Here is a 71531-nt window from a genome sequence, read left to right as displayed (position 1 = left end):
CTGAGCATTGAGATGCAGGACCCTCAGAAGGAGGGTGTTTGCATTCTGCGTTACAGAAATCTTGAAACAGAAACTGGTTCCAGACAAGGAACATCCGACCGCTTTTCTGTTCAGAACATCCTGAGAAAGTAAATGTATCCCTTTGACATTTAGTAAACAATGAAAAGATTGTGCCAGGCTTAATCATCAACTAGAAACCAGGAATTAAAAGCACATTCGGAGCTCTTTCTTTATGATGGAGGAAATCCAAGGGGGAGTCTTACAGATGTGGGGAATCCTTTCTCATGTATGGCCTTATTTGCCTTAACACCTCATATTAAGTCACATTAATGTTGTCCTTCAAAGGCATGACTTTTTCTAGAGGAAGAGGTAGTGTATTCCTGGGTTGTAGAGAGAGGGGGAAAAAATGAAGGGAAGAAAACGCTGTGCAGGCAGGGTGTTTGTGTTAGGCCCCAACTTCTGCCAGTAAAAACTGGTGGTAATGATCTAACCCCAATTCCTGTTACTGTGCTGGGCCAGTAGGGCTGGAAGCACTGCTGAGGTCTGTGCCTCTGTGGTTTTGATTAAGTTTATCAAGCCCACTGATACCTACAAAGCCAGACAAGCATCAGTGCTAACCCATTTTCACAGAAATGTAGTTTGCTGATCATCTGAGAAAGTGGGTGCTGGCCACTAGAGCTGCAGCTGAACACTTTGACATTATAACTACTCCTGTATTACTATAACTACTACTGAATACTGTGATGGATCTACATACTGGTAGGAGTCTCTCTTTCCAGTATCTAAAGGTGATTGCTACAAGTTTTCTGCTGTGTGGTTCAGCTGGAGGTGGGAAGCATTATGTGGGCTGAGGTAAAAAACAGCCTTTGCTCCGGTACAAAACCTACAGGCATGCTCTCTAGATCCAGCATAGCCACAGTCAGGCTGTGGGTGCTAAATGCAGGCCATCATTCCAGAGGAAAGTGGGCACCATTCGTCCTGCTGTGCCCACAGTGGCTTGGAGAAGGGCAGGCATGCCTCTAGCTAGGGCTGTGCTCTTCACTAACAAAACTTCCAGTCAGCAGCTCAATAGTGGAGTGCTTTGTGTTGTTCCAAAGGAACATTTTCATCTCCACAGGGGTGGAGTTACTGAGGGCCCGCTGTGGATGGAAAGCCCGTCATTTATCGGGGAGCTGCACCAGTAGGCACATCGAGTCTGCCTGATCCACTGACATTGCCATGGAATAGGCAAAATGCTGAAAGCATACCTAAGCCCACTGGTGGTGTAAAAGTGCCTGCAGCTCAACAGATCTTTTGTTTCTTGAAATTTATAGCTCATGTATATTTGTTATACAACAAGCTAAATTCAACTGAATAATGTTACTGTAACTTAGTTAAAGGCTTCTATTGGCAGTATAAATCATGCAGGCAGAGCTCAAAGCTAGATCCCCTTTTATGTGCATATGTAGTATTGGAAAAAAAGGATGGCTTTACATGTTCATATTTCTTCACAGTGGTTAAAGGGGAAACTTAGGCAGTAGTTTTACTGAAAGGGAGCTTCAAAGTTGAGGCTGGTGTGGAGCTGCATCAAAAGGGAGTTTCAAAATCAAGCCTGTCATGTGCTTGTGAAGAGCCACAGCTTCAGAGTGGATGGAGAGAATCGTCTTTGGTCCGTGTATGCAACTCCTCTGCTGTTCTTCTAGAACGAATTAGAAAAGGTATTTTTTCTTCCATTCAGAAAGGTTTAATAACATCGTAATGCACCTTGTACTACAGAGGAAGAGAAGTAAATAAAAGGAAGGCAGCAGGATGGATGAATGAGACTCTGTGAGCAAGCTACAACGAAAAGGCAAACCGTGTTTTGGTGCATTGTTGGTGCTCAGCCTCTCAGAGGCATTTACTCCACAAGAGAGTAGTCGGGAACACCAGCAACTTCCTCTTCCAGCTGTGTCTCTGCTTCCAGTTAAGGGTCCTCATGAATAAGTTTGGTGGAGACTGAAGATCTAATGTGTGAATCCCCCTGATGGTTGGTCCTAGTTACACATCGTTTTCAGGTGTTAGGCCCCCTTTACACGGCTGTGTGTTTTTCTTCAATCTTACGATGCCAGACACTATCCAGGTATCACGATGGCTTTTAATTTTCCTTTTTTCTTTAATATTTTCTGGTTCTTTTCTGTGGGAGTGCAGACTAGGTATTCTCATATCTTATTGACTATTCCTCTTTTATGTTAGAGTAAATATGAAATATAAACAGTGCTTGAAAGCGTTCAGTATTTATTTTGTTCTTTAAGAGCCATTTGATATCTGCTAAGAGGTGGTTTTCAGGTGACCTTACCATGTTAGTTTAGCACTTTGCTCAGCAGCCTTCTAAAAGAGATGGGGTACAGCTTTTTTTTTTTTTTTTTTTTTTTTTTTTTTCCCTTGGAAAGCCTACTTCCAAATTTCCTTGTAACTACCCAGACAGCATTAGGAACATGAGTGCTTTTTGTGTTAACGGAGGTTGAAAAGTTCATTACCAGCAGTCAGAGTTGTTTGGAGGCATGGTATTAAAACAAATAATGCAACTGTACAATCATGGAACATGGCAGATACGCTTGACTAAAGGCTGGTTAGCACCCCAAATGTTGGCAACATCCTTTAAACTTTCAGGCTGGACCCTGCTGTCAACTGTTGCTGCCTTACTGTAGTTTTACCCTAGATGGGGCAGTTTTCCTGTGGGGAAGCCTACAAATGTACCACAGTCCAGTAGAGGCTGAAGAGCCATGGGGAGCACGAATGGGCTTGTCCTGTGTCCTTGAGGCAGGTGTCAGCATGGTGGGGAGGGGATGAAAAATAAAATAAAATAAAATAAAATAAAATAAAATAAAATAAAATAAAATAAAGCTGATTCAAATGGGGATGGCTGGGAAAAAGCTAAATCGTTCTTGCTTGGAAAGAAGAGTCAGGAATGGAGGAGGAGCTCTGGAGGCTGTGACACTTCTCAAAGGTAAAAGATTTTCCCAGAGCCAAAAAACATGGAAGGCAATGCTCAGGGTGTGAGGACACAGGGAGCAGAGTATCCCCTGTGCACCTTGGGCAGCAGTTGTTCTGCCTGGTGGTGTTGAGAATCTGCTACTTGAACGGCTGATGTGTGCTTTGAGAAGTAGAAACGTGTACCCAAAGCCAAGGGCAGTTGTCCCCTCGCTGATTGTGTTAGTGGGATTTGGGACTGAGGAAAGGGGGAGCTTTGTGTGCCTGCCCCAGGCCTGAGTCCTGCTGTTGGTAGCTGCTGCCAAGCCCCCCAGCAGACAGACAGACAGCTTCCCAGAGCCTGCTCTCAGCATCCTCCTCGTCTCTGTTTCAGGAAACTGATCTGCACAGAGCTGGTTTTCAGAATGATTTGTGGGGCACAGCTTGATCTGGTGGTGTTGCAACACCTGGCTTTGTTTCTAGCTTCTTACCAGCACTAAAGGAGAGCTAATCCTTTCTAGAATAGTTTATTCCTATCATTTTTCAGGAGAATCATTTACCAAAGCTCTAATTACAGATACCAGGGAAAGTCCCTCTCAGTTGTTAGTGTCAATAAACCAGCTTCTTTATTAAGAGATGGCTCGCATTGTGGAGGAAGGCTACAAAGCCAAACATGAAGCCTGCCAGAAACACCTCCGCAGTGAGGTGCTGACAGTATCTGTGCCATGATTAAGCAAGCAGAGCGCCCACTGATTACCAAAACAGGTTCTTCATTAACCCATTGGAAACAGCGAGGAGTTTCCAGGGGGAGAGGACCAGCAAGGAAGTGGCTGGTGACTGAACTGAAAAAAGGTGAAAAGGGAAAAAAATAATAATCATCCAGTAATTATGCTCTAGTTACCCCCATGCAGGAGCTTTCAGATTTGTAATGAAAGTAATGAATAATTTTGGAATGAAATCAGGTGAGTGAGAGGTCTTTGAGAGCATCTGATGCTGCAGTGTTTGTTGTGGTGCTCAGGTCCGGAGGAGCGTGCTGCCTCAGTCCATAAAATCTGCTTGTAAGGGCAATTGTGATTTCTTTTTTCTTTTGTTAAGGGACAAGATGAGTGATTCTGGAAATAGCGAAAGGAAACGTGTGCTCTGAGTTAGCATTTCTCAGGTGCTGGGTGTCACCACCCAGCAGCACCCGGTGGCCGCAGCTGCTCAGCTGTGTGCGTGTGGCCCTTTGGCTGCCCGGTGGCCCCATGCCCTCTCTCCTAGAGCCCTCTGGCTGCCCTCTGCTTTCCAGCTCCTCCACAGCTCACGGCTTCCCCCTTGTCTTCTGTGCTCAGCGAACAGTGGGGACTCGTATTGGGCAAGAATTTGTGTGTTTGGTTATTTATTTCCTTGAGGAGGAGGAAAGGAGGCTGACGAAGAAATGTCAAACATCCCAAATAACTTCTTTAGATGCAAAGGTAGCTTGTATCTTTGTTTCAGTCACACTTCTCCCCCTTGCTTTTCTTTTCGTATTGTTTTACAGCTCTTCCTTGTTGCCTCTGATTGCAGCTCAGGCTATGAGCTCTTCGTGATGCTGCAGCTTCCTGCCCGTTGCCTTGCAAGGGGACCCGTTTGGGGTGGGATACAGCAAATCTATACCATGAAATGTAATTATACCAGGCTACCTAGTTACCAAACTCACAAAATACAGCTTTTTAGCATTCCTTGCATTTTAATAGCAGGTTAGAAACTGTCAAACTGGTGTTGCCTGAAGAAGTTACCTTCTGATAAACCTCTGCACATGTTAATGACAAACAAAACCATGAGGTCACACATACTACATTTCCAGTAAAACAGGAACCAAGATGTATATACTAACAGAAAAACTGTTGGTTCAACACATTTCACAGAGAAAGCCTTTAAGGCAGAAACAACATCAAACATACTTGTATAGATACAAAAAAAATCATGAATTACTGCCGTATTCACAGTCAGATAGCTGAGCTTTTGCTGACTGGGTAAAATACGTATTCTAATGAAAAGGTGAGAAGATTTGGACTTCGAGTAGATTTACGCAGGTTTAACACGGGTAGTGCAGGGTCAGCCAGCCAGGAGGTTTTAGGAATTGCCTGCCCACCCAAGTCTTTGTGTGGCTGAGATAACAAGACATGCACCCCATACCCTGAAGAGTCAAATGGCAGAAGGTGTGAAGTCAGGAGGAAGAAATCAGGGCATGATTCAGCAATGAGATGTAGAGTGGCCCCCTGTGGCCCCATGGCTTCTCTGCAGGCATTTAGCGTTCGCCTCATATTAGCATTTAGCGTTCAAGCAGTTACGGTGTGTGAGGCATTTATGTCTTCTACCCATCTTCCTTAGCTAGGCAAGATTGATTGAAATAGGCTACACACGCTTTGTATTGTGTGAACGATCATTTGCATTACCTTCCAAGCAAATACCATCCGTTTCATCAGATCACTGATGCTCACAAAAAAAAAAAAAAAAAAAAAAAAAGCTTTTTCTGTCACGACTGACTTTTCATTCTTTTCACTCATGTCTGACTTCCCTGTTGAATATTTATGTTCCTCTGCTTTGTGCTTGAACCCAACTAGCCTGGAAACGCAGTATACTGTGCAGTCAGTAACAGGATATGCAAGACACCTGGGGCACAAGCAAGTAAGTTTTCTGGGGAGTTACAAATATTAAAATTAGCACATGTTGAGGTTCAGTTACTCTTCCAAGGTCAGAGGATGTTTCTGGCAAGGCCCAGAATAAAATATAAATCGTGTATCTCTGCTGCAGGTTTGTTTGTTTTGTTAAGGAGGTGGAAAACCTGTTGCAGAGGTCCTGAAATTGGCTTCCCTCAGCCAAAACCAGATTGTCAAATGAAGGCTTTCCCTCTTCGCTTCTCACTGTGTGCAATGAAACCCAAAGGTAACCTCAAAACATAAGCTTTGTGCTTAGGGTACTCCTCAGATTTGTTGAATTCAATGACTTCTGCCACATTTCTGTAAAATCATCAGTCCAGTCCTTTGAGCTTTGAATCTGAGTTGAGTGTTGTGCTAGGAAATAGAGCCTGCGAGGATCCCACTAGTTCTCTGCCAGTACCTCTGACAACTTTTCAAGGCAGCGCTCCATTTTCTGGTAGCATCCAGTCAGAAAAACAGTTATCACGTACAGGCCTCACAAATCATCACGCATGTGGCTTGATGTAAATCATAATTTGCATCCCCTTGGTCCAGGGGCACGTTGTAAGTGATGTCAGGAAGACGAGGGTTACTGTTTTAGTGGTAAAGTTCAGTCGTGTTTAAGGCATGCAAATCTTTAGAAACCGTGCTTCATTAGCTTTGCTGCTCACCAAATGATTTTTTCACATACAAGTTGGGAGCATAAAATCTGACTATTTAATACATCTTTATTCCTGAGGAAATCCATGGTTTATAATACCTTCTGAATAAATGAAGTCCTTTTCTCATTGTTTTTTTCTCAGCAGCATGGTTGGAAAACAGTTGTTCAACAATCAAATCCGTCTTTATTTTAACTTCAACAGCATTTCATAATCCTTTTGTAATAGAACTTCCAGTTGAAAAGATATTTTTGGGGGCAACTGATGGTACAGAAACAGCAGAGATCTCTTTGGTCATTAGTATGGGGACCCTTTGACGTGAAGGAATCTTAAACCTTGATGCAATGACAGTGACAAGCTTCAGGTGGTCTGGATCACAACAGAGTGATGTAGGCTCAGGTGGTATCCAAACATAAAACTTGGTGGGGTGTTTGCATTCTGATTTTTACTAAATGACAACAGATTTCTTGGGGACCTGTTGCTGGCTGAAGCAGGCTGAAAGGATGTTGGTGTTTCCTGGAAAGAGAGTCAAAGGACTAAAGCCGATCCTTGGAATTTTTCCTTGGCCATCTCTATCTACATTCACTCCATACTCTGCTGTGTTTTGTGGAAATTGCCTGCATCAGAACATCCATTTAATTTCCTGTAAAACATTAATTTTATTTATTCTTCCTACGTGTGTTTCAGTTTCCTTCTCTCATAAGCCTATTGACACCAGAAGGAACGACACAGAAGATCAACTGTTGGCTTTATGTAAGATACTGCATCAAAATGATTAGTCACTGGAAAAAGATTTCCCCCAGTGAACACACACACAGAAATATCCACTCAGGTCACAAAAACAAAAACGTTATCAATAAGGACAAAGGAAGTTGTTATGTGACTTTTTAAACAGTCTTGATTCATGCTTCCTGTCATTTTGCTAGGGAAAGAGAAATGACTATTCCTCAAAAAAAAGAAAAAGGAAAAACAAAACCGAAACCCAGTAAAACTGCTGGAAACTCTTCAAAACAGTCAAACTGGTGAGAACTCTTCAGTTCTTTAAACAAATATGATCAAGGTTAAAACCACAGTGAAAATCAATTTCCTATCCTCTGCTCTCCAAATTCTCTTTTCACGTACAAAGTTTGTGCTACATGACATCATGATTTCATACTTTTTTATCCCAAAGACAATCCATTACTATAAACACTGTTTCTGTGGCATATTCTGATAATGACCAGATTTCAGAAGCATCTCAGATGGAGCCTCCCAGTTCTTCCTAAGCTGTGCTGGATAATTTCTTTGAGGTTTGCTCGGTAGGAAGGAGCATATTTGTTCTAGTTCTTGGCAGCCCAGTGAGGTGCTCCTGCCGCATTCACAGCTGAAACCTGTGGCAGCTTGTGCCCTGGGATACCCAGAAACTGGTGAGATTTTTGTGATCGCCAGGGAGGATGCTGGAGATGCTACAGGGCTGGAGTCTGCCACTGCAAGGCTGCTGGGAAATGCTGTTAATCAGCTTTTAAGTTACATTGCTCAAAAAACTATGACTTTAGACAATAACGTGAAAGATTATTTAAGAGCTGGAAGAGCTGGTCTTAGAAAGAGTAAAAAAAAGAGCAAAATATATTACATCAAAATAACATTTTCCGTTTCTGTATATTTTTAATGCATTGTTAGAATTATCCTGAGAGTGTAAAATTTTTCCTCCCTTTCACATGCTTTTTTTCCATATAGCAAATGTACTCTATGTGTGAGCCAAAAGCAGGGAGGGACAGGAGAAAGTTCTCCTCAGCCTTTTCATGATGTTAGTCTCATATTCAGGGAGTCAAATGGTTTCCCTTTGGCCCCCGTTTCTCCCTAAATTTCATGTTCTCTCAGATCTCCTTGGCAGACTTCAAGATCCTGGAGGTTTCTTACTGTCAGCCTCCCACAGAGGGAGCTGACCTAACTAATGGGAAGCCAGAGAATTGTCAGGACTTCGTCCCTGTAAGTAGGCCACTTGTCTCTACTCTTGTCCTCCTTTTCTTACTCCAGAAGGCAGTGTCTCTGCTCCCGTGACTGCCCTATAACTCGGCAAATTGCCTTTTCTCCGGATCTGCAAATACAGGCGTGGAGACAGTTGTCCTAAGGATAATGTAAGGAGAACAAGTTAGTTATTGACTAGCAGACAGAGTTCACCGAGCACGTTTTCCCCACCTTACATTCGTATGCCCTGGCTGCAGAAAGACAGAACTGGGAGCAGACTCAGAGCTCACACTTCAAAGCTTTGCTTACAGCATACAGTGCAAAGGGATTCTCTGTGGGAACATATTTTGCCCCTGACCAGTTTGTCTTCTTATGTCACAGGAAACGTCTACTACGTATGTGTAACATAAAAATTAGAGAATATACCTAAATTCTGTTTAAATTCCTGCCTGAGAAGTGCAGGGGAGGTGAGCAGAGCCAGTCTATTTTCACAGCGGTCATGCTTAATGAAAAGATGAGTTCCTTGTCGGCTCTTCAGTGCCTGCAGATAGTAGTGAAGCAGAAAGCACTATTTGCTTGGGTTTCAGCAGTGTTTAGAAAAGCAAAGGTTTTGGTATGCCTCCTGCCCTTCAGCCCCGGCTGTCTCTTAAAGCTTGCCTTTCTGATCCTAGAGAATCTCTGCCCAAAAGGATGTGCCTAGTTTTATAAGAGATTTTTAAATATTACGTGGTAAAAAACACATATTTTTAATAAATTTATCTGGCACTTGAAGGGAACAGACGCAAAAATAAACAACATAGAGCTAAAAGCTACAAAATTATTTCAGGGCACCTGAAAAAAATCCTCATGTCATTTGCTGCAAGTAAGCAGTTTGCTTGTTTTTGAGTTCCCACTATACTTGCTGAATTTAACCACTTGCTCGGAGGGGTGGTGAGGGAGGGAAATGGGGTGGGCAGCCCTCCCTGGAAGCTGGGTAAGAGGAGGGAGACTGGGCAAGAGGGACAAGTTCTTGATTTTCCTGTATGGGAGTGTTTCAGCTGAGCATTTCCCTGCATATTCAGTCCACTGGAGTAACCCCTCTCAAGTTGGTAACAGGGCTGTGACGGCCATAAAATGAGGTGCCTCAATCATATCTCACCTCAGACCTGCCTGCCCCTGGCTCCAAAGGTATGGGTAAAACAGGAAGGTCTGGGCTGAGATGTATTATTAAGCTTCCCCCCACTCCCTCCAATCCCAGTTGTCTTTTAAGCCTGGAGACAGAGCCACACCAGGCGCTCCACTGGTTTTGGGTTGAAAGGAATAAATCTGCCTTTTAGCATTTCCAAAAAAGGGCAGCTAACAACTTGAGGCAGGACAGGAGAAGCAGTAGAAACCGAGAAAACAGTGTGCACATTTTTTTCTCATGACAAGGACAGTTTGGTGACCCCCTCTGATGCAGAGGAAGCTTCCTGTGCTGGCTGCCGGTATGGTTTTGCCCTCTCAGTTTTTAAAGCGATTCTGATTCCAGTGTCTGGAATGGCTGCAATTCCAGGTACATTACCAAAACACTTGGTCAGAAGTCAACAAATTGTGTCACTTTGGGCACGCAGTCAAAAGGAAAAAAAAAATAAAACAAAACCAACTGCATAATTTATTCTGTGCCATGCTCTGAAGCTATCTGTGAGCACAGCTGGTAGAAAATAAATTCGTTTAACCAAGCCTTGACTTTTTCCCCTACAATCTCTTGTCGAAAATGCCTGCTTACTTTAAGGAAGAGCAGGAGGACAACTTCACTGTCTCCTCTTTGTGTGCATGCAATGTGGTCCTCTCGGTACGGCCTTATAAATTACTCTTTTTGCAGCTATAAATTCTCACCTGTTTCCTGGCCCTCAGAGGAACAGAGCAACTCCATATCTGCTTGTGTTATCCCTGAGCTCGAGAGCAAGGCAAGCTGTTTAGTTTGATATCTTTTTTTCCCAGCAACTCATGAGGTGGTGCTGGTGTGTGGGAAGCTATGTGTGCCACCCTGTTTGCTCAGGGTCACCTCCGAGCCCACGAGGTGTCCTGTGTCCTCTGCTGCCATGTGAAGCAGTGTCATCACGTCACCGAGGTGCCAGCTCTGCTTCCCATCTGGAGGGTTTGGGGCTGTGCTTATTGCATGTCTCTTGTCCCAGGGGGAAGGGTGACAGTAGCCTGTCTCTTCCTCGTGTCTGAGTATGGAGAGGGGGCTGAGGATGAGCCCTAGGCTGAGGGTGTTGCGCTGGCTGTTCCTGGGCTGGATATTTGCCATTCAGTAAAAATTCATCAGCGTTTTAGTTGTGGCAGACTCGTCCGGTTTTCTTTTTACAGGCTGGCTCTTCACGCACCTAGTGAACAGGCAGGAGTTGGTAGAAGTTAAAAATGCACGTAGAGCTGCTGCTGGGGAAAAAAGCCAACATCACCAACTGACCTACGCTATCAGCAGGATCTTTTGTGAGGGAAAATACACATACCCTTAATACTCGCAGGTCCCAAGAAGACAAGTTGGGACCTGGCACTCCAGTAACGTACTGTCAAAGCCATCAGCCCTGCCCCATAAACCAGGATTTTTGAGCACCCCAAGCACAGCTGTTTGGCTGGGGTAGCAGGCTGTCTTCTCACTGTCCTCTGGTGAGGCTGGGCTTCTTTCATACAGCACTGTTCTGTGTGGGACAAATGCTTGCAGCTCATTTCCAGCATCCCAGGAAGTATTTCAAATTACAGACACAGGAGAAAGTATCAGTGGAGAAGAAATAGGGATATTTGTGGAAGACATGTGGTTGTGTTTTCTTTGGAGAGGGTCGGCTGTGCCAGCATGTTGTAACGACTTGCATTTTGTTTTATTCATAGAGCAGGATGACTGTCAGTCAGCTTACCGCTTTTCTCTGTGTCTGTCTGAGACAAATCCACGTGCTTTGAGGTCATCATCGCGAACGTTCAGCAGAGAGCGCACCGTCCCACTCACTTTTTTTGCTATAAAATAAAAAGCTCTTTAGGTTTATACCCACTATTCTTTCAAAATGATTGAACTCGATTTATTTCACTCCACCGCAAAACACCTTATAATAAAGTTTTAGTATCTTTTAGCCGAAGGGAATAATGAAGATTTCAAGCCTGGCTTGTCAGAGAGTGACTTGCATACCGAGCCTGAGTTGTAGAACAAAAGGGTTATTTAAACAGAAAAAGATGGGATCCTGACTTTCTTGCAGCTGTTCTGAGAAAAGCTGGTCTGCACGCAAAATATTACACAGCTCTGTGTTTTTGCACTGACATCTAATTTCTGTCATTGCTTATGTGATAGATCTATATACGTTGACTAGAGATGCTTTTTTTCAAGTAGTAACTTCATGAAGCTAGCACAAATGACTTTTGAGGGTGGAATCTTCCTTTGAAGTAGGTCCTCTTGAAGAAAACTATCCATAGCCCATGAGCTGAGGGGTGTCATGCTTGTCAACTTCAGATAATATATTTATACCCATTGTGTAAAAAAACTTTCTTCTTCTTTTTTTTTTTTTTTCAGCATTGTTTATGTTACACATCAGTATCTATTCTTCTTGTGAAACTGTTTCTCTTGCATATAAAAATACATTTTTGTGCATAGGAGAATGGATAATCTGCATGCACAATAAGTGAAATGAATAAGGACATTTTACTGAGAGTTACGCTCTGGTTTTAGGAAGTTTGTTACAAAACCTGTTTTTATTTTACACCTATGGCTAGCAGTTATTTTTCAGGATATTTCTTTTTAATTAGTTGAAAAACTGAATCAGGGTAGTGATGTTTTTTTTTTTTTTTTTTTTCAGAAAGGCTAATTCTGGTTCCTTACCTAGAAATATAATGAAATTGAGTTTTACGCTAACTTGGTGTTTACATTTGCTGTTAATGGCATTCTGTTTGTGGGGTATGAGAGAGCATTTCAGGGGTCATGCTATCACTTTTTTACCCAACTACCTCATAAATTAATTAGTAATTTTAGTTAATGCCAGGGCGGCTTAGTCATTTTGTAAGTATTTCAAGTAGCTGCTGGGATGACACAGCAATGTTACCAATTAACTATGCCAACCTTTACTCTTACTCTGGCTGTTAACTCAGCTGAAAATGCCCTGTGATGCTGTGCTTTGGCATGTACCACCTCAGGGGCTCACAGATTGCCCCAGCCCTGAGCTGGAAAAGTGTCAGTTGTAACAGCCAAAAATTTAGGCAGACCCTCTCTGGTTTGTGCTTTGTGTTACTGCCATTGAAGAAGACAGCGAATGGGGAGGGCTCGGTTTCTGCTGTGACTGGCACTGTGTGACATTCCCTACTTGTGTTTTTTATTTATTTGTTGGCTCGGGAAGGAAATCAATCAATCTGGGTTAAGAGATTCAGGGATTTCAGCTGGGTAGCAATTTCAGCATGACTCATAACACTTCACAAAATTAGCTTGCCAAGAAAATGTGCTTCTATAAAACTCTCAGGTACCTGGGCTCGAGGTGCAGCTGGAGGAGAAATCATTTTGATGGCAGAGCTCATAACAGTCCAGCTCAGGACCTTTGGCGAGGGAAAGAATCATCGGTATTGATCATCCCAAGTCCTGATAGCCCTGGCACGGTGCCACGTCGCCTTCAGCTCCGCGTTGCTGCAGCAGTCCTGGGTAGGCACAGGATTGAAGGTGGGAGCAGGGGAACAGCCAGCTGCCCACCCAGCATCAGGAAGTGATTGTCCTGTATCCATGCAGAGAGAGATGCAGGAGGAAACTGGATCTTTCCAGAATTTATCCGCATTTTAATAGGCTAATCAAGTTTTCTTAATTCAGAAGAACAGCTCCCCTAGATATGAGCAGGACTAATCATAAATCTGAAAAGATGATTAGCCTTTATTTGCAGTTTCTCTTGACTGGTGGATGCTATTGCAGTGAAGCCTGGTTCAGTTTTATTGTGCCAGCAAGGAGTAAGTACCAACCAGATGATGCTAGTGGCTGCTTCCCTGCTCTACCTCTGCACCTCCCACCCTACCATTTTCCCCACAGCAGCTTGAGTAACTTCCTTCATCCTCCCTGCAGCACCGCTCTCCTCCTGGAGCTGATTGTCCTTCTGCTGTGGAAGTGCTGCGGTGCTGGGCGCAGGGGCTGAGCAGGGAGGTTTTCCTTGCTGCACTTCATCTGTTGCTGAACAGGTACCTGGGTGATGGAATGTCAAATAGACTGATAAAATTTCTGCTTATTTCAAGGGGAAAATAGTCTGTGCTGTTAAATAAAGCTGTATCACAGAGGTGCCAGTAAGCTGAATTAAGGTGCCATGAGCTTCCTGCCTTTTCCTTAAATTCGCCTGATGCAGTAAAATTGTCTGAAAATAGGCAAAAGCTCAGTTCTGAGCTTCTGTAAACTCCTGAGGAAATGCCTGTGCCTCAGTCTTCCCAGTAAAGTACAGAAGGCAAACTGCCAGCAATAATTGCACGAAGCATAAAGTAAATTTATTTCGCCATAAAAATAAAATTAGAGATTAGCATCTGGGCTTGTTTCTCCCCCTGTTTTTCTGCACCCGCTGCACTCGGATGTATCTGTCCTTCGTATCTGCAGGTGTGGTACCTTTCCTACAGCAGGAAAAGTTCCCGAGCACTTGGTGTCATGTGGCACCACCGTACCTTCTCCTGCTTCTTTGCAGGTGTAAATCACACCTGCAGGATTAGGGAAGGGAATTGCAGAATTTCCCTCCCCTCTTGCACACAAGCTCAGCTCAGAGCCGAAATGTAGCATTGCCACGGCGAGCTGAGCGCAGGCACTCGGGACTTGAAATTACCCCGCTGCTGGGGAGTTTGGATTTTTTTGCTTGTGAAGCAATCACTTTGCTTTTAGACCCACGTTCTTCACATCTGGAGATAAGCAGGAGGAGCAGCGCCTCAGACATCGCCTGCCGGTAGGTGGGCTGCTGCACGAACTGCTATCCTGAAGCAGGTTAAATGGCAAGCGGGGTCTCACCTCTGATGCTTTATCTCCTTCGGTTTGATCTTGTCAGGGCGCAGATGGGAGTTAAAAGCAGCACGGGTATCCAGATGAGAACACGGGGTATGCACTGGCAGGGTGTAAGCAGTCACCTGCAGTTGCATTGAGGCTGGGATGGGAAGTAGGAAGTGCTGTGCTCAAGCTTCCTGTATAAATAAATGCAGCTTTCCCACAGCTACTGCATGCAAGCTGTGGCGTGCTTTTAAGATATAATGGCAGCGTGCTCCTAATAGCAGGGAGGGGATTAGCTATCAGAGTGGCAAAGGGAGCGGGAGGCAAGTCCTGCTGCGGTCCTAAAAAGTGCACAGCTGTCAGAGAGACGGAGGGGAGGAAGGGTGTGCGAGAGAGAGAGATCTGCCTCTGCCTCTGATTGCGAGCTACAGTGGTTGTGACATTATGATTCTTGGGAGCGCTGAAGTGTGAGTGAAGCTATTGAAAAGTCAAACAGCTGGGAGTGAAGACTGCTCTGCTTTCAAGGTATGTTGGAATATAGCTTTCTGCCTCTTTTTTTTTTCCTTAGCAAAAATAATGAAGGAACAGAAAACCGACATTTGCTTGTAGAAGACAGAAAAGGTCTAGCTAGCAGAAAAGGTGAGGAATAGAATGACTGAAGAGCTAGAATAAATATTATTCCTGGTTTGGCTAAAACTGAGCTGTGTGGTGCATAGGACTGAGGCAAAAAGGCAGTCTCGGAGTCTGGACGATTAAAGGCACAGAAAACGAAATAGATGTGAGGTACTGCCCAGGAGGGTGAAATTACTTCTGACCGTGGAACTTTTAAAGGAATATCTCTACGAGGAGGTTGAAAATGCAGCAGTATTAGGACATGTAGCTGTGTGGGAAGCAGTTGCTAAGATGGCACACCGTGTCATATCGGCTGTACCTTACATACAAGAACTCACTTCATGCTGAAGACACATCAGATTAGGTCGGAGGGAGCCCGAGTTTAAAATTCAGGTTTCCTCCTGGTTTAAAGCTGTTCCTTATGTCACAGTATGGTACAGCTGCTGTCAGGAAGGAAAAAATATACTTATCTGTATTTTAATGTACAGGTCTAAACTGTTCAGGGTCTAGGGTTATGTAGTTTAGGTAAACATATACTAAATGTGCAATAGATCTGTTTGCTAGTATGCATTAAGTTTTTCTGTTTCTTTTTCTTTTGCACTAAACAGCAAATAGCATTTCTTAGTATGTTTGTACTGCTTTCTCTTTTCCAGTGGCAGGCTTTCTCAGCACAAAGCTGCTTTGGTAATGAAGATGTTTCACTCAGGCTTATTATAAGGCTCTGTATTTTCTGTAATAAAAAGGCACTCTGCTTCCCAACTCTGTATGGCAATATCAAATATGCTCCTTGTAGAGAGTACTGCAAGTAGTAAAATATTTAGGATAGTTAAGGAAACATTACAGGGTGACTTCCTATCCTCTGTAAAAACAGCGAATGCTTTTAAGAAGTACATTTGAGCAGAGAGAGAGGCTGTGACTGAAATACCCCGGTGCCGCTTTGGAGCTGGCCATGAGCAGGCACAGTAACGTGATCTGTTTTGCTGCCCTCAGCCTGAAGGGCAAGTGGTCTTTGTTAAGGGCAAGCACAGGGGCTGGAATAGCATTAAGTCTGGAAACAGAAGTTTCAAAACCTTGTCCTTAAATATTTTCCAGAACAAATATATTGGCCTGATCCTCCTCCTGTTTAGGGCTTGTCCATGCCTGAAAATGTGAGTGGGTGTATGGGTTGTTGTCACAGCATGAAAGTGGCTGAAGCCCTTCTCACAGGGAGCCTTGGAAAAAATACAGCGCGCTGGAAAGGGGATGGCTGTAGTGATGATCCTGAAAGCACTACTTTATGTTATGGATTAGGGAGGATGTGTTTGCAGAGCATCTAGAGCCGTGGTGAAGTGGGAAGTATTCCTTCAGAAGAAGCTGGAGCTATTCCAGAGCCAAGCCAGGATGATGAGACTCAGACTCCTTTTCTGCCAGGCTTCTTACTGTCTGGTGGGGGTATTTAACACACGGCACTGTTGACTTACATAAGGACATGGAAACCTCCCTACGCTTCATGTAGGAACAGCATTTGGCAACTTGATTGTTTCTGTTCCCCATGTCTCACTGTATCCTGTGCACTCCTCGCCGACAGGCACTCTTCTTCCCTGCATATGGTGACATTTTGGTGATTTTGTCTGTGCAGTGGTGTACTTTGGAGCAGAAGTGAATAATATAAATAGCCAGCGATACGGAGTTGTTCCTCTTTAGCTCAGTTCTTGGATTACACTGTTCTCTAAATGCTGCATAAGCTTTGTAAAAACAAATGAACAATGTGGAAGTGGCTATCTGACCTTTCTCTTCTGTTGGAGGGGGAAAGTATGTACTTGACCTTATTAACATCTTCAGTTTAAAATGCAACTATGGAAAGCAGCAAGTCGCTTTACAGCAGAACAAGCAGCACTAATACTTAACCTGGTTCCCCGTTCATTAGTACACTGGTGATAATATCTGTCATAGGAGCCCTGTGCCTGTAATCTGCTTGGTCCAGATGTTGCAGTGCCTTTTAGTGGTGTGAGCCAGTGAAGGGTATTGCTTGAATGTGTGGTTTAAAGAAACTGCGGCAGACTTGCTGACCCTCTTTGTGAGCGGGGAGTTTTCCTGAATATTTGTGAGACTCCACGATGCTGATAGATCCTACATATCAGATCCATAAATATCTCCTGGGCTGGTAGTATTGTGAAATCTGAGACTGTAATTACAGCTCCAGGCCCATGATCACAAGCACATGTGAACAAAATACCGTGGCGGGCTGCCAGTGTCGCCGTGAACCGAGTCCATCGGACCTCCTGGCACACAGCAGAGGAGACACTGCCTCCAGCTTGGTGAGGCTGGGTCTGCCCTTCTCTTCCACATGCTCACGGAGGATGGGTACAGTTCCCTCCTCTGGCTTCCCCATGCCAAAGGCTGGCCCGGTGTAATGCACTGAACAAATTCCCTTCGTTATACAACACCCAGGAATAACCTTATAATCACTCCACCTCAAAATTAATCTTTTTGCTTGTGAAGGGGAACGCTGAACGAACCCAAAAGGAACAGATCGTAAGGGAAGGACAGCAGTGACACTAAGGTCTGCCTCCATCGTGTTGTATTTCTGCCCAAGCTGAGCTCCGGTGCTCGACTGTGAGCCTTCTAACCTGACAGAGAGAAGTACGGGTCGGAGGGCCATCATACACTGCAAATTTACCCAGTGCTGGACAAATATTTACAGAGGTGCCTGTGCCAAATAGCATTGTGCTGATCAGTAAGAAAATAGTGTTCAGTAATCTTTTTTCTGTCTCGTAAACGTTTTCAACTTGGTGGGAACTGAGTGGGCATTACATTCATGAAGTAGATCATTACTGGCAGATATTAAAATGCTCTTTTAAAAAAATAAAAAAGATAGCATCTCAAATTGTACTTCCTACTGAAGTGGGACTTTTCCAACTCCTCATCTTCCAGGGAGGAGCAGAGGTGCTGAGTGAAGGCTTGATAGCATGACTAGGTTAACTGCATTGCAAACACACTTTCAAATATAAAATGTAGCTGTATAAAATAATATTTTGTTGATGCTGTTTCCTAGATCTCTTTGTATGTGTAGCTGCTTGCACACAATGACATGTGTTCCCCATTTCTGGTTCCTCTTATTCTATTTTAATACAGAAAAGAGGTGGGTTGCCCAAGGTCTGGGTGTTTTTTGCTGTATTTCTAGGGGAATCTGCTCAGGCTCCACAGTAAAATGCATTGTTTAAGCACCCCTATGCTTAAACACAGATTGGAGTCAGATGGTGCTTCGGTTATAAATGCCATCTGATTCTCTGAATGTCCCTAGTGCCCACAAGTGTAGTTTTGGCTTCGGTGGAGTTTGGGCCACACAGCCCTGGGACCTGTGAGCATCCTTGTGCCTCAGGTTTCCCCTGGTTGAGATCTCTGCAGTCCCTGCCAGCACCAGACACAGCAATTTGGGCTGCTGGAGGCTGGCTTTTGCTGCAGAATAGCAAACCTCCCTCAACTGAGGCAGTCTCAGACACACCGTAGCCAAGGGACTGCCTATTAAATTATGTTTGTGTAAAACCTAATGAGAAATTCTGTACCCTTCTGACAGACTTCAAAACCCATAAACAAGGGCAGTTAAGTGAGTCAGGGTGGGACCGAAGCGTGGCTCCAGAACTGGGACTTGATAAGAGTGTGCTTTGATTTTGGTCTGGAGCTGTAACCAGTGAGGAAGATGAAGTCAAGATGTGCTGGTCATGAAAACCTTGGCCAGTGTATTACTGTGCAAAACTCCAGCTTGTGTGTGGGGTTTTGTGCGTGCTAGAGCACATCTCTTGTATGGGGTTTCTTGTTGTAGACACAGCAGTCATGGAGAGTTGTCCTACATGCTTTTTGCCCGATGGAGAGACAAGAGATGCTGATTAAGAGACAGAGTACAGAATTACTTTTTACTGGAAGGGAAAAAAAAACAACGCATTTTACCATCATGCACATCTTCCTCCCCTTTAATTGAGAACATTGCTATTTATTTGTGTCTGTTGCAAGCTTTTCTGGCTTTTGCTTTGCTGCAATAATGAGGAGAGAAGGGCAAATATAAGACACGAGTCATTCAAAGCATGGACGCTGTCTGGGTGTCTAATAGCAGCTTTGATATTCGTGCTAGATTATACCAAATGTTGTATCCCCAGACTTCCAGCAAGTAAATGTGCAGATCTGAGAACCTTTATGTGCTCTGTGTGTCTGCAAAAAGGAAAAAACATTGCAACAGAAGAGCTATCTCCCTGCGTTCAGGGGCTGAAACAGGTCCTTCATGGCCATGTTTACTTGCACTTTTATGTATTATATATTACTGTGGCTTAGAGCAGAATTCCTTGCTCATGAATATATAGCCAGAAATCAGTCAAAATTAAATGCTCTAAAGCCCTGTGTACATAGAAGGAAAAACACATTTCATGACAGCTAGCAAATAGGCTAATCATTTGCATGCAAAGAAAATTCCAGCGTTAACTAGAGGCTGTGACGTGCAGGCTGACACTGGTTACGTCTGAGCTGTAGATGGGAATGATCATGGCTCTGCTTAATTTTGGAAGCATTTGATGGGTGGAGGTGGGGAGAAGACGATGGAAAAATAGCTGGTGTGTTCCCCTGTCCTGTCTTGTCCCCAAAAGGAAAAGTTACAAAGATGTCAGTGGGGAAAACTAGCTGAGCTTGTGGGCTATCTGACGGTGCACTCACTTGAAGCCTCCTCAAGCAGTGGGCTGTTGGCTGATCACTGATCCTGGAGCCTTTCCTGGTGGAGTTTCCCCAGTATAGGGCTAAGATAACATGCACAGGGCCAGCAAGGACTTGCTTGGTGAAGGTTTGCACAACTGAGAGGATGCAATCTTGCACCCTCCTGACCTCTTTGCAGTTGTATCGATGAGTTCGGTGCTGGGGAGTCTCCATCACGCTCTCCAGGGAGGATTTGTGGGAAAGAAAATCATAGCCTTTGCCTGAAGTGGAGTAAAAGTCATATGTATACATATAATTTAGCTGATGCTACTTTAAGGACATGTGTTTTTTGGACTGGTCAGTGTTTTTATTGCAAATACCCAAGTAGCATACATGGCTTGGCCATTTTCAGCCCCCTTGTTGACCTGGCTTCCCACATTTTGACATGATGGGTCAACAAATGAAGGACACAAGCACTTGTGGGGAGAGGAGTAGACAAGGACTTGAGAATACTTACTGTAGTTCTTTTTCCTCATTACTCTTTGAGAGGTGTTGGTTCTTGTGGTCATAATTAAGAGACCAGCCTCCAGAAAGACATCCTTAGAAAGACTTCTGTGAGATCATCATTATAGCAAGGCTATGAGGTCCGTCAGTCCTGTGCTCCAGATGTTCATTTTTCTGAGTGTTCGGGAGGCTTTGGAAGGGCAGCTTCCTTTAATTATTTCTGGTGTCTATGCACACATAAGCAGGCCCACTTGGAGCCCTTGGAAGCACTCCTTTTGGCAGGGCTTTGATTTTATGGCTCGGATCAAGTACAGCGCTCTGCCCTTTCCTCATCTGCGGACCTGGCAGAGGAGTTTAGGGATACAGTTTAGGGATACTAGTTTCATAGCCAGCTGTGAGAAGCGGTGGCAGTTGCTTCAATAAATGCAAGTGTTCGTTTCAAAACAAGCTGCTCATGTCAGGGTCCAAACCTCTGCTCTTGCTTCTTAATGACTCTGTATTATTTCTTACTGAGCTCTAGCACCGTCAGTAGTTATCCACGTCGTTTGTGTAATGCAAAGTGTTACATTAGCTACAGTGACTTCCCCAAGGTCTCATCTTCAGACTTGACTCTCAGCCTTACCCCAGGGTCACCCCTCCCAGCATTCGAAGTCATTGAGACTTGTTTGGATCAAAGGCATTTTTCAATATTTTGCCTTTTTTATCTTGATTACCTTGAACAGCATGTTTTAATAATAATAATGGGCAGCATATTTGACTGAAAGATGAGATAAGGGCAACCTAAACCATTGTACTTGTTAGTTTTATTCACTGAGCAGCCACGCAAAAACTGTTGTAAAAGGAAAATGAACTTGTTCTTTGATTCCTGTTGATGTCAGTCCAAAATTGTGTGAAAGTGCTTCTTGATGCTTGCAGGAAACAGGACCGTAGGACCACAATCTTGCAAGTTTGCAGACTCCTTGGCCTGGCAGAATGAAAGGACAGAGATGTTAAAGGAGATGTTATTGTAAACTCTGAAAAAAATGTTACTCAGATAATCTCTTCTAAAAATAAACAACTAAATGGGTGTTGTTTTCTTCAATATATGGAGTTCAGTTAATTTCTGTAGTATACGGTGTTTTTACAGAAGTCAGTGGAGGATCTCTTTCATTGTTTTGGTCAGCTCGGTTGGTTTTTGGCTTCTGGAAAGTTCTGCATGCTTATCTTGGCAGTAAGAAGTGTTTTGCTGTCACGTTCGAGGCCTGGCTCTGGGTCATGTCTCTGCTTGCCTTCGACTGCTTGCCTTGCAGTTGGGACGCTGCTCTGAAGAAGGAAGCATGAGCAGCCAGAGGAGCCCACTGGCCCAGTTAGTGTCTCCTGAGCAAACAGATCAAGTTGGCCCCTCTGTCAAGTACAGTGCCACCGCTTTCACTTTAACGACGTGAGTTTACAAATACGTTCCAGAAATCCTTGACGCTGGAACAGGCCAATGTCACAAATATGTTCTGAAAATATCCTATCTAAACTACAAACAATCTAGTTCAAGGAGTTAACAGATCCCAAGGTTTTGTTATCTGATTAGCAAAAACAAACATTTTTTTTCTATGTCAAAGGCAAATTGTTACATTTCACTTCCTATTCCTGTTTTGGCTGAGACAGCTAGCTGAGTTATCAACCCACTTGACATCCCAAGGGCTTAATTCCTTTTTACTTACTATGCTGCAGTTACCAAAACCCTTCATGTGATCAAAGAGGAAGACCTATCATTTGCTTTTGCCATTAATGTCACAAAGAGTGGAGTTTTTTTTAGTAGTGGTATATTACCTCTTGTCAACAGGAAGTTAAAAATAAAGTACACCAAACTAGTTAGGATGGAAATTCCTCGTAGCTTAGCATTGGCAGGCATTGCACGGTATCATTAAGAAAAGGGAGTGTTATTTAGATAAGCTTTAGAGTCTAATCTCACCTTGGTAACTAATACTTGAAATTCCAGTTGGTACAATTTTGTTGTTTGGATGTGTTGTGGAAATATTTGGAAATGTTTGATGTCAAAATACACCGGTGCTATCATCTAGCTGCAGTTTGCCAGTTCCACTGCATTTTGTGCTGATAACTTCCTACAGCTCCGTGACTGCCAGGGTGAACATAAAACTTTAGGAGAATCCAGATACTGACCATCTGCAGGACCACACTGCTCGGGCAGAGCAAGCTTGGTTCATCTGGCTCATCCCCAACGTGATGCCCACAGGACCTAATGGGTAGTAGATCTGCTGACATTGACGGAGCTGCATCCTGAGTGTCGGGATGTCCCAGTTCAAGTCCAGTTCCAGCAGAACTGTCTGAAGGTGGTGGCTTCTGTGATACAATGATCTGACGGCTTCCCAGAAAGGCTCCCGTCTGTCCTCATGGAGTCAGTCAGTACTGCTGTGCTGTGGCTGCTGTCAGTGCTGAGGAGAGATGAAGACCCTGCTTGGATTGTGCACTGCAGTTTAGCATCAGGGTGCATTGTTTCTGTTTCAGTCTTTATAAGTGTTTGGAAAATGCTTTTCCTAGCTGCCTATCAGCTAGGAGTAGCAGTGATTATTTCACTGTTAGCTGTTGGATTCCCTTTTCTTGGACTCCTCAGCTTTTTAGGAATGGAAGGGGGAAAAGCCCACGTTTTTCCCCCTACCTTATTCTAAAGCAGCATTACAAGAAAACACAAAGAATTCCCAGAAGTGCAATGAATCACATATATTTTGGAAAAAAATAGAGGTTTGTTATATTCAGTTAATATCCACAATCATCTTACAAAAGAATTCCCTGAGGACATACCAATATAGGGTTGCTAAAAGTTACAGTGAAAAACTGTTCTAAAATCTCCAAGTTATTCTTACCTTACAGTTTTACAGTAGAGTATTACAGTAGAGATGCAGTGTTACCCCAAAAAATATGCCCACGAAGAGTTGTGGAGTGTCATGATTTACAAGTGCCCTAATGACGGTTTGATTTATTAAAATGATTTGATATTACTGGGTTCATGTGGGATTTGGGAAGCTGTTTGACGTGTGCTTTAGTCGTCCTAAAATGCTGGTATAAAAATACCTGGCAGGAAGCTGGATGATATTCTTAATTAATGCACTCTGTCCCTTACTTTTTTTGTTGTGTGTCTGTGCAAGAGGCTTCCTGATTACTACATTCCTTTCCAAAATATTTTATATATTTATTTCTTGGTTGCTAGCATGATATGCAAATACTCCAAAAACAAGTGAGAGAAATTGCCTTCAATGTGTTCTCATGTACCAGACAGCACGTTTACTTCAACTGCTGGTTCTTTAAAGATGTTTTCTTAAAATACAATTTTTACAGTGCATGAAGTATTACACATCTATTTTTCTTAAGCTCTGCTCAAACAGAACAGATATAATTTCTGATACTTCAGCTTGGTGGCATATTATGGTAGTCCAAAAATGGCTTTTCCTTAGACATGTAATCAAGTCATCGGCTTGCTTGCATAAGGCACAGGTGTAATACAGTAATCCTGAATATATTAACATTGATTTTAAATTAGACATTTCATTCATGGTTGCTTTTTTGGACAGCAGAATTTCGAACAATCTAAGTACTTGTTTAACTTGTTAATAATCCCATCTTAATAAAGCAAAATACCTAGGCTTTGATACACGGGAACACTTAAGCATATGATTAAGTGTCCTCCTTGAAGATGAAGGCTTTCCTGAACGGGAGTTTTAATCACATGTTTTACAGCCTTACCAAACCAGTACTTCGTAAGTAATGCCGTATGGACGAGATTGGCAGCTCTGTGTAGGCAGTGCATATCAAAAGAAGAAATTAATGCATTGTGGGTTAGTGGCGAGTCTAATAGACCACAGGAATAATAGCTGGCTTGAGTCACACCAATACCTTGTGCAGAACCGTTGAGTTTATAAAACCTGCCTTAAACATGGATTTTGAAGAACAGCACAAGAGGGATGTGGGGCTGTTAGAGCAGGTCCAGAGGAGGTCCAGAAGATGCTCAGAGGGCTGGAGCACCTGTCCTGTGAAGAAAGGCTGAGGGAGCTGGGGCTGTTCAGCCTGCAGAATTGAAGGCTCTGGGGAGACCTCACTGCAGCTTCTCAGTACTTCAAGGGGGCTTATAAAAAAGATGGAGAGCAACTTTTTGCTTTGGCAGATAATGATAGGATGAGGGGAAATGGCTTTAAACTAAAAAAATAAAACCCCATCCCTGAAGGTGCCCAAGGCCAGGTTGGATGGGGCTTTGGGCAGCCTGGTCTGGTGGGAGGTGTCCCTGCCCGTGGCAGGGGGTTGGCACTGGGTAGTCTTTAAGGTCTTTAAAGTCCCTTCCAACCCAAGCCTTTCTTTGATTTGAATAACATTGTCTTGAGAGAACTGGGACAGCTAAGGAGTTGTAACCAAAGCTGGTAAAGAGGATAGAGTTTTGTTGAAGCTGATCTTACAAACACATAGGTTTCTGACGTCTGCCTTCACGTGTCCTAATTTCACAGCTGGGTTTTTATCTGCTGTGATCTTACCCCATTACCTTAATACCACTCTGTTATATTTTTGACATATTTCTATAATTACTCTTTTTCCCCAAGGGCCTGATTTTTAGGATTGCTTTTGCACACTTGTATTTTTCAGGAATTACTATTATTATTTAGGAGGAGAACCTTAGTTACAGGAAACAACCAAATGCTGAGTTAACAACGTCAAAACAGGTTTTTATGTGGCATTGAGGTAATTTTGTAATGGGTGGAGTAGTTCAAAAATCTCTAGGGCATGAGAAACAATTACAGCACTTGCAGGTTCTTCTTTGCAAGTTCTTCTTTAGCAAAGCTTGGTGATTACCTGGTACGCTAAATGGGAACTTCGGGCAGGTGCTGTCAGTACGTTCATTCTGATACTGAAAGTTTTTTTTTTTTTTTTGTAAAATGGGAAGGTGCTATGTTATGTGTTAGGGCAGTACATGACCATAAGCCTAATCCCAGACCTCTTCATGATCCCATGTTCATGCAGGTCCATGCCTGGGTGCTGGTCGATCGTAAGCCATGGGAGGATGCTGGGGTAGAGGGGACATGAGGGCTTACCCTGTCCCACAGGACGGGCCACCTGCCCAAAAAACACATGAAGGGCCCTTTTTATCCTGTGAGTGTTTCTTGGAGTAGTTTGTACATTTTTGTACATTTCTTGACTCCCTTTAAACTCAGCGTTGAGCTAAAAGCGTAGAACTACTAACTCCAGCAGAATTGTTTGTAAACAGGAGGCTCGACGTGGCTTCTCTAAGAACCCTGTTGTTATTGGATGCAGCGTGGGAGAAATGAAAGGATGACTTATGGTGCTGAATGTAATCCATTCATTCTCCTCCAGCATCAGCGCAGAAGGCTTTCATGATTTTATGTGATGTTTCTAAGAGGTGAAAGTCACACCCAGACACATTTTTTTTTTAAGCTAAATACAGTGAGTTGATTGCAGGCACACAGACAATGTCCTTCTGATGTTGCAGCTTAGCAGACTGCCTGGCTTGTTTGCTCTGTCACATACACAGAGCAACTTTTGTTCCTTGAGCCCAGTAATCTGGGTTTGAGGCACCTGGGCAGGCTTAAGCGAGCCTTTGTATGACCGTGACAAGGATGTTACCTTACAGTGCGTGCTCACAGGGGAAAGTTTCAGCCCTCGCTTGCATCGATTTTTAACACCTCTGTGGAGCTGTGCTGGCTTGACCTTGGCTGGCTGCCCGACGCCCACCCAGCTGTGCTCTCACTCCCCCTCCTCAACAGGACACGGGGGGACGTCAGAGGGAAAACTCAACGGGTTAAGGTAAAGGCAAGGAGATCGCTTGCCAGGTACCAGCACAGGCAAAACAGACTCTACTCGGGGAAGATTAGTTTCTTGGCAATTAGAATAGATTTGGATGGTGAAAAACTGACCCCCAAATTAACACAACACCTCCCCAGCCTCCCATTTTTCCTAGGCTCAACTTCAGGCCTTCATTCCCAGATCCCCTGCCTCTTCCCACAAATGGTACAAGGGTTGGGGAATGGAGGTGTTATGGCCAGCCCGTACCAGCTCCTCCCTCCCCATGGTTTCCCCTGCTCCTGCGTGGACTCTCTGCAAGCTGCAGCCCTTCAGGACAAACCTGGTGTGGTCCTCGTCACAAGCTGCAGGGAAATTCCTGCTCCACGGTGGTCTTTCCAGGGGCTGTAGGGGAATCTCTGCTCCAGTGCCTGGAGTGCCTCTTCTCTTTCCTTCTCCTCTGACCTCGGTGCTTACTGGGTTGCTTCTCATGCTTTTTTTAACCTTCTGCAATACACACTTGAGGGCGCAATTTGAAATGTCTATCCTGAAGATGTGTGAGGAGAACACCTTGATGGGATCTAATGGTATAGACCCTGGACAACCTTCCCAGGGGAGATGTGTCTGCAGAGTCTGCCCTGGCTCTTGATCTGGAGGCCACAAAACGTGATAAATGCTATAATCTGTTCTGCTCCATACCCACAGGAGTAAACATAGCCAATTCAGCATACTGTGGTGGTTAATAGTTTCCACTTCAGGAAATACCGATCTAAATCTTGTTAATATCAAGATTTGCAATGGTACCTGTCCAGGAGTAGGTAAAGTGGATATTTGCTGTAGTGAAGTAGTTTTCAAAGCCAGATGCTGGTGGTCTGTGGTGTCAGGAGGCCCTGAAGGCAGACGAGTTCTGTACACTTTCCTCCTGTGCTTTTGCTGTGGTGTTTTTCTTACTTTGCTCAAACCCTCCACCGGTTTTGTGTTAGTGTTTCTGTTTTTACTTATCCTCCTGCCCCTCTTGAGTCCCTTCTCACTCACTTTGAGCGTGCCTGTATGTTTTCTTGCTTATGGAAGGCGTTGAGACATTTCAGTTCTATGTGGAAGCTTTGTCACCTCCGTAAGGCGTAGCAAAAGTGCCTGCAGGCTGCTGAAGGAAGCAGCAGGGTGGACGGGTCAGCAAACTGTGCTCCTGGTGACTGTGCAGTTTACCCCCTCCTAGCACTGACCCCATCCAGCTCACTCGCATTCGTTCAGGCTTTCTCATCATGCCTTATCCTAGAGCACTGACACCACTAGCGTCAGAGCCGGGGAAGGATGAATGTCCCCAACAGGTCCTCTTCCTTATAAGCCTTGCAGCACACAATTTGCGGAAATACATCCCATTTCCTGGAAATTCCATATCATGTAAAAGGAACACGGTCTGCGTGTGTGTGCATGTGAGTACGTTGGCTGACAGATGCAAGTAAAAAGACTTGCATCTTGGGCCCTTAGACAGGAGTGTTTGTGCTGACTGGGGCCAGTTTGGCCAGTTTGACCCAGTTTGACTGATTTATGCTGGTACAGAATTTAGTCTAATGTGTTCCTCCGGGTTTGAGCATCCCTGAGATGTGTGTATCCTTGTGCTACAACATCTCATGCAACCTTTGTTGTTGTTCAGTGGAGGATTTTGTGAGAAATTATGTGCTGTATTTGGGTTTCCATGAGGCATATATTGCTTTATATGGGATTCTGTCATAATTGGGGTATCTGTGTGTGTGAGTATGAAAAAGAAGAAAAGGAAGATCTCAGTGCTTACAGATGTATCCTGCCTATATGAGGTTCCTTTTTTTTAGGTCATTTTTACTAGCACCATCAGATATGGAATACTGTCCTCTTTGTCCCCAACTCGTTCTTCAGTGATTCCCTCTTCCCCTGCAGGACGCATACATCCAAGATGTTTTGTTTTCAGCCTAAACTCTTGGCAACTTGTAATTAAAGTAGGAATTTTAATCCACTATAAAGAGAGCTAATGGATGTATAATTAACTAATGACAGTCGGTGGGACTAGGCCAGGCAAAGTGAAAGCCATAAAAATTTGGAGCGGATGAGTTGGAAGTTCACAGCTGCTCCGCAGTAGATAAAAAAGGCAGTTCTGCCAGGGGGAGTAAAGTTGAGGAGATGGCTTGAGAGCTCGGGAGAGGACAATGGACCTTGACGTGTTGGGAAAGGAGTAGAAGGACGTCTGGACGCCTACCTGAGCAGCCTGCTCTAGGGAACCTGCTTTGGCAGGGGGTTGGACCCGATGAGCTCTTGAGGTCCCTTCCAACCCCTGCTGTGTTTCCCCGGCCCAGTTTCTCTCCCCACTGGCTGGGGCTATCCCTCTCCACGACCATTAACTCTTCTCCCTGAGTGCTTTCCTTGGCGCTGGCAGCACTAGTAGCTATTCCGGTGGGCAGAAGCAGAGACCAGTGGGTTGGGTTGCTCCAGGAAAAGGAGCAGGCCATGCACCCTCTCCCTCTTTGATGGACAGGTTGTCAGGTACTAACAGGGTGGCTTTACCTGTGCCAGCCTGACCTGGAGAAGTGCTTATGGACAAGCCAGCTCCTCAGGGGGCATGGCGAGAGCGCTGCCTGTGGTAGCCATGGTGCCTCCTCTGTGTGCTGTGCCCACAGCTGTGGTCACGGCTGCTTTTTTTTTTTTTTTTTGCTGAACCCCACTGGGGTGAATGAGGTTGTGGTGAGGTGAGGTGGCCCAGCCTGCACTGGGGGCAGGATTCTCTGGTCGGCCAGGTTCGTGTGGTGCTGTCTGCTGGGGGTGCACTGCTCATGGAGCTGAGTAGCTTACCCCTACGGATGCAGCTGATGTTGAAAAGCATACCTGAGTAAACGCGTTATAATCCTGCTAAATATTGAGATCATGTCTAGCATGTTCTAAATAACAGGTAGTTCTTGATCTGCCGCAGCGTTTCCAGTGACTCACTCCCTTTTTCCCCCTGTTGCAGTAATTACAGAAGAGTGTTGCAGTTTCTGACTCAGAGGGAGGCTTCGCTCCAAGGCTCCTGGCCATGCGGGCGGCCCAGCTCAGCAGCCGTATGGGGGGAGTCGTGGGGGTCTGCATGGCAGCCGGCGGGGACTGAGCCAAGAATAATGCAGGCGTGGCATATGTTTTGAACAAGAGATAGCAAGCCATTAATGGGAGAATTTGCTTTGGGTTAGCCGCAAGGAAGTTGGTTGCTGGAATCTTGGCTGTGACTTTTGTGTCTCTCAGACTGGGTGCTTAAAGGAAAGACATGCAAAGGGACAGGTGACAGGTCTTGATCCCCTGCCGTTTTCACAGTCCTGTAGCCTCTGTTTGTAATGAGGCCTTTTAGATTTAGACGTGCTGTGCTCTCGCTTTGTGCTGGTGCAAGTGGCTGTGTGCAGCTGGCCACCGTGTCTCTCCTTAAAAGAAATGTGTGGGAAGGTCCTCTTGGCATCAGCAAAGTATATTCAGAAGCAAGTCTGGAATTCAGGCCATGTTTCTTGGAGATGGCGATAGATTTTCCTGTGCCCTAAATACTGCACCAAAACCCACTGTCTATTTTGAGGTGAACAAAATCTGCAAACTTGCTCACTGTTATTTCAGTTTAAGCATGAGATCATTTTCTTTAATTTCTCTTTCAGTGTAAGTGGGTAAGAATGGGGATCTTGATTTTTTTTTAATGGTTATGGTGCAGTGTTTTCAAATGCTTAGGTCAGAGAACATTATATATATGAGCTTGTTATCTCGACGTATAATGGAATCAGATTCCAATCCATTGCTCCTTCTCAAGGGATAAACATTTCTTCACCAAGCACTGGTGTGACACAATGTGTGGTAGAAACATGACTATTTTGAGTATCCCTATGTCAAAGTGCTAGTGCACTTAGTTTACGGTTCACAAACCTCGTTTATATGCCTAAGAACCCTGTGATGTAGATTGAAGAGTTGGATGCCAGGGAGCGGGATACCAAAAAGCCACAGACCTGAGCAGGCAGCTGTCCACCATAGTCAAGGGAATTCAGAAAGAACTATCCATGAAGCACTCTTACTTCTTTGGGTTTAAGTTTCAGCCCTGTATCACGTAGGACATGCAATGTGAAAGGCTTTCCTGGGCTTAGATGCCTTTGCTACCCGTCTTGGTAGGGACTGCTAGCTCACTGTCTCAGTGACAACTCAAAGAGAAGGTGCAGTTCATGGTACCTGCCGCTTATATTAGAGGCTAAATGTTTGAAGTGCTCGCCTATGGAGTGGGAGTCTGTACTTGCAGTCGTCTTGCACTGCCCAGGAGAGCCCCCAGGTCAAATGGAAGGTGGGAGTGGAGCTGAAACTGTGTGGGTGCATCAGTGACTGCAGGATTCACAGGGACGGGAGGTGTATGGCTCTGAAACTCCTTTGAGGGAGCAAAGTGACGTGTACATATGTGTACATATACAAGCATTTTTTCAAACATAGAATTCATTGTCCCAAGTCAGATCCCTGATCCTAGGACTTTGGTGAGGGCTTTGAATGGTGTTCTGTTGCATACAACATAGATAATATCTCATCTATGTGATTTTTATTTTATTTTTTTAAATTTGATGATAAGTGGCCTGACTGATGTGTTTCATGCCAATGAGGTAAATATTCACTGAGAATGCAATCCAGTTCATGCCTTTTGGGAAGCTGAGCTCTCAAGCATCTTCTTGGTAAATTTTGATCATCCTGAAGCACGAGACTGGCACTGAGATGCTGAAGTGGTACATTTGGGTGTGCGGGGGCTTTTATGGATCCGAGCTGTAAATTCTTAGATCAGTGAGAAGTGAATATGTGGCCTGTGGGATGTTTCAGCTGTTGATTTCTCTTTTCAGGCAGAGTGGACAATTGGTGAGAGGATGGGCTCTGCTGGGAAGGCCTGCCCCCTCACCATGGCAGCTGACAAGTCAGAAGCTGGAGACTTGGCTCTGGAGCCGCTGCTCACTTGCAAGCTATGTCTCTGTGAATATTCCCTGGATAAGATGACCACTCTTCAGGAATGCAGCTGCATCTTTTGTACATCGGTAAGATCTAGCAGCACGTTTAGGTTACAGTAATGGGGGATAGACAGAGCTGTGAGATAGGGTTGCTTGGGATTGCTTGAAGGATGTTATCAACATTGATATAGGATGCTTTCCTAAAGAACATTTGATATTAGTCTATCTTGCCTTATCTAGAGACTTATCTGCCATTCGGTTTTTGATAATGTGTAACTCTAAGAGATATTTACATAGCAAATAATAATAAATTATAGCATTAAATAGGGAAAATATGCATTTTAAGACTGTTAGAGAACATACGCCATCTATATACAGTCTCAGCGTTTATTTTTTCTTAAGCGAAATCTTGAAATGTCATAGAATGACTGTGAGATTTTGTTAGGTTTTGTTTCCCTGTTATTTTCTGAGTAGTTAGAGGCCTTTTTTTTTTTTTTTTTTTTAAGTCTTGTATGTATTTTTCAAGGGCAATCAGAAAATCTAAACAAAAATTAACCTTGGCCTATTGAACCTTTGTCTCTGCAGTCTACGCTGCAGAGAAATTGCCCAGGTCATGCATTGCCTATAGTTGTCAGTGAGGACTTTCTATCTTGCAAATTCAGATCAAATAAAGCTGCTGGAAGTGATAAAGGCTGAGGTTGAGTGAGCTCATGAAAGCCCTACAGATATTAGTGCTCTTCTGGTTTCTTTGTCAGCATGGGAAAATGAACCCAGACTCTCTGGCAATAGTGACTGATGTACTTGACTAACAGATATTGGAAGTAGGTCAGAAGCCAGTGTACAGAGCGTTTTTTTGTTTTGTTTTGCTTTTTTAAAAATTCCAGAATAAACATTACATATATGTGTTTTTTTTTTTTTTTTTTTTAACAACTTGTGGATGAGCATCAAACAAGTACTTTTAAGTTTTGTACTTTTAAGTTTTGTGCTTGATTGTTTGAACTCATGGAAAAAATGAGATATTTGTCAAGCCTGCTTGAGTCAGAGTATCCTCATTTACACTGAGTTAAGGGCAGCTTAAGAGGGACAAGAATGTAGTTATGTGTTTCAAGAAAGTAGCGTAAGATTGGTTAATGGCATTTTCAACCTGAACTTCATGTAGTGTCTTTTCCTTGCTGACTTCCACAAAACATTTCCACTCTTTAGTTTGTAACGTAGGTTTTAAGAGAACATGCCTAACAGGTAGATACGAAGGATACAACTTCAGATTTAAAAATTTGGAAACGTGGATTCATTTAAAGTGGTCCCACTCTTCTCCAAGAATTCAATGACTGATTTAGTATCATTCATAGCACATGACTCTGACTTCAGTGTTAGCTGGGCAGAGCAATTCCTTTCCCCCTGGGGAAGGGAGGACTGCTGAGGACTGTGCCGGGCAGAGCTGTGCTCTCCAATCTGCCAGGGCCCTGGCTAAAGGGAGATGTCAGCGATGTCTGTGTGTGGTTGTGGTCCTGTGTACGGCCCTTACCTGACCAGCAGCATCATGAGCATCTGCTCTGAGCTTGGCTCTCTAGTGCCACTGCAAAAAATTGGGAAGTGCAGTCATGGGTGCTTTGCATCTGTGCATCTTTGCTGCCTTTGTCTAAGGCTAGAGCCAGCCTTGGGTGAGTACTGAACGCAGCTGGGAGAAGTCTTTCAACAAGCTCTATTTATCTCAGTGTGCCTAATATGCCTCGGTTGTGCTTATGCTCTGTGTCTACCCTTTGGCTGTTGTTGCCTGCTTACCTCTGTCTTTCACGGTCACTTCTCACTTGTCCTGCAAGCGCCTTGCCTGGCTGTGATATCAGGGGCAGGTAAGGAACAGCTCCTTTCTCACCAGGCTGTCTGTGAGGAGAGGCTGCCATCTCCTTATTTCTGCGGCTGCCAGTGTGAAAGGTTGGACAGGGGCTGAGTCACTGCTTGCAGAGTGCTCTGCACTTTCCTGCTCCCTTTCCTGTTGCTCACCACGTGTGCTGAGATGGAAACAAATACGAGCAGGGCTGGCAGCAGCACAGCTTTCTACACGTCTTTGCTCCCTGTGGTCCCTCTGTGCCCACGACGAAGCTCAGTTCTACCTACTGCTGCTGTGGCGTGGGCTCAGGAAGGCTCCTCTGGAGATCAAGGGTCTCAAAAAGCACTGAGACGTTTTGTGGTGGTTATAAAGAGAAAGGGAGTTATAAGGCACTTCTTTTAAAGGTGAGATATGTAACAGAGGAAGGTTGATTGGTACCTGTAGCACAGGTCTGAATGGTAATCTGTCTCAGCACCCTCCCAATATGCTTCTGTGCTGATGCATCACAAACACATGGATCTTCCATCCTGTAACAAAGAGGGCTCTGCAAACTTTTAACCTGCCTAAATGCTTTTCCATCTCAAACCCAGAGCAGTTTCTGGGAAGCTAAGTTGCACCGATACCTTTAGGCAGCCTCCAAAGAGCAGTGGCAGAAGCACCTCACCACAGAGTGCCTCGGTGCCAGGGCTTGCACTGGGCATTGCTCAGGGCAGAACCTGCAGTTAACTGCTCTGGTATGCAACACCATAACTTTCTTCCCACCCATGATAAGGCTCTTAGATACCTTCATGCTGCCTTTAAGACAGAGATTGCAGTGAGAATGTCAACCTTGAGCTATGGGATCAAGCCCATATTAGTTTTTGAGCTAGCAATGCTTTCAGCTTGCATAGCTTATTCTTATCTTTTATCACTAAGGTTAATTCTATAGATTCAAGAGCAGTATTACATTTGAAATTTAATAGAAAAGGACTTGGCATGGGCATAGTGTATTCTAAGTTAAAGCCACTGGTTTGGCTAACTTTTTGTTCTATTACATGTGTGAGGCCTTTTTACATGACAGCTGTAATGATGCTTCTCTGTGACTCTTTTTTACTACAGCATTTTTAGCTGTGGAAATAACTGGAAATTGTTACTGTTTAGGCATGTGCAGGGGGAGATCATATCTCCTTTTCATTCAGATTGTATACAGCTGTGTTTTCAGCTTAAGATACTCACCTTATATATCTCCTAAAAGCTGCATTCTAGCCAAAGTAAGTAAACTCTGTTTAAGAAGGTGTATGCTTGAATTTTGGTGGAAAGTTGCTGTTAAGACAGGAGCTTTTCAACTACTACAGAGTTTTACTCTGTCTGTTCAGAGAAGGAATAGCAGATGGCTTTGTGGAACACGCTTGATGTCTTATTTGGTAGCCCAGTCAGGTCTGAAGAGTCATCAACCTTGTATTTCTCCACATTTGCTGTGGTTGGCATAAGACTCCACTGAGATGTGAGATGAAGCACACATTTACACATCCCAAGAATTTGGAAATGGCTGCAATGCACATCATGGCTTGGGTTCGATGTGTTTGGTTTATATTAGTTTCAAATGAAAGACTGATCTCTGAAGAGGGCTGGGCAGGGAAATGGTGAGGTATATTTTCTCTGCAAAACTTTTGTTGACTGTACTTCATGTGACTCTGGTCATTGACTATATCCATAAAACCTTTGCAGTGATGTACAGTATTGTAAATGAAAATATGTATAGATATTCAACAATATATGTTGCTTGTACCACATGGTTTTATGCTACTTGTCCCATTCAGAAAAGGGGGGTAGGGAGTGTCTTGTCTGTTCCCTATGCTGTTTATCTTGTTTTTTTTTCATCTCTCCAGTCATCATTCACACATATTTGGCAAGATGTCCTTCTTATCTGCAGTACCTTGTGCTTGCTTTGTCTTGCAACCTCTTTGTCCTTGGATGGCACACACATGTGCCTCTACACAGGTGGTCACACTGCTCATATATATATATATAAAATGATTATATTCCATGTCTGGCTAAGCCATCAGAGTGTTAAGAAATATGGTATTTTAGTGCACTTCTCTCTGGGTCCAAAGCAAACTAATATTTATTATACCCTGATTAATACACTTACAAAGTTTTATTTTGCCTTACTTGGGCAAACATCAGGAGTGCTCTGCGGGGTTACTTACTGTTAACAACATTGCTGTTAAGGAGAACATGGTTTGGGGGGTCCTTTAAATGTGTGAGCATGCTGGTATCGTCTTTTTCCCCCACACCAGTTCTGCTTGGTTTTGCCTTTGCTCTTTTTCCCCCCACTTTCTGGGCATTTCAGGTGCCTGACATGAGCCAGGCGAGCAATCACTCACTATAGCGGCGCTGCTATTTACGTCAAGCAGCAGCTTTTATCCATCTTGTGTGTTGTTTACTGGAATAGGGTTTGAGATGCAAAAAACAACATACAACAAACTCTGAACACAAAAGATACTTCTATGTCTTTGCTCCTGTGTTGTCAGCACATGTTTATGCAGGACCAGCATGAATCACCCTTCATTTTTTTTTCCAAGCAAATTCTTTGTTAGGTCTTGTATTTCTGAGAAGCATGTGAGGTAACTGAGTTACAAAACATACAAAACAAATACTGTGATGATCACCTGTTTGTTATTTTGGTCCACAGAACCCAGTCTAAGTGAGATTAAACTTCCTGCAACCTTAAAAGGAGAAGTCAACGTGCAACGTTGAATAGGAGCACAGGTAGCTTCTGCCTTGAGTATTCTACAAGTAGAAAGTGATCCCGTGGTGTTTGGGAGAACAAGATTTTCTGCTCTAGCTATGTGTGACAGCAAGGCCAGGGCTGTAGGCATGGGCAAAAAAGGTTTTTTTCCTGCTGTTGACAGCCTAGTGCCCTGGGCAGCTCTTGCCTGCCTGGTGAGGAAGCTGCAGCCTGTGAAAGAGGAGCTTGCGTGCTGCTGCCAGCTATTTTTGCTAGAGGGGAAGGGAAAACCCTTCCACAGAAACAGGAGTTTCTGTTGTGCTTGGCCAGCAAGACGCTCTAAGGCTCCTCTGCTTTCCTTGTGCCTTTCAGGAGCAGCTGTGCGCTGCCCTACTTCCTTCTTCGGGTGGCCAAATATTGACATTCTGTCCTTAGTACTGTGCAGTCTTTGGCTGCTTGTGCAGGGGAGAGTTGGAGAACTGTAGACAAACTGATGTGAAGGATCAGCATCAGCAAAAAGCATTTGAAGGAAAGCCGCAGAGCTGAGGAGATTGAGCAGATCAAAGACAAGGGGAAGGCAGATGACAAAGAGCGTGGGATGTCTGCGAAATAAAGCAAATATGCACAAATACTACAGTGAAAGACTACTTAGTAAAACTTAGGAGTAAGGGAAAATTTGGATTTGCCTTTGTCTAGCAAACTCTGGGTTTTAATCTCTCTTCTGTTTCTTTCTGCTAATTTTCATGAGGAGATTTCTTGATCCTCTCTTCCACCTCTTTTCTCCATCCTAGGAGACATCTGTATGTGCTCGTGGCTGCACCAGAACACTCTGTTCTCCTTTTCCTAAATAGCCCTTGTGCTGCGATGCCCCACTTACTTTATGTAAGCTCACCTCAGACTGTTTTCTGTTTCCACCCACAGGTAGAAACCTGTCAAATTTTGACGTTTCAGATTTTTTTTTTCCCCCCAGCTTGACATTTGAAATGTTGCAGAATAGCTTTGTTTTAAAGTTATAAAAAAGAAAATTCCCACGCCTGCTAAGAGCGGTACTGAACACGTAGCAATTTTATAGTAATTTAGAGGGTTTGAAAACTTCTCACATGCATTTCTAGTCATTTTTAGTTTTGTGGTGCCATTTCATGGCAAAGATTGCCAGGAACCTACCCTGACTTTTCTGAAAGGCATCCATCATGTGCAGGGCCATGTGTAAATTGGTTTTAGACTGTGCACCTGAGCAGCTTCTAGCACCATTGGATGTAGATCTGTTGAGACAAAGCTGACAGATTTCTCAGTCTTCCTTAAAAGATCCCCTAAAAATCCTGGCTTGGGGAGCAGCAAGAGGCCACTTATTCTAGTCCACTGTCATCTTTCCTTGTTGATATTTTCACTTGGTCATAACAAAGGAAGATGCTTGTTAGTCATGTTTCTCCTCCCCATCTACTCAGCTACAATTTGTCATCTGAGGCTAAGGGAATTTTTTCACTTTCTTTCAAGCATCTTCCTCCTTAAGGCTTTTGTGTGGTCTGATCTTTTATCCATTTAAAGGTAACTTCATTTATCACTGCATCTGGTCCTTAGCAGTTAAAATACAGATCAGGCAATACAAGTACATGTTTTATTGGTGTGCTTTTGTTGTTCTTTTAAAAAACCTTTTTTTTTTTTTTGGGTTGGAAAAGCCCCACATTTTTCTTCAGGCAAAGTGCAGATACCTCCAAGCTAATCGACAGTAGGCTTAATTCGTCTGGTTTTAAGACCTGCTGGGAAATGCTTGACACATTCCAGGAGTTCAGTTACTACACATTGAATGATGCAGATCTGCCATAACTGCTGGGTACTGTTCCCTATTTCGATTTTTTTTTTTTTTTACATTTAATTGAGTACACAATTGATTAATTATTGAGTGGATCTGGCAGCCACTGGAGTGAAAATGTAGTGTTCTGACAAGTTACTAATACTACATATAAAACTTCACAGCTACTACCTTGTGATGTGTATGCACTGAAGAGCAGGGAATATTTGTAAATAAGAAAGTAATGAGAGCCGTGTCTTACATAATAAAAAGTACATGAACACTACAGAGAACTGAAGTGAAAACTAAACTTAATCTGTTCTGGATCGTAAGACAGAGAGGCACGTGGCATCTGGAATGCCAATCAAAAAGTTGTCTTCTCTCCATATGTAGTCTGTTTATTTCAACCCTCAGATTTTGAGTTTGTGAAAGGCTAGGGCTAAAAAAATAAACACTGAAAAAAAATGACCCCAAACTCAATACAGTTTTGAGGACTTTGAGAAAGAGATTTAACGTTTTAATGTGGATATTAAAATGTGGGCCTGAGGTTTTCTTAAATTTTCTGAAATGGAAATTGTCTTCAAGTTACACACTAGGAAGAAAGACTTTCTTCTTTGGCAGAATACTTTAAATCATATTTTGTTTAATGTAGATCATACCCTAGGAGTGGTTGGGAAATAGTGTGGACCTGTTTTTTTCCCCTAATTTCCACAGTTATCATGTTTAATTAAAGAAAGATACCCTTACTTGTTCTGGATCAACTGCTACACAGTGGTCAGTCAGCAGCACTACCTGTAGCACTTGACAGGAAAATAGGCCAGCTCCTTCAGTTTCCTCCTTTTTTCCTAGCCAGCCCTCCACCTCTCTTGAATATTACCTGTTCAAATTTGCTGTATCACATTTGTAGATTCCTTTTATGCTTTCACATCCAAAACTATGAGGCTGAATTTAGGGAGCTGAAGAGCAGGGTAATGGAATATGTCAAAGTACTTGGAAAGGCATCATGTAGGAATGACTGGGATCCATCTTTTCTCTCTGGTATAGAGATGACCTGAAAATGCCTTTGACCAGAAGCATAAGATTTCCCAGGGAGAAGGATATAATGCCTTTGTTACATCATTACCCAGCAACATAATAGCAAAATTATACTTTGAACTCATTCTTAAGTTGAAATGCAGAACTGTTATGGTCCTTCTGCAGATTAAAGATGTTGCCAAACCAAACAGACTTCCTTTTTTTTTTTTTTTTTTGGGTCAGCATATTAAAAATCCCCGCCATACAATACGATTTGGGAAAAGAGGGAGAAAAAAAGTTGAAGTTAGTGCAGTGTGTCCAAGAAGTGCTTAAATGAAGAATCCGTGAGTAGTCTGAACAGAATTTTCAGTTCCTGGAGTTCACAGCTGACCATAGCAAACACTCTTGAAAAATACAGGAAGTGTTTATTACTGAAAAAAGGATTTGTTGTTACTCATTTGTGCATTGCTGGGTTGGGATTTTCAGTGCTTTTTTTAAAGAGTCTTCTTTCACGTTGCAACTTACACTTTTAACAAAGCTTTAGCTCCAGGAGAGGAATGTGTACTTGGGTATATGCAAATATTTGCCTAAATCGTAACCTCTTTTACAAGTCCTGTAAACCAAAAATAAATGCATATATATTGCATGTACTATGAGAATATGATCCGAATACTTTACAGGCCTTAACTTATTAGATACTCATGAGTAGCATTTTCTGAAGTAGGTAAAGAGACACCTGTCTTTATTAAACAGCAGAAGGTGATGGCTTGAAAGACAAAAACATGTTATTGTCAAAAACAAATTGTTGACCCCGAATGCATAGAAAGAAAATTATTTGAAGAAAAAGTCTCATTATGCATTTTGAATCTCAGGTAGAAGAAAAAAATATTTGTAGTACTATTTTCACTGAAGTTGACAGTAGTCCAGCAGGAGCAAAAGTTGTTTGTCGACGTTAGATTGGCACCAAAACCTTCTGTCAGGTGTACTGATTTTTACTAGTGGAGTGGTATTGCCACATTGTAATGTATCTCTCTTCCTTGGTTGCATCAGGATTACCCAATGCCTTCCAGAACACAACTAGCTATGTGGTATAGCTGCTTGGTGGGCAGAACCTCAGTTGAGTGTAAAGTGTTCAGGGTACAGTTGCAGGCATGGGAGTTAAAATTCCCTTGGTTGACTTCTACCATTTATTTGAGGAGCAAATGTAGGGGAGCTAATCCTCTGATTTCATTTGTAGGCAGCAGGATTCAGACCCATTGAAGGAGACCTCAGAGGGTTTTTAGTCCGTTGTCTCGACCATCGTGCCTCGACTGGGTGAGGCGTTTGTGGACACCTCGCTTGCTGCTAGGAAGGGCACTGCTGATGGCTCTTGAGATCAAGCCTGTGCTATGGCTGCCACTGAAAGACACTGGTCCTCTGGTGCAGCTTCTGCAGCCACTGACTGCTCCCCATGCTTGTAAATCACTGCACTGGGGGAAATTGGAAGGTGTTGTGAAGCCCACAGGTGTCACAGCCTGGTGGTTTATTAGGTGTCAAAGTTAAGATCCTTTAAAGGAACTTTGGTGTCAGAAAATGCTGAATATCTTGATCTTGCCTTCACTTTGCAGAGTGACTAAATAGCATGTGTAATAAACAAATAGCGATTTTCCTTACTGAGATATTCTTGATTTTGTGTAGACAAAAATCATAGAGAAAAAAAAAAGTCTTATGTCTTTATAATGAATTCTTTATTGTGTAGGAGAACATACTGCTGGGAAAATGAATCATGATGCATTGTGTAAACAGTGAATCCTCTTCTTGTCACATTTGCAGCTTTTACATCTCTTCAGTTACTTTTATTTGCCACTTTTAAAGGAAGTAGCTAGATTAGTAGCTGAGCTGTAAATAATAGTAAAACTTCTTTAAAAACAGTCTTGCTGTTAATGTGGAGGTGTATTTGAAAATTTTAATAATTTTCCACAATCTCTTCTTTGCTGCTAACTTGTGAAAGAGGGAACAAGAAGTTCACATCTTCATTCATGTACAGACTGAGGTAAAAAGCTTAATCCTTCAGCGATAAATGTAAAGGCTTCCTTTAAGTCCTTCTATCACTTTCTTGAATTGCACCCAGAACACATTCTCCAAGCTCAGAAAATCAAGGCAAAATGTTTAATAGCTATCAAAGCTGTTTAACATGGAGGTGGTGAAGCATTTGAAGCTCTGTGGCACTGCACAAACCTATTACAAAATCTCCCCGGGTCACCCCCTAAAAGCACAGGGCCCTCTAAAAGTACCGTGGAAAGGCTCAACTCGCTGTCCTCACCCATGATCAGGTGGTGAGTGAGACGAGAAGGAGAATCCAGATGCATTAATAATCCTCAGCAACCTCTGCTCTCCTGCCTCGGTATCCCTAATGGTTCAGCTAGTGCATGTAAAAGCTGAAATCAAAATCTGTGCTGTGGATGGGAGCTCCTTAAGCGCTCCCTGCCCATGGTGTCAGGGGAGGGCAATTGCCAGCGCTCTGAGCTTCTGTCCTGGAAGTCTAAATTAAGAACAAGCCTCTGGGCTGCTGCTAGGCCTGCAGGAACTTCTCAGGCTTTGTCCTCACTCTGTAACTGGCTGACCTGAGCTGCCCCCAGCATACAAATCCTCTGTACCACGCTGTCAAAACAAATTACTAAATATCAGGCAGCACCACTGAGGAGACAGCAGCCAGGATCTCAGCGAAAGTAAAAGGTTGTTCTCCCATGCTTGCTGATAAACTAAGGCGGACGAAAGTTTTTGGCAGGAGGGGAACTTTCCCCCTTCTTCAAATGTTGCACGTTGCAGCTCATGCAGGCTTTGGGGATGGGGCTCAGAGGGCTGAGCATCGCTCATGGTGGAGAGCACAGGCACAAACCAGGAGGGAAGCCGTGTCGGGAGTCGATGCCTGGTGCCCCGTTTCTCCTGCTGTATGATCTGAAGGGTGTGGGCCCCTGGTCTCCATCCACATCAGCAGCGGGGCTGGGAGCTGCCCTGGGATCTGGGGACACTGTTTTGGCACCGCCGTGGCTGTGCCTGGTTTTCTGCTTACCGCTCTGTGGTGGAGCTGTGGGTTTTAACGGGGTGACTGGTGTGGTGGTTACACTGACTGTTCATGAGCACTGTACCTAAATGCCTTCAGGGAAGGTGGACAAGTGGATGGGAGCAGGCACGGAGTCTGCTGTTTGAATAACAAAAGAGTAGCTCCCGGGTAAATCTGGACTGATGCTCCTTAGGTGGTTCATAGCATCTTCAATTACTGATTTCTTTTTCCCCCTTGACCTGTGAATATCTCCCTCACCTCCCACGTATTGCTTGTGTACCATCTCTTCCTTACAGCCTGCTCTGCTGCTTTCTTACAGGAATGTGTGCTGGATCTGAACCCATTAGTGCTTAATGGGCTAGATATTTAAAGCTTGCCAGTAGGTTATGTCCCTGTATTCTTCTAAATGAATACTATTGAGATATTTATAAATCAGATGTAAATTTGTTTAAAATGCCAGTAAGTTAATGTGCTTCTACTTGCTTGAAGTGTGTAGTTCATCTGAATTAACCAGGAAGGTGTGGACGGGGACATTTCAGTGGAGGGACAGAATAAGGAGGAAACCTTGTTTCCATTTTTCAAACTCCTGGGTAGCCTGACATTTAGGAGGATACCAGCTTTCCAATAAAAATACAAACGAGGAAATTTCTTTTAATTGGAGCCCGTTACGCAAAGCTTCTCAGAACAGCCCAGACTAATGCAGGCTTGAATGTTAAATGCCCATAAATACTGGAAAAGCACTTTGTGAAGGGGCCTGGGACTTCAGGCTCTGATTTCCCCATATCCCACTTGGTGGCTTCTGGACTCAGTGCCTGTTCCTGAGGCTGGCAGAGAGGCAGAGGTCTCGGGGACCTCACACTTTGACACACTTCTTGAAAACTGACAGGCGTTTAGCCAGGGAAACCCAAATTAGACTCCCAAATGAGGGATGGGCAGGTAGTGTTTAACCTGTTAGCTGTCCTTAGAGGCACCCAGTGCTGCTGCTGGCCTTTGGGGCTGGGAGCAGGGAGGAGAAGGGGAGCGGGGGCATCAGGGGAAGCAGCCAGCAGCACTGAGGAGGAGGACAGGCTTACCATGTGGGCACGTAATACAAAGCTGAAGAGAAAAAAGCTTCCTTAGTCCTGCTGCTCATAAAATGTGTTGCTTTTCATTTACAGTAAACTACGCAAGCTGATACCAAAATCTGCCAGAAATCCATGTCTTTTTATTTTTTAGAGTGATTTGCAATTTACTGTATGCTTTTTGAGCGTTTTCAAGGAGGTTTGCTTTACCTTTTCAAGGTTTGCTTTATTTTATTTAGGAGTGAGTCCACTTACTTGCCTGTGTACTTTGGAGTTAAAATTAGAACAGTGCTCTTCAGTCCATTGCCCCAGTTTTATTTCATGACTTTACTGAAGACTGCGTAGTAAGTGTTAAATAGATGAAAGAATTGTGGATCCCTAAAATCCAAGCCAGATACATTTGAAACCGGCATGCTAAATAAAATGTGAGGGGGAGCAAAGGGCTTATTTTTTGGAAAGGAGAGGCCTGCCATTTTTGGGTGATGAAACAATTCGGAAACATTCGTAAGAAGGTTTCCATGCTGGAAATGGACCTTGAACTCTTGCTCAATAGCCTAGAGGCTGATGATAAATTAAGGTAAATCGTGGAAATTACCTGATCTCTGTGGGGCCTTGAGAGGGAGGAGAGCCCTGATAGCTGCACATCTTGTAGGACAGATTATAACCTCCTCTAACCTCCTAGCCCTCCCCTTTTTATGGAGCCGAGAACAGTAGCCTCCTTCTTGTAAATGAGGTCTCCTACAATGGGGACTGCTGCCTCAGAGTCTGAATTAAGAATGCAGAAGGAAAGACAAAAGAAAGAAGCCTGTTTAATTAGGATGAAAGATGTCGTCCCCCCCCTCCCCATAATCTACCCAAGCCAGTTGAGCAGAGCATAGGGGCTGTTAGCACTGAAGGGTCTGACTTGCTGACTCGGGTAAACACAATGCTCGGCAGATGAAGTCATGCATAATTAATTGTTCTTTGTTGCATTCTTTCCAATGTAATGACTTGTAACATTCACGCTTGCAATAATTGATGTTTTCTGTGTGCTGGAGCTTCAGGACAGCCAATTAAGGCAGTGGAGGTGGTAGCTGTGTAGTATCTTCAGCGTCTGTGTGTTCCCAACATGTGGGCTGTAACTTTTTTTTTCTTTCCTTCTTCCTAGTGCCTAAAACAGTACATGCAGCTGGCAATTCAAGAAGGTTGTGGATCTCCTATCACTTGTCCAGACATGGTATGCTTGAACCATGGGACCCTACAAGAAGCAGAGGTATCAACACTTCTTTCTTCCTCTTTTTTAACATAAAACCCCCCAAGTACTTTTCTTCATCTACATAATAAATATGATCATGTACTTTTTCCTCCCTTTAATTACCTTTAATGAGCTTTTGGCAAGAAGCCTGACTAACAAGAGGAACTAGAAATAAGCAGATGTTTTTCAAGGGTTTTGCTCCTTTTTTCCTTCTCTGTGCCTTGAGGAAGGGCTTACTTGGCATCCAGACAACTTCTGAATTACCTGTGCAGGTGACTTAACCAGAACACCTTGTATCCTAGAATTGCTGAGCCTCCCTTAGTGCTGTCAATTAAAACAGCTTTGATATGACTATAAACACTGAAATTCCAGCACCTCTTTAAACCCAAGAGCAAGAACACAAACTGATTGTATGCAAAGCCAGAACTTCTTCCTCCATGTTTATATTGGGCTTCAGCAACCAATTTGCAGCCTGTGTAAACATATGAGACCATATAATTGTATTCAAAGAAAGGTATCTGCACAGCACTGGGTGGAAGTAGGTCTTAAGAGAAAAGTGGCTTAGTTCCCAGGGCAGAGATGGGAGAGATTGAGAACTCAGAAGCTAAACGAGGCTTGGGCACAGCTGTTTGCACATCTGGCACATGCACAATCCCCCAGAGTAACATGAATGTTCAATTTGAAAGTTGGAAGCAGAGAAACCAGAGGGAAAATGTAGCTCCTAGACCTCCTTACACTGCCTGGGACAAAGGGGCTCAAGGGGGCTGCCAGTGGCTCCCACCAGGCTGCCTGGTGGCCTCCCAGCAGAGCTCCAGCAGCCTCCAGGCTGACCTAGGGCTGGTGTAAAGTTTCTGAATTGGGCTTAGCTCCAAACCCATGACATGGGGAGGAGCTGCTGGCAGCGTGGCTGGAACCTTTATGCATGCCAGCTATTCTGTGCATCTAGAAAGCCATGGAAAACCGTGGGCAAATCCGATTTCACCCTGAGGCTATTCTTGCTTGCTTGCTCCCTCTGTGAGCCAGGTGAGCCACTGCTGGGCACAGGAACATAAGCAGAGATAAAAAAAAAAAAAAAAAAAAAAAAAAAAAAAAAAAAAAGGTGGCTAAAGGATTTTGGCTCATTCAGCGCATTCTCTTAGCGTTTGTGTGCAGGAACAATGTCAAGGAGAATCAGACCTCCATCCAGAACTACAGAAAAGCAGTTTATTTATTTATCTTCTGGCTTTCCTTAACCCCTGTTTATACAGATGACATAACTGTGCTAGAGGTGTGTAATCGTATTCAAATGCAGTCATGCCATTTGTCACAAATTTTTCGTGTGTGGTTATTTTCTGCTGGGGAGAAAGGAGTAAACTCAATATTAACTCTGTATTAAGAAGTAAACTCAATTCCATTCATTATGGAATGGGATTTTCCTCCAAGCAGGCATGTGAGAATTGGACCCATCGGGAGGCAAAAGTTTTGACTGAAAATGAGGGACCTCCTTTGTTCCACTGACACTGGCAACTGTACTTCTCCTGTCTGCTCTACCACGGGGCTGGGAAGATGGCATTCATTGAGGGGATCACCTCTAATCACAGATCACCTCTAACCGGGGAAGGAGTGCAACTGAGTTGCAGTGGCTCTGCTTGCATAAGGGAAAGCAGATATAAAACACCTCACACAGAACTGGAGAGAGCTACCAAGAATTACATTTCTGCCCCAAAAAATCATGATCTCCTCTCCAGCATGAATTTGAGACATAGTGCTTAGCTGAATCAGGGTCTGGGAGTTGCAATTATTATTATTTTTAATATAATAATTAAAATTATTATTTTTAATATATGGGATATGGTGGAGCTTTTCTTTGGCTGAATCCAGCCGTTGTGGAAAGAAGTTAGCTGTTTCCTTTCCTCTTTTCTTCTGCATAGACGCAGAGAAGGTGTAGCGCTGTCCCTCCCACCTGTAGCACCAGACTGAAGACAAATAACATTTATTGAAAATGCTGTTTTAAAAGAAAATTAGCAAATGGCAGGAAGAATTCTGCACTGTTAAATTCGGGTTATGATGCTATAGGAACTGTAAGGATGTATTTCCCATTAGTAAGCAAAAGGGCACTGGAGGGCATGTATTAATGGACCATTAACTTAATCCTTGTGTGCTTTTTGGGGCTAAAGGCAGAATGACTAAACAGCCCAAGATGTGCATTAGTGTCTGGTGGATGAATGAATATTCTGACACTCCCTCTTGGTGATGCACTTAAAACACAAACCCTCTGCTTGAAAAGCAGACAAGCTCCCAACCTCATTAAAATGAACTGCTTGTGTATTTTACCAAATACTTATTTTTTTAATGAAAAAAATAAGTCAAAACAAAACATGAACAATAGAATTAATAGCCTGTCTCTATTAATAATCTGTAGGATTAGTAAATAAACCACAGATTATGTATGAGCACTCTGTATTCTATTTTTCTTGTCTTTTCTATAAAGGCTGTTCCATGTGAAAATGTGGCCTTTAAAAGCTACTATTTAAAAAATAGAACCTTATTCAGATGGGAGAGAATGTCCTTACATATGACTATTGTTTGGCATGGAAGTACTATTTAGCCTTACAGTTTATTCATTACACGCTCTGAAACTCCAGGTGTGGAAACATCAGCCTCCTCGCCTCCAGGAGGGCTGGTTGTTTGCTCTCTGGCCTCCAGCAGGAAAATGTTCCTCACCACAACAGCGCCATGAGAAATGTCATACCTCTGGCAACACTTTCTCAACCATTCAGTAGCATCTAACTTAAAGATATTTATGCTTGTGCATTTAAAAATTTGTCTTCTGGTAAACATTCAATAAAATAGGCGTGTAGACTTTTTCATGTTTTTATTTATATTTTTATTTTTTTTCTGAAAATTATGTAAGTGCTACCTCTCCTGGGGGGAAAAATACATCGGTCCTTTTTTGGCATCAGGATTTTGAAATAGTGTATTTTTCAGGTCATGTCCATTTCAGACCCTGCTGTAACTAATGTTTAGCAGGCACTGTTAGGGTTTGGAGAAAAAAGCAGCAGTTCGAACTGTCTTTCTCACGAATGTGGTGTTAAATAGGTTCCTCTACTTTGGGCTAAATTGTGTCTAATTACGTTAGCTAGCACAGTTGTCTTGTTTGCTTTTTAAATGCCTTTTGCCCTAGCCTGCACAGGGGAGATAAGGTGAACTTAGACATAATTTGAAGTGAAGAAAAGCCTTGCCATTGACTTCAGTGCATTTTGGATTGGGTCCTGTTCAATAGGAGACCTGAACAATTAATAATAAAGCTTATAAGTAACTTAGGATATGTAACATTGATGAAAGTTCATCTACTTCTGTCAAGGTCTTTATTCAAGGTGTGTAACATTTCTTCGGTACTTACCAGTGACCTACTTGTCTTCTCTGTGAAGAAAGTATGTTTTGTCTTCTCAGTAAAACCCCTCAGTGTTACTGCTGTTCGGTACTAAATTATTAGAGCTTTTTCACTGCTCTGGACTCGATTCTGACACATGTGCTTCCTCTGTTGCTTTTGGCAGTGGGGAGGGCAAAAACTCAGGTTAACATTGTAAATGTATGATAGAATTTCTTCCTATATTTGTCATTAAGAAATTAGCAAGTCTGAATAGTAGGCATTTGTCTCTAAATATTTCATTGGTGTTTGGGGAGTAAACTGCTTATTCACAGAGCACAGGAGATGTTGGGAGTTAAGGCTTAACTTAGGTGAACTAGAACATTGTGTCTCTCTGGACCTCAGAAGAAAATGTTACAGGTTTTGTATTCTTAAAAAAAATTAACATAGGTAATTGGAACTAGAAAATTGTACCTTTCAGAACAAATATGTTTTCTGACCCCCCCCTTTTTTGTTTTTACATTAACAAAAGCTAGTTGAAACTGGTACTTTCCCTGCTTGTTTTTGGTTTTGACAAGCAGCGTACTTGAATAGAAGGAACTGTTCAACTACAGTGCATGAAATCAAGTCTAAGCCTAGATCATATCTTGACCTGTTACATCAAGATATCAGCTGCTTTAAGTGTAGCTTGTTTTAAAGCAGAAATAAATGGATGTTAGTGATGAGAAGGCAATGTTTTTGGCTACAGGCTCTGTTTCAAATAGCTGGTTACACAGAAAAGGAAAGTTTAAAAGCCATCTCATTAAACAAGATGTTTGTCCTTTCGCACTCTAATAGTACAATAAACAAAAACGCTTTGGATTTGTTCCTGGTAGCAGAAGGTAGAAGGAACATCTTATGCTAATGCAGCTCTCTTCAACTGTGCAGACTTCTCCTGTCTAGAATATTCCTGTCTCTCTTGGGGATTTGCTCCATTGATTTAATTGGAACAGTTAATATCCCTAACCTAAATAGAGGGTAATTTATTATGATTCGAAATGGTTTTACGTGGTGCAAATGCAATCAGCAGTGTAAGCTGTGAATCGGGGTAAGTCTCAAGTGCATATAAGGACTTCCAATGTAGTACTCGCTTGGATGATTTCTAGGGGGTTGTGCTGTGCTGTTTCTAATGTCTGCATTGTTCTGAAGCTTGTAGAGCTGATGCCAACGAGGCACAGTGATGTATGTAATCTGATTTGAATTACAGTTGTGCAGGGAGCACGAAGAGCGAGCATCATTTGGGCTTTCCTTATGCCTCCGGAGTTCAGCAAGAAGTTTCCCTTTGCACTCCGTGCGGTTTCTGCTTATTGCCCCCTCCGTCTGTGTAAATACCTGATCTGCACCAGTGCTAACCTGGCAGAGGGTTGTCAGCACTTTGCAAAGAGCTGATGAAATGGGACAGTGACCCAGATCTTCGAATTCTTTACTGTGTTGTATTCCATACATAGCTGAGCAAAAAGCCCTCGGGGAGTTGTTTTAAAATACTGGTTTTATTTTTAATTTGAAAATTGGTTTACATTTTGCTAGGGGCAGATTGAAATGGTAAAATGGGGAGGAAGGTGGGAACATGTTGCAGGCCAACCTACTTTTTTCAGGTTCAAAATTAAAAAAGTTCTTGTTATTTACTTGTTCTTAAATCTGAGGGAAGTAAATGCAAGTCTTTTGTGTGTGTTTGTGTGTGTGATTAAATAAGGGAAGAGCTCCCTGATAGAGAAAACTAATACGTTAATGTTTCGTGATTAAACTACTGAGCATAACAAAGCACAGCCCAAGTTAAAACTGCTTTGCACTGCTTGCAAAATCAGGCACTGCCTCTGTGACTGGGACTTCAGCAGAGCCAGGCAGCGCAACCCTTTGCTATTGGTGCTGCCAGTGCAGGACCTCCGCTTGCTGTGTGTCTGCTGAAGAGAGAAAGGGAGAAGGACTTGTGCTGATGAACTTTCCTCTCCAGGCGGTATCAAGACTTGATTCATATGGGTGTGAAAGGAAGTAAGGCCTATTCAGTTCTCCTGATTGCCTCCTTGCATCTCCTTTGAAAGCCTGAGAATAGGTGGAGCGGTGATTTTCCCTTTCCACTGTGGTAGCCAGTGTTTAAAAACAGGGGAGTTGTTCTTCCTTGGCTCCTGGTTACTGCACTGCCCAAGTTACAAGGAACAGTCTGCCCCTGTGTAAACTGAACTCAATTATTTCCAACTCTTTCATTTTCCTTCCTTTGCTCTTTTGTCTCGCATAGCAATAGCACCCCCGGTTATTGTACCACAGTGGGCAATCTTTTGGGACACTTGGCAAGGCTCCTGCTGGAGCCTTTTGTGGTAGCGAGCTTTCAAAAAAAATTTTTTTTTCTATGGATTTTTTTACTTCAGGTGAAAGCTGCTGTTCTTAGTGAGACCTGCCAGTATTCATGTGCTCTACGACAAGAGTACTTTAAATGAAGTAGTTGCCTGTGATGCATAGAAAACCAGAAGACTTACTTCAACTCCTACCAGTCTGATAAGTCTCAAACCAATGTCTTTTCATGAGAGGAGAGTCCTAGATTCTCATTTTGTTCAGAGGTTTTTATTGTAACCTTAACCTGGTGTTTTTTAAAAAAAGAAAAAACACCCCAAACTTGTCCCGTAGCATTTCTTGTTGCATTGAATAATTGAACAGTTTCTTACCCTAGAGTAAGAAATGTCTTGCTTTCTGGCATGCCTGTGCTCTTTCTCTTTTGGCCCTTTGCCACCTGCCGTGTTGCCAGTTTGCTTCCTCCCCAGGTCTCCATCCTGTGCCAAACCCATGGGTGTGTGCGGTCGGGCAGGACAGGGATGTTTGGGATGGGCTCCCAGATGGGGCTAAAAAAATTGCATGGTGATGAGCATTTAGACTCTGATGCCAGGTAGGAGGAGATAAGCACCTTATTGCCCAACCATGCTGTCCAAAAGCTGTCTTACCATTGAGCATAAATGAAATTAGCAGCAAAAGGGGCAGCCTGCGTGTGCCTGGAGCTGTGTGCAGGGTGCCGGACCTGGGCTGCAAAGAGGCTGCAAAGGAGGAAGAGCAGGGCTGGAGGAAGCCAGTGGGGAAGGCTGGCACGGTGAGGTCAGGTTTTCAATAGAAGAAAGGGATGCTTTCAGCACCAACTCTGCTGTCTATTGAAATCTGCGATAAAACTCCTAACTCTGCTCCCACTGTCATCAAAAAGGCCGATTTTTAATACATGGGAAATTCTGGGCTCAATAGAGCTGCTCTTGAAAAATGGTTTGTTAAAAGCAAGAGCAGGCACAAAAAGGCCTCAGACAATAACACAATTCACTCAAGTGGCTCTTACCCTTACAGCATTGAGACTCGCTGTTTTAATTTAGTCATAATGAAGTAAAATTTAAAGTAGTTGCCAATGCTCACCCAGCTAGAGAAAAGCAGATGACTCTCTTTGTTTTCAGAACTCTGTTTAGATTTTAAGCTGCCTTGGGGAGACTGGGCAATACTGAAATGATGTCTTGTGGGTTTTGTGTAATTCTGTTGGTTGGCTTCATTCTTTGCTGAAGCTGCTGAACTTCACTCTTTTTGACTCGTTTGATTAAGTTGTTATTTGTTTTCCAAGAGTGTTTCAGCTAACTTCTGATCAACAGGTGAAGAGTTTTCCAGGAAACTCGCTGTGTAACGGTCATACTAAAGTATTGTGTATTCCATGAAATTACTTTCATATTAAAAATACTTAACACCCTGAATTCAGAAGCTGAATGAGGACAGTACTTTAACCACAGAACTGATTCACTAGATTATGAGTATGCTTTGTAAAGATTTGTCAGTGTTTCCCAGTTAGCTGAAAAATCCTCTGATTTCTTCAATTAAAAGCACCTTTAAGTCTTTTAAGTACCTTCAAACACTTACATCTGGACAACAGTGGCATTGTTTTTTGTATGACATTTGTTTAGCTCAAAAATTGATCCAAAAATCTGCTTCAAAATGCAATGTTAATTTCATTTGATTTGAGATCTTAATAAAGCGATTCGTTATCTTCCAAATGGATATATTCTCTGCTATTATTTTTTCCAACTGCAAAAGCAGAGGTATTTGCAACATGAGGCTGAATATATATTGAATTTTTCTGTCTATGTATTTCTTCCCATGAGTGCCTTGCAACACAACCCAGAAGGGTAGCAAGGGCCAACTTCTACTCCAGTGAGAGCAAAATTTTGCCTTTACAGTAATCTGAAGGTCCACGGTGGTCTCCTGGATATAAGGGTTGAGAACACCTTCATTTCAAAGCTGTCAGTTCTGTGTTGTCTCACAGGGCTTCGAATGATCAGGTCTTCTACTGGTATTAGTCCAGGTTTATTTTTAGGAAAAGAGTAAGTTTTTTCGGTAGGCATAGAAATTTTTTCAGTGCTGATCTGATCTACGCTCTGCAATGTTATGAATGGATCAAATAAGAGAATTATCTCATATTTTGAATTCAACAAACATTTGGCTTCTCAGCTATCTGACAAGTTTCATTTGAACCCCTCCTTACACTGTATGCAGGTTTGGTTATTAGTTTTAAATACTTGGTTATTTTACAAGGACTGGAGAGCAGAGCATTTATCCATTTAGACTAAGTTAGCTTAATTATGGTAATGCCCAAAATGTATTGACAAAGCCTGATTGTCTATGCCAACTAGATTGTTAACTTCTGTTCCCAGTGGCCTTGTGCATGTCTAAGGCAAATTCCAATAGCAGTGGCATTAACCATCTTAGTCCAGAAAAACAAAAAAAAAGGAAGAATAATGCATTTCTTACATGAATAAAAAATGGAAACCAGACTGGCTTTTTTGTTCCCGAGAGCTAACTGGCTCCTACCATAAAGACTGGGAGACATGAATGAGCAATCGTTTGTTTGGACTGTATTCTTTTGCATGAACAACAGACTTCAGTTTCCAAGCTTGGCTAGCTGTCACCCTTCATTACATTAAACAAACATGAAATAAAACAAAGAGGTTGAAGTAAATACAGAACCCCAAAAGAAGGCTTTTCTCTGCATGGTAAGAAGGACTTGGGCTGAACTACTCTGCCATGTGGTCGAAATAGGAGAGACCAGGAACTACTTTAAACTTTGGAGAAGGAAGTCTAGGTATGGAGAAATGCGGTGGTGTATGCGGTGGTATGCAGAAAAAGAAGGTGGATTTGAGAGCTGGCTTAGGAGAACAGACAAGTAGAGCAGGGTGCTTATTAAATTTCCTCAAGTCTCTAATTGTTCCTAATGATTTTTCTTTTTATTTCTCATTTCAGATTGCCTGTTTGGTGCCTGTTGACCAGTTTCAGTTATACAAGAGGCTGAAGTTTGAACGCGGTATGAGCCCTTTTGGTTTCTATTACCTCAATTTTTAAAGTGTCAGTAGAGGCAGCAATATTACGTATTGCAGAGCACTCTGCCTTAAGACAAAGCGTGCTGGGTGAGTTAAGGAAGAGATGGAGAAGATGTCATTGTTTTGAAATATACATCCATAAGGATCTTCAAAACTTCTAGGAGATACTGACCATGCTGTCTGATAGAAACTTCTGCAAGCATCCCTAGAAGAGAGTTTTTCTCAAGGAGAAGCCTTGTGTGTATTCTTCTATTATATTTATTTTTTTTTCTTGTGTGTATTCTTCTAGTATTTTTTTTTTTTTTTCCTGAGGGATAATTGGACCCCTCATTACTGAGTAAGGCATAGTAGTAAGGAAGCTTGAAACTGAAGATACTACTGGTGCCAAGCCTTGGTATGTCAGAGGTCAGCATTCTTCTTCAGGAGATGATTCCTTGCCAAGGCTGAAGAAGACACTTGATAGTCAGAAAGATGAGATCCCATGCTGATTTTGAAGACTGACACCAACTTGAAAGCCCAGCTGGAAGTTGTAGTATTTGTCAAAGAATTTGCATTGTGGTAGCTTGCAGAGTAGGGTATCTGGGACTGATCAGCTCTAACTCTGTCTTCAAGCTTTCCTCTGAAGTCTGTATTTGTGCTCTGCTTTATATGCATGCTTAGATGCAGAGGAATTGGGAATAAGAATGAAAATGCAGAGGTTTATAAAAGTTAGGTTTATTAATGCACTTAAAAAAAATGGTCAGATAGAAGAATATATGGGTTTTTACTGAATCTCATCTGGACTGAAGTTCAGTGAGATGACCATGAAGTACAAAACCAACAAAATCAGTACACCCAAGTGTGCCCCCGAGGTCATGGGCAGATGCAGATTGTAGCTGTGGTTTGCAGGTACTCAGGACAAAGAAAACAAAAAAATCTCAAACTCGGCTTTCATTTTTGATTTCTTTCTCCTATTCTGCCTTCTTCTTGCTTACCCTTAATTCCTTAGGAAGTCCCTCGAGTTCATAACCCAAGCAGTGGCTTGTCTACAGTCCTAGAAAGTAGAAATCACAGCTTGTTAAATAACATATTAAGGGGTTAAGAAAGTGAGGCATTCTTGCAATACATTAATCTCTTTTACATAAAAACCTTTTTTTAACTGAAGACTGTGAAACTAATGATTTCCTGGTATCTCTTCCTCTACAAGTAGCCAAAGCTGAACTCATGATCTTTTGTCCAACTCCCTGTTACTTTTTTTTTTACTGCCTCCCACTCACAGAAACCTGGAACTTGTCTGTTTTTAAGTCCTCCTTCCCTTTTCCTTCTTGCCTAAGTCTTGCAAATCCTCCTCCACCTCCACTGCCTTTTTTCATGATGTTTTTAGATCTGTCCTTTCTCCTCTATGATGAGTAAAACTGGCATCCAGGCAGCAGGCTTAAACTGAGACTTTTGACCTCGCGTGCCCCAGCAATAAAGTGAACTTACCGAAGCCCGGGAACACAACCTGCTAACTCAAGTGGTGTCCTGGACACCAGCACTAATGCCACCCCAGCCAGGACCTTTCGCCTGTCCCAGGGTTAGCATTGCCCCCTAAGGCTGACCTTTCCACGCTTACCGGTTGAACCTGGCTTGTGGGCCTCTACTGGCTCAAGCTCTGTTCTCAGACCTGACCACAGCCCAGCAATGCTTCCCTGCCCAGACCAGCAGCAATGCCGGCTTGATGGTCCTTTTGTGAGTCTAGCAATAAACCTTGATGATGGCAGCTGCTGGGTCCAATTTCTAACCAGGGACTACTCAGGGACTCCTGACGAATGAGATCTGATGCACAGCTTGTGCCTCTGTCAGCATAAGTGCAACCCAGCCCTTTCCAAACCTTGTGCTACACAAAGCCCAGGCTGCAACTGCCTCGCTCTTGCCTCTCCCACAGACTCCTGCCAACCACAACCACTGCATAGCCTCACAATCTATTTTCACACCAGCCCTAAGGCAAACTCAGCTGCAGCTCCTTGACCTAACAGCAAATGTAGTCCATCGGTCTTTGCTTTCAGACGTCGGCCTTTCCCTAAAAACATGTGAACTCCAGCCAGGATGCAGCTCAATGGCCAGAGCTGATGTCAGCCAAGCCAAGTACACCTTCAGAGAACCACAGATTCATTGGAGCTATGTGATGACAGAGAATACCTCAAAGAACTGAAATACAGTGTAATAGTAGCATTACTGTAGTCAGCCTTTCAAGTTCATTTAAAAACGAAGAAAAACTTTACATATGAAATATTTTGAGCTCCCTTTTCTTCCCAGTTCTCAGTTCTTTTCTTCATATCAGGCACTCGGGGAAGGCTAGCTGGAGTTAGCTAGGGTTGTTTTTTGCTGCATGGTAAGGGAAAGAAAGAGAAAGAAATGTGTTTTCCAGATGTTGCTGTCTGAAGTGTGCTGTCCTCTTTTCCACATTTGCAAATACAATAGGCCAAATTCTGATTCTTAAAATAGGCAGGTACTAGACGGTCCTTTGTTACTTTTGTTCTGATCAACAAAACCCAATATTCAAACCCTCCCACTTGCTGTATTTAGACCCTTCTGCTCTCAGCTGTATTCTGTTGAGATATGGGCTGTCTGTCCTCCGTCTTGCTTTGGTTTCCCCTCTGCTTTACTAGAAATGCTGGACATAAGTAACCAGCTGCATGGGCAAGCCTTTCTGCTCCTACTCTGTAGTCTTTTCTCAACAGTCTTCAAGTGATTGCTAAAGCCAGTGCTTCTCATCCTTACAGATATTTTTTGTTAAGAGATTAATTTTGAGAAAAATTTTGAAGAGATGAACTTAGACCTCCAAAAGCTGTTTTCTCAATCTTTGCTAGCTGCTTTAATACAATATATATCCTATTACCTTATTTCTAAGAAATTGGACAGATAATATTGAGTTAAAAGGCTGTGAGAAGTAACTGGCATACAATTTAATGTCTATATGCAATTGCATAGTCTGATAATGAAAGCACTGAAAATATTCAGTCCTCTTGTGTTCTTTGTGTTCTTAATATGCAAATGTTTCCAGGCTTTAAACCAAGCTTTCCTACATCTATAACTTATCTGGACCTAGTCACAGGGCTTCTGTGCAATCTGTCTTAATAGAAGAAACAGGAATTGATGTATGTCTGCTTAGGATGGGGTTGTTGTGGCCATCAGAAATAACAAAATAGTGGGATAGGATGTGGTTAGGACACACGCAGTGTATTTCTGTTTCTCTGACAGTTGCCCAATAGGCCTAGTGAAAGATGGTGAGAACCTCCTTTTTCTGCCTGACTGAAAAGCAGTGCATTAAAAGATAGGTGTTCCTAATATTTTGTGGAGTGCACGGGGCCACCTTTTCGGTAGGTACCTCTTCTAAGCCAGAAATTCTTCATTCTTCAGAGTTCTGCATTTCCCCTGCTTGCATCCCACATCTCACCTGCTTGCTTGTGTGTTTTGTGAAAACTGGCCAGATCCCTGCCTGTTACTGGCACGGTCTGGGGAAGCTTTCCTCCTGAGAGTGGAGTGAGCGTGGCTGAACTGGCTGTGAGGAAGCAGGGAAAAGGCTCAAGAGACAAATAGCCCTAACCAAAAGATTGAACATCATCAGAGTAAAATGATAGCTTCTTTCTTTTTTTTTTTTTTTTTTGGCTGCTCCTTTTTTATTTTTATTTTTTTTCTGGTTTCACTTGTGCTCCATGGTAAAGCAAACAGTATGAGACAGCATGGATTGCAAAACACCATCTGTAGGTTCTTTGTAAAATGGAGGAAGTGGGAGAGAAGGGAGTTTCATTTTATGCATCACATCTTACTGCAAAAAAACTTGTAAAAATCAATAAGACTTACAACCCTTTGCCCAGTGGATGTCAAAACCAGACATCCTGTCTTTCATCCAAAACAAGGATAGGAGAATTTAGGTTTCCAAAGTTGAGTGCGCTATCTGCAGGAACTGCATTTTTTTTTCTCATTTTAGCTGTTGTTTATCAACAGAAAACGTGTGGAACCTACTGTGGGAAGACTTAAATGCAATAGTCAATAATAGGGCATGGTCTTACCCAGCTCAGAGCATCATCTCTGAAGGAAGCTACAGAAATAATGATTTCTCAGCCAGGATGCTATTTAAAAATGCTTGGATGGCTTGTCCATCCGTCTCTTTCTTCTCCTCACAAATGAAGCTACGAACTGTCTTTTTTCTGGCTTTTATTCAATTAAAGCAAAATGTTTGTTTGCTTTTGGTGGTAGAGGAAGCATGTGTAAGATAATAAGGGGAAAGAAGGGAACTAGATTCATGAAATGGATGGAAAAGAAGGTAGATGGTACAGGTGTCTGGCACTGCCTAAATTATAGATTAAAGCCTTTGCTATGGGTGCGGAAAGTTTCCCCATCTGTCAGAGTCGTCTGACACAGATTAATATATTACCTGCAGTTGCAGTAACTACATGGAGGGATGGAAAATAGGTGAACATAGCAAAGCCCCTGACAGTCTCCTGTATGACAGTGACCAATATGCCTACTTTAAATATGGGAGACTATGTGCTAGTCTTTGTTGAAAGAGGTTCAAACGCATGTCTCTTGACCGCCTTGCCTGGTAGTCAGCTCATGGCCCAGGTGAGTATCCCTGCCACCACTGTGCATCCAGATTGAAGTAGCATCAATGGAAACTGAAAGCCAAACACAGGACTGTGTGATAGCCTGACCCAGTGGACACCTTCAGAAAGGAAAGGGGCTCAGCTTGTCTTGAGCAGTGGAGTTGAATGAAACTCTCTCCTACATGCTTGCTCTCAAATATTAAATAGAAAAAAGGTGTTAGTGGTTACTCCTCTGCTGGTGGCTTTCCTATCACGATCATTAAAAAGTGGCTTTTTCTCTAAGTATCTGTCAAGAATCACCCTGGATGTGTGAATAGTTTTAGGATAAACCAACTTGTATTTTGATGTGAGTTTACTGTTCACCCCAAATGACACTTCCAAAACTAGTAGGAAACTCTCAGCTACCAGTGGATTATGCTGAAGTTAGTTTGTTTCAGTCAGGTAGGGAGGTTGCCCAAAGCCCCATCCAACCTGGTCTTAAACACCTCCAGGGATGGGGCGTCCACTGCTTCTCTGGGCAACTTGCTCCAGTGCCTCACCAACCTCTGAGTAAAGAATTTATTCCTTATATCTAATCTAAACCTACCCTCTTCTAGTTTTTATTTAAAAATTTTTAAAAAATATTTTTATTTATTTTTTTATTTAAAGCCATTCCCCCTTGTCCTATCACTGCACCCCCTGACAGAGAGTCCCTCCCCAGCTTTCCTGTAGGCCCCCTTTAGGCACTGGAAGGCCACTGTAAGGTCTCCCTGGAGCCTTCTCTTCTCCAGGCTGGACAGTGTGAACTCCCTCAGCCTGTCTTCATAGGAGAGGTGCTCCAGCCCCTTGATCATCTTTGTGGCCCTCCTCTGGACTTGTTCTAATATGTCCATGTCCTTCTTGTGCTGGGGTCCCCAGAGCTGAATGCAGTGCTCAGGCTGGGGTCTCACTAGAGTAGAGGGGGAGAATCACCTCCCTCAACACCCCCAGGTCCTTCTCCTCAGGGCTGCTCTCAATCCATTCTCTGCCCAGCCTGTATTTGTGTTCGGGATTGCCCCAACCCAAGTGCAGGATCTTGCACTTGGCCTTCCTGAACTTCATGTGGTTCACACAGGCCACCTGTGAAGAAGCTGGAAGTTTTCAAGCCGAACACAGATGTTTGGCAAACTAGAAAAGAACTCAGTTTCTAAAGTACATTAGGTTATGAAGGTTGTGGGATGTCTTCCCCAGGCGTTGATGCACATGTACTTTTATCTATTTACTGCTTATGTTTTATTTTTCTACTGTTTATGTATCTACTGTTTTACTTCTTTGAACACAATTCTAGTTGTATGGTTTCTAGTTTCTAGAGGTCTGGATGCTGAATTGATACTATTGTTTATCATGCTGGCTGGAGCATCTGCTAGATATCCATCCACCAGCCCCCTGCAATGTGGGCTACCAGCAACCTCCTGCAAAGAAGCAATGCAGACAGCAGCGTGCATAGCAGGAAATGCCTTCAACTGTTTCAGCAAAATTTGCCAGAGAACATATGTCAGGGGCCCTTGTGTGGCCTTTTGTTTGCTTTTACCTGCTGGAAATAGAGATGAACTCTGTAATGGCTTTTGAGATCTCACAGTCAGGGATTTCCACGCTGTACTGAGGTATCCCTCCATCCATTTTCATTCGTGGTCCCAGAGAGCTCCCAGGGAGGGAAGAGATGCAGGGCGGGAGTGTTTGGCTGGGCTGCATTGACTCGAGCAGTGTAAAGTGTCCACACAGTGGACAACCCTAACAGTGGATGTGATCCATCTGGGTTTCTGCTGCAAGTCCAAAGTCCTCAGATAAAGGTTGGGGAGCAAGAGAAAGAATCAACATTTATCATTTGCTACCATGTGCCAATGCTTCCACTCGTGACCTTACATTAACTATTGTTATAGTTGGACACCTGACAAACGCTCATCATATAATAAGGTGAATATTAATCACTTAAAAGTGCGTGGGGGAAATAAGGCACAGAAAATGACTTGATGTTAAATTAATGACAGTTCTCCTGCAATTTACATGAGAGATGTGACATGGTTTCCACATGTGAGAGACAAAATGGTACATGCTTCTCAGAAAGCATTAGTTGTCTTCATCTTTTGTACCCTCCTATAAAGGCAAAGAATATGTCCCTTGTAGTGTGTTGCTGTTATTGTGATGCTTCCAGTGCAGCTGCTGTTGCAGAATACCATTTCAGACCTTCCTGAAGAAAAATAGGCCCAAAAGCCCACAAGCACAGGTGCAGAGGGCCTCAACTTCCCCATGCCCATGCAGAACTGGGTCTTGCATACCTAGACGTGTCACTGGAATGAGAAGGGGACCATATGACTGGTTTATTTCTGCCTTTGTTGTGTTTCAGAAGTCCATTTGGACCCCAAGAGAACATGGTGCCCTGCGGCTGACTGCCAGACGGTGTGCTACATTGGGCCGAGCGAGCCAGGAGTGCCGGTGCCGGTGGAGTGTCCGGCTTGCCACCTGACGTTCTGCTCCTCTTGCAAGGAGACGTGGCACCCACAGCGCCTGTGCCCAGAAAACCAAACTACTCTGGTACCAACCGAGCAGGGGTAAGAGGGGAAGCCACAGGAGCTGCGTGATCTTTTAGTTCGTTTGGCATGAAGTGCGCACTCTGTGTCTAACATCAGTTTAATGGAACTGTTTCCAACTGGTTTCTTAGGTCCATCTCTGCTGGTGTTCCCTAAATATAATTCCAATCTAATGATTACTTTAAATTATACATCTTCTCTTTAAAAAGATTCTTAATGTTATTTGGGTTCTTACCAAATTTTGGGATGCCACTGACACTTCTGAAACATGAAATCCACCGGGGCTTTCACTCCTCCTAAAGGCCTTGTTTGCATGCTAGAATTATAATGTGTACCTGTGCAAAACATCCAGTACAGTAGTATTCTGGGGTCCAAACTTTGCTTGTACTGTGATTAAGGAATTACCTCTGCTTTATATTTACAGAATTTCTACATAGAAAAATCTTAACTTCTATGAAGAGTGGGTGTACAGTGTCCCATTTGGTGGGAGAAATATGATTTATGTTGCCCAGGTTTGATCCTTAGCTTTGGTGGAGTTTAAGTTATTCTGTTTAGGCAAGGACAATGCCATGAGTTGCATAACCCAGTTCTGTTAATACGTTGTGAAAGCATTCTTACCAAGTGCTGATATTTAATGCTGTAGGTGATATGTTGGTGGGTGTAGTCAGTGTTGGCTTTATTTAGCATAAAAGACCAAGAGAATAGCCTTTCAACTTTACATGCTATAAAATCCTTCACTTATTACTGCTTATACTTTGGTGTATTCTGAATATAATAAGCCTCACACATTAAGTGCATTAAGACAATAACATTAGATGCTCTGAATAGTAAGTACAATACACATTAGGCAGTGAATCTGAACATCACCTATAATTATATTTACATGCGATTCTAATGTTTCCCTACTCTTCTAGATCACTTATTGGAACAGAGACAGAGGCACCAATTAAGCAGTGCCCAGTTTGTCGGATCTACATTGAGAGGAACGAGGGCTGTGCTCAGATGATGTGCAAGAACTGCAAACACACATTTTGCTGGTACTGTCTACAGAACTTGGATGTAAGTGCTGCAGATTAAAATTAGATAAAGGGTAACTGGGAGCTGAGGTTAGTCTGAGGCCCCATAGAAGCTTCCCAACAAGTCCTTGATGTTCTAGTGAATTTCTTGGCTCATTTCAGATTGTAACTTAGAAACGTAGAATGCTTTGGGTTGGAAAAGACCTTAAAGATCATCTAATTCCAACCCCCCTGCCATGGGCAGGGACCCCTTCCACCAGTCAAAGGAACTTCATTCACTTCATTATTTTCTTCTCACTAATACTGCTTTTATTTATATCAACATCCTTCTTCCATAAAGGATTATAGCCATATCCAGAGGTCCCACGGTAGCTCTTTGAGGGAACTGGGACAGATTGGTTACTTTCTGGAGGTCCATTATAGAACTGACTTTCACTGATTCCCTCTTCCCATGCAGAAGCCCAAAATAGTTTGTTTGGGAGTTAGGGAAATAAGTTTCTTGTGCCTGCTCCAACTGCAAGGATCACAGCCTGTCCAAAAAATGGTATGGTACTGGGTGAAGGCAGTTGTTTCGTAGGAGGGTGCATTAAGAGCTCTTATAAACTTGGTCTTCTTTACTAGTCCATCTCTAGTGCTGTGTTGCTGAAGAGAATGATTAGTTAGTAGGCTTGAGGGTAAAACTATTGTGTTATCAACATGGGTTATGAAATGCATGTGGCTAATTATCTCTCATGTGATACCAACTAGTCTCAACTTTTGTGGACCTTAAGTTTTCTAGTAGGATTAAGAGTACAAGAAGTAACGTACTCGTGCATATGACTGCTTCCCTTTTTGGCATAGTCATTAATAACAATGGTGAGAATTTGAAAATAACTTCACCAGCACTTGAAATAAAATATCCGAAGACGCACGACTTTTCTTCTTTTTTTTTTTGTACTCATCAGCTAGCAAACAACGAGACTTCCTCATTCTTCAGCCTTCCTTTTTTCAGAATGCGTAGCAAGTTTCACTTAACGTTATGTCCCATTTTTGGATGCAGGAGTGAGCTTTTTCGACATCAGACTTATGGCTTGCCTCAGAGTACATACGGTACACAATGAATGCTTAAAACTTTGCTGAACTGGAAGACTATCAGATTCTCCCTTTCTGCAGACATGTCCTTACAAAGTTTTAGTCTGTTCAAGAGGACAAAGGAAAAAGAAACCGTAGCTGTCTGATTCAAATGTCGTTTTTCTGAATGAGCAGGGTTAAAGGAAATCCAGATTTGGTTGTAGGTAATAACTGCAGAGCTGAAGAGTAAGGCTGAAGAATGAAAGAGGAAGCAGCATTAGGTCACAGCACAGCTGGCAAGGGTAGAGTAATGTGGAGCATTAGTCATTTTCTAAATTAAAAATGGATAATTTAGTAATATTGGGAAAAACAAAAAGAAATGGCGATTTCTATTTTTTATAAAAACAAAAAGAAACAGGGATTCCCTATTTTACTTTATTTTACTTTATTTTACTTTATTTTACTTTATTTTACTTTATTTTACTTTATTTTACTTTATTTTACTTTATTTTCAATTTTACTGTTAAGCCTAGGAAGAAAAATGACCTGAAGGGACAGCAGAACAGAAGGTAGAAGTACCTCAGGAATATGATACCTGACATGGCAAACTTTCAGAAATGTCTTGATTACAGGCCCCTTTAGCATCACCAAATTACAGACTAGGTAATTTTGTCAAAAATGCAATGCAGATATAGTTGTCCAAAGCTTTTTAAAAGTGGGGGAGGGAAGATGCTATACAATAGTTTGGATCCCAAATACACTTTTCGGAACTGCAAGAAGTTTTTCTAGATAATTATTTGGAAGGTAGGTGGATTTCCCTGCCAGCAGTAGGTAATTTTACAGCAGTGTCAGGGAAGTTGTATTTCCAGTCCAGTCTTGAACATGTCCCTGCGTGTCCCCATACTGTAACCTTCTCTTACAGCTTCTTCTTTTGTTTTTCAGAACGACATCTTCTTAAGACATTACGACAAAGGCCCTTGCAGAAACAAGCTAGGCCACTCACGTGCTTCGGTGATGTGGAACAGGACGCAGGTGTGTTTCTAGCCAGCTGAGCAGAGCAATCATGCATATGTTAAGCAGAGATTTTACCCTTCAGTGAAGGACCAAGATGATTATTCTCATGCTTTCAACTATTTTTGTGGCTTACTCCATGCTTGTGCATGCACACATATATTTTATTTTCCACATTAGCTAAATATATATTTTTTCCTACTTTGTCTTTCAGGTTGTAGGGATCCTCGTTGGACTAGGTATCATAGCATTGGTGACCTCTCCCTTGCTGCTTGTGGCATCTCCATGCATCATCTGCTGCATTTGCAAATCTTGCCGAAGCAAAAAGAAAAAACACAGTCTGCCAGCAACCTAACTCTGTGTCTGTTTGAGCCTCTGTCTGTACAGCATATGTTTGTGAGAAAGCACAATGGTTGTATTTTGGTGCCATACCTACCAAATAATGCTCCTTTTTTTTTGCCAATTCTTGGGATAAGTGCCTATTCTCTACAGGCTACTCTATCACTTACAAGTTGCAGTGTGGAAAAAGTCTAGATAATAGTACAGTACATATGGTATAGGTTTTTTGCTTTCTAAAAGAAAAACAGGACGCCATTTGGTAGTTCATACCCTTACGTATGAGCCAGCTCTTGAGATTGCTAGAAGATTGCCATCTTCCATCAGCTGCATGAGTTGATCCTGCAGTATCATTCTGCCTTTGCAGACCCAACTGTTACTGTCATGCTTTCTGTTGGTTCTTGGTGACTGTCGGATTTCTCAGAAAGTTTTGGGTATTTTATAACAGGGAAAAGCTTGATAAGGGTCTTCTGCCTGCTAGCTTGTGTCCCATTAGAAGTAAAAAACTGTTAAGAAAATATATTGACAGTTTCCTGTCAACTGGCTGCCATGGCATTTCTTTCAGCATTGAAATCAATGGGATTCATACTACTGATCTCAATTACAGAAGTGAAAACCAACAAAACTATTTGTAAGACAGAACTCTCTCTTAAGAGACTGGACTAGATTGGGAAAGTAGTTGCTTATTTCAGATCAAACGTGATGTACCTACCTTGAAGTACAAGGACTAAGCATATTTCCCTGCTCTTGGGCATGCCATTTGTCAGTAACACGTGTGTAGTAAAGTCACCAGGAATCTGGTGTTTTAGGAAAGGCTCCTATTTTGTGCAGTACTGGGATCTTGGCTGTGCGTTTATACAGTGACCTCATGTGTGGATATACCGAGTACATAATGCACAATTTATTTTCCAGGCAGTCAGTATATTTTTTCAGCAGTTTACATGGGGTAGCAGCAAGAACCCTGTAAAATGCTACTCAGAACAGGTTAAACCAAAACCCTCTCTTGAATGTTAAGGACCTGCTGAAGTGAATACTTGAGAAATGCTGGGTAAATGTAGGCTCCATCCATTGGTGATTAATTCTTCTTTCCCACTCAAGGTTAACAAACTTTGTTACAGCTCATTTTTAGTTACTCTCAATATGAAAGCCTGTCATTTAATACACCCTTCATTTTCATTTGGTGCCTCACCATTAAACTGATTTAGACCCTGGTATCAGTTACACCTGTATAAATTCACTGAAACCTCCCTGAAGAGCTGGAGTTACTTCAGGCTCACCCAGGAGAAGCTGAGTTCAGACTCTGCTCTGTGCATTTGTTTCCTTAATGGCCGGTGATCCTCAAAACCCTGGCCAGCTTTTGTTCTGGACTTGCAGTGCATTTTATATCTGTGGGAACTGATATGAGTTTGCACTATTTAATCAGTTCTAATTCCAACCCCCTTGCAGTAAGGGCTGCAAGTTTTAAATGGGATGCTCAACCTGAGCATCATGTCAGGCTTTTCCTCCTCGGTCCTACCCTCCTCCGTGCACGCAATTTGAAGCACCAGAAGAATGCTGCAAAGAACCTCTTTTCTGTTGCGTTTGGCTGAGCCTCAGGAACTTTGCCTTCTTGGCAGCCATAAATGTGACCTTTTTTGTTTAACTTCCCCCTCTGTTGACTGTAACAGAAGTGGTAGATTTTCTTATTTTAAGAAAGCGTGGTCTGTTGAGCAGACTAGCAGGGACAAAGGCCTTAAATGATGTTGTCTGTTTTACTTTTTAATCGATTTCTCTTACAAATGCTATCTGACTTCGCTACTAGTCGTGACTGGAGGGCAGGCAGCGCTCGCCAATTTGAAAGGCTATATTTATTCTCCATCCACGGCTTCTAAGGGAAGCAGAAAGGTAGTCAGTACATTTTAAATGCAGAGTGCAATGCAGACAACTACGATTTATAATAAGTAGAGAATGTTTTCTGTATGCATTTTCTTTCACAGCAGTAATGGTTGTGCTTGGGGGCACTTGTGACAGATCAAGGTATCTAGCCCTTGGCTTGATACTATTTTTCTACCTACTTTTTTATGGCCCTACTGCCATTTCCAGCTTATTGAGGAACTTGCAGTTGAGAGTCTTACTTTATGGAAGCCTCAAGGAAAAAGATACAGGAGCTGTATGGTCTCTTTAACCATAACCAGCAAGTAATAATACCCTTTGCATGTTAAACTTCTTTTTTTTTTTTTCTTCCCCATGTTTTGTGGTCTTCAATACACCTTCTGCTGGCCCAGTTTCTTTCTTTGTCACCTTCCTCTTTCATTTGTAGTTTTTGCTAAAATGCCCAATGGAATGAAGGTGTCTCGTGGTGTCTCAAAACAAATTCCACCTTGTTTAGTTCTTTAAATGCTGTGTGAAGTTAATGTAGCTCTCTCCAGAAAATTGCAATTTGTTTCAGTGGTTTGAAGGATCATGTTTTATAAAAGCAGTGCACACGTGCATAGCTACAAACTCTGTGAAAGCAACACTTTTCTGTCTGTTTTTATTAACTTCTCCGTTTGAGTGCAGTGTAACTTCTTTCAAAGACTAATATCTACGGAGCAGAAGGAAGATGTGCTGTTTCTGTGTGCACTTTGTATTGCTTGTGCGAGTTTAGGTGTCTGGTGGGTGTACCAGAAGCAGTAGAAGTTTAGTACCTGGATGTTTGGGCAACCTAAGAGCCAGAATGCCAATCTAGGCATTTAAGGAGCCTGTGTGCCCAGATATTAGCTGGGGGTCTTTACCCAAAAGCTGGATAAAGAAGCATGAACTACAGGCACTCCTTCCTTTGGCTGTGTAGATGAAGCAATTAGATCAAGAAGGAAGCTCCAGAACTACTTTAGAGCTTAAACTCGAAATCTTAGGAGGATTAACTTTCTGAGATGCCTGAGCATGTGCTCTAACTAGACTGTGGCCTGGCCAGCTCATAAGGATGCACTAACTCTGCAGGGTAGAGCTGTACCTGTGCTGAAGTGTCAGGAGCAGTAGGGTACTGTTGCCTTGTTTTCCGGCAAGCAACTATTTTGCCCCAACTGGTCATAGGCACGGGGTTTCCAAAGAACCATTTTAGCAAGAATGTTTTTACAGGGTTTATTTATTATTATTATTTTTTAAAGCAACAACAACACACTTTATAAGAAATTTATTGCAAGCATGGCGCAAGCGTGGCAAGTGCCGTGCAAAATATGAACAGAAATTAGGGAAGAAAAACAAACAAACAAAACTAGAAATGGGACTCTGGCTGCTTTTGACTCTTCTAAATCAATGTAGTTGTAAGTCCACCCTCTTGAGCTCCATCTATGTGATGTGGTGCATGTTAGTATCAGCCTTCGTCCTCACCACTCTCACCATCCATCCTTGTTCTCTGTTGGCATGTGGCTGGTGTGCAGGAAGCACCCAGGGGAGAATACCAGGCTTTGGCAGGGTTGGGTGCTGCACAGGAGCTGGGGTGTGTGGCACATGTACAACCCTCCCAGGCTCTGTTACCACTTCTCCATGTGGCCTTTAACCACTGAGACAAACTTTGCTTTTTTTGGCTATTAATGTTAGATTGACAGTGTCTACAGATGACTCCTTTGGAGAACAAAAGTCACAACTGTCTATTCCCTATGAGTCAGAGGCATTCAGCCCTTCAGAATATTGGGCTATGGATATCTAAAGATCCAGTCCTAAAAGTCTAGGAAGTGATGGAAATTTGGATTTTTACTGCAGCTGGCCACAAATCTCCATGGCCACATACCTCAACCGTAATTTCTCTGCAGTCATGGCAGCTGTGTTGAATACAGCTAGGGATCCAACTCTGCATCTCTTGTCCTTGTGTTACAATGAGGGTGGGAGTACCTGCCTCCAAAACCACTTGTCAATAAGTAAATATCTCTCATGCTAGAGCATAAGTACTCCTCTGCAGTATTTATTGTAGAACTACGGGAGATGGTCGAGGTGGCCTTTCAGTAACTGGTTATTTTTTAATGGCACATGGGGTTACTTATCTCAAAGGAAGGCACTAAGGGTTACAGTAACTGATGTTTCTGCAGTGCTTTAATGATGCTAAATGATAAGTATGGTTGTCTGTCCAGTAACATAGCAGAAAATAAAGTCCAAAGAGAAGTTTAAAATGTACATATTTTTTTACTTGAATAAACTTAAGAGAAACTGGATATTATCTTCATATTTGCTTGAAGATAGGCAAGTGGACAGAAATCAACTGTGTTTCCACAACAGAAAAATGAAACCAGCTTTTGACTGCTCTCTTCTCTGGTACCGCAGCAGGTGGTTGTGTTGCAGTCCCTTCCACTTAAAAATTTGAGATCTGTTTTTCACTGTAATCTCTGTCAGTCATTCTTTTCCTTTCTAATACAAAATCCTTTTAAGATCGTGCTTTTCATCCCCTGTCTCAGGCCAAAGATTTCTAGAGTGAAATTAGTAGATTTCTTTATATGAGGATAAAAACCTTCCAACAATTTTCTCAGAGCTTTTATTAAGAAATACGATGCTTAGATAATGACCAAAGATAGAAATTTCAAACTTGGCTTGTTTAGAAAAACTCATTGATACTTAAGAAGTTGTCTTGGAATCTCTAAATAAGGACTGCTTTGTTAGAGCCCAACAGCTTTTTGTATTTCACAAGGGATATGCTTCTACTGCTGAGCAGACTTTTTGGAAATATACTGGGAAAAACTTACATACATGTTTTCATTTTATACATCAAAAAAGATTATCTTGTAGGTCTCCATATTTTAGGGATTCCACCCCCCTGGAAGCTTTCTTGGATATACTTATATGTAAGATAATTTAAGAAATTCAATAAAACAGTTTTAACAGAGTGTTCTAGTTATAGACAGTCAAGTAAGACTCGTAAGCTAGTAAGACATCTCTCTCATGTGTAAGTACGTAGTATCAGGCCCTAATTTATATGGCTAGCAATAAAGATGTGAAAATGTACTTCTGAAATAATAAGAGTTGATTCTTCTGCAGTCTGCCAGAAGGTCAGCTTACTGCTATGATTATGAAAAACTTCAGTCTAATATTTATTTGTCCTCTGGTTAGTTATGTGGTGAGAGAGTAATGGTTTTTGCAGAACAAGAAGCCCAAAGGTCTATTTTGTGTCACTACACTCAGTTTCTCAGAACCAATGCATTTTTATAATTTATAATTTATATAATTCATATATAATTTATATTTTGTAATTATACCAATTTTGAATTTATCATGCGATACATTTATTTTTAATTGCATTCTTATGGGAAACCTTTCCTCTTCTACTTACTGTGGAGAAAGTTGTTGTGTTCCAGGCAGGGTAAATTCCTATGGTTCGGTGCAGTCCACAGCAAATGTTTTGTACTGTTTTTTTCAGTTACATCAGAGTGTTTTGTTATGATCCCTCAAGTTAGTTATTTGAATGAAGCAAATTCCTACTGTTAGGGAAGGTAATTTCCTAGTAACGAATTTTATTGACCATCACAATCTGGGCTATTCAAGATGATGGTGGTTGACAAAGTCCACCACCTTTTTAGAGGACATGACATCATTCTTTCCCCTTCTTTTTCCCCTCCTGCCTAAGAGGCTTTTTCCGTTCCTAGCTGAAAATTAAAGACTTAAATAATTTGTCTGTGCCTTCTGGATATTCAAACAGAAGCAACAGCTTCTGGTGGCCACATGCCAGGAGATCCTGGACAGGTCGAATGTGTGATGCTACAACATGTGTGCAATGAGTTAGTTACATTTCAGAAAGGTGCCTGGGCTTTTACAGCTTGCTGGGACATATGCAGTAGATGTGGTGCACAAGGGCCTGGTCTGAGAGGCTTCACAAACGCTGCCAGCTGTAGGGCACATGTGGTGTGAAGCCTGTGGGTTACTGCAATCGTGACGCCAGGTCACTGTGCGTGTGTGTCTCCCAGAGTTTCATCAGGGCCACCATCTCTAGCTTGCCCGTAACTATATACCTGACCCCCAAACTCCCCAAATGCCACAGCAAACCTCCGTTCCTTCAGTTTTCCAGGCTCTGCTACTGGTCTGTCTCAGAGAAACCACAGTTCAGATGAGTTAGTTGGAGTTGGCCTGGTGTAGGTGTGCATTTTGCCTACTACCTATGACGAGCAGCAGAGCTGCTATATACCCTGACAATACGAGCATCGCAGGTGCCAAGTGTCACCCTGTGAGAACTCCGAATTACCACAGTGTCACATATTTCTGGGGAAAAGTGCATAAGCTCTTGCTGCTGGGAAGTCTCCTGGCTGGACACGCTGCGCTGCTTTCCAATGCGTCGGCGTTTGAAACGAAGCCTGGGTTTGACAGGAGCAGGACACAGGACACTTCATTGCTGTGCTGGGTGGGTGGCATGGAAAGGAATGGTTTTGTCTCGACAGCAGGAAGCAAATTCCTCTTCAGAGGGCCAGCCCTTCCTGTTCAGGGGGACTGGCCTTCTGTGCTGTGCTGCACAAGGGTGAGCTCCTCTTCAGTGTCTAGATGTCGTTTCCGTGGTACCTGTTTAAGGTTATGTTTTGTTCATCTGGGTTTCTTCTTTTCCTCCAGGTAATACACTTTCTTCACCACTTTTATCCTGGTGAAGGGCGAAAAGGGTTTGATCTTTGTAAGATTTGTTAAAATATTTTTGTGTTTATAAGACAGCTGACGTATAAAGAAATAAGTGCTTTTGTAAAATTTTGGTTGTATGATTCAGCATTTAAATATTTTACAGATGCAATTTTTTGCACTCTCTCTGCGTACATTCATAAAAGTATATATTTATTTTCCGTCTTTGAGATTTACTTCATTTTTTTCTTCTGATGTTACAAAATGCAGTATGTGCAACATTAAAAAATTAGTGAAAAGACATTGATCTCATTTTGTTGTCTGTCTTTAAAAAGATTAACATTTGGTTCAAAAATATGGGAATAAATCAAATAAATCTGGGGTGCTCATGGAATTTTTGAGAATAAACAAGGATAGATCAGTATCTTGACTCTTACCTGCGTAAATGGCGTTAAGCTGTTAGCAGTGCCTCCCCTGGGCTCCTTAACAGCCTTTGAAATTTGTGTAAATCCATTTACAGAGAGTGGGGCAAGCTCTGGCTTAGCTCCTGCATGCTGCTGTGGCGTTGCTCTTTTCTCTCTGCAGGTGGGGTGCAGGATTACTGTAAACCTGGCCCCTTGCACGTGCTGGTGTGGACCACGACCTGGGGCATACCAGGAGCAGACAGAGCTACCTGCGAGTGGGGGACCCACAGAAGCTGCAGTAGGGGAAGCTTGCTGCTTCCAAGCCCCCGTCCTCATCTATTGCTCCCTCAACCCTGCCTGCCCTTGCAGCAAATTCGGGCCTCATGGTCTGTGTTGCCAAAAGACATAATGAAACATTACACTCAGCTGTGTCATTTCAGATAAAGACGTTCCTTATTGTTCTTGCACACCCATATCCTACTGTGTTTACAAGGGACAATGGCAGCTATGTTTTTGAGCATCAAATATTAAGGTGATGCTTACTAGTATTAAATACTAGTATTAAATACTTCCTGATGTCATTTTATTTAAACACAGCCATTTGATTTATTGAGTTGGCTATTTTTTTTTTTTTAATAGAGAATTCTCTGGTTTTGTTCTGTCAATGTGCAACGATGCCATGGCAATGCATTGGCCCAGACAGTAACATGCATGACACATTGCAGCAGACTGAATACTTCCAGCACAGCAGTTTTCCATCAGAGGATCTTGCTGATGATGGAGGAACCGGCATTGTGGTGGGAACGTGTCAATTCCATCAAACTCCCAATGGAAACCAGCTGTTGGCAGCCAACATGCCTGGTGCCCTGCCAGCCCAACAGCTGCCGATGGTGGGCAAGCTGCCCGGCTTCCCACCTGGTAGATGAGTGAGTTGCCGGCTCCTCACCTTGCAACTTCAGAAAAAAATAAATATGTTTTCCAAGGCAAAAATTCAACATTTCTGAATTTCTCTGCAATTTTTAAAATTCCAGATCAGACAAGCATGAGCAATTTTCAGCTAAGCAGAAACTGTAGAGGCACCACAACTCCTGTGTGGTCACAACTTCTTCTACGTGCACTTGTTACTCAGTAGAAATGGGAACTACCTAACACGTTCAATTCACTTTTTTAATGTGAGAAGGGAACTAGCACTCACCATTATGCCTGCCAACCCAAGAATCTGATCAAGGTTTTTTTTTTTTTTTTTTTTTTTTTTTTTTTTTTTTTTTTTTAAATAGAGAATTCTCTATTAAAAAAAAAAAAAAATAGCCAACTCAATAAATCAAATGGCTGTGTTTTAAAAAAAAAAAAAAAAAAAAAAAAAAAGTTAATAGCTTTGAATTTGGTTTGTTTCCAGCTTCAGTGTACAATTTTTCCCCCGGTTCCAGTACGTGTCATAAAGGCCAGTTTTCTTCAATGAGTAGTGGCTTATTTCAGGGTTATTTATGACTAAGCCCCTGGATATTAAACTTCCTTTTTTTTTTTTTTTTTTTTTTGTTTTGTTTTGTTTTGTTTTGTTTTGTTTTTGAGGTTACACAAGATGTCCTTTACCTTAACTCCTTAACTTGTATGTACGTAACAGCTATCTGCCCACCCTTGCCCATATCTCTTTCTGTGTTGGGGTGAGTGTTGACTTAAACGTTACCTTCAGCCCAATCTGTCCTTCCAGTTTGACAAACGTCACCCATGTCAGTCTCACAAAACACCTCCTGAGGTCTCCCAGCAAGAAGCTGGTGTTTTGTTCTGGTGTGACCCCGTGGGTGATGCCTGTCCACCTTAAAAGGGTCCTATCATGCTTTTTCATGTGGCCTGTGACTTCATGGGGTTGTTTCCTCCTCTGCAGCAGTCAATGGCCTCCAAGACAGCTCGGAGGAGGTGGTTTCATCTACTCTCAGAGTCATTAAGGCCAGGTTCATCCCACCAGAGTGAAATGCCACGGTCAGGACATACATGTACATGTAGGTCCCTGCTGGTATCTTCAGTGCTCGCCCCTGTGAGGTGACCCAGTTCACCACTG

At 42.7% G+C, this 71531-nt stretch overlaps 1 protein-coding gene across 2 annotated transcripts; it reads left to right on the top strand.

The window, feature by feature from the left end:
* The first annotated feature begins 14128 nt into the window (after nt 1-14128).
* On the top strand, nt 14129-63142 carry RNF144B (ring finger protein 144B). 2 transcript variants are annotated; one of them, XM_032182037.1, is made up of 8 exons: nt 14129-14648; nt 30516-30700; nt 43206-43310; nt 51928-51988; nt 58935-59139; nt 60033-60177; nt 62127-62216; nt 62410-63142. In XM_032182037.1, exons 2-8 carry the CDS (start codon nt 30536-30538, stop codon nt 62548-62550), a joined length of 912 nt encoding a protein of 303 aa, XP_032037928.1. In that variant the 5' UTR covers nt 14129-14648; nt 30516-30535; the 3' UTR covers nt 62551-63142. The 2 variants fall into 2 exon arrangements, with proteins under 2 accessions (XP_032037928.1, XP_032037927.1); XM_032182036.1 differs by having other exon boundaries at nt 30512-30700.
* The last annotated feature ends 8389 nt before the right edge of the window (nt 63143-71531 follow it).

This window comes from Aythya fuligula, chromosome 2 (assembly GCF_009819795.1).
Source record: "Aythya fuligula isolate bAytFul2 chromosome 2, bAytFul2.pri, whole genome shotgun sequence".
Lineage (NCBI taxonomy): Eukaryota > Metazoa > Chordata > Aves > Anseriformes > Anatidae > Aythya > Aythya fuligula.
The sequence above is the reverse complement of the archived record's forward strand: the minus strand, read 5'-3'. Positions and strand labels throughout refer to the sequence as shown.

What these genes read in the sequence shown, in the direction of transcription:
- RNF144B (XM_032182037.1), top strand. Translation starts at nt 30,536, where the DNA reads ATGGGCTCTGCTGGGAAGGCCTGCCCCCTCACCATGGCAGCTGACAAG. An exon ending in GAGGCTGAAGTTTGAACGCG is followed by an intron (nt 51,989 to 58,934) that starts GTATGAGCCCTT and finishes GTTGTGTTTCAG; the next exon opens with AAGTCCATTTGGACCCCAAG. An exon ending in TGATGTGGAACAGGACGCAG is followed by an intron (nt 62,217 to 62,409) that starts GTGTGTTTCTAG and finishes TTTGTCTTTCAG; the next exon opens with GTTGTAGGGATCCTCGTTGG.